General features: G+C 41.7%; 1 protein-coding gene across 3 annotated transcripts; it reads left to right on the plus strand.

Annotated features, from left to right (window-relative positions):
* The first annotated feature begins 620 nt into the window (after positions 1–620).
* On the plus strand, positions 621–32,431 carry LOC126085835 (zinc finger protein 160-like). 3 transcript variants are annotated; one of them, XM_049901568.1, is made up of 7 exons: positions 621–647; positions 3,373–3,912; positions 6,688–6,853; positions 7,927–8,012; positions 16,603–16,729; positions 17,240–17,335; positions 29,253–32,431. In XM_049901568.1, the coding sequence occupies exons 4-7, from the start codon at positions 7,998–8,000 to the stop codon at positions 31,940–31,942; spliced, it is 2,928 nt and encodes a 975-aa protein (XP_049757525.1). In that variant the 5' UTR covers positions 621–647; positions 3,373–3,912; positions 6,688–6,853; positions 7,927–7,997; the 3' UTR covers positions 31,943–32,431. The 3 variants fall into 3 exon arrangements, with proteins under 3 accessions (XP_049757525.1, XP_049757526.1, XP_049757527.1); XM_049901569.1 differs by lacking the exon at positions 621–647 and having other exon boundaries at positions 3,880–3,912; positions 6,674–6,853; XM_049901570.1 differs by lacking the exons at positions 621–647; positions 3,373–3,912; positions 6,688–6,853 and having other exon boundaries at positions 7,924–8,012; positions 16,620–16,729.
* Positions 32,432–69,696: the final 37,265 nt, after the last annotated feature.

Here is a 69,696-nt window from a genome sequence, read left to right on the forward strand (position 1 = left end):
CAGTATGAATGTATTTTAAAGGATAAGTCTGTCTCCAGAATTCTGTCAGGCTTCTATAACCTGATTAAAAAAAAAAATTGTTTTAGTTATCTGGTGCTGATGTTACACAAATATCACAAGTGGGTAGTTTTAATGAACAGAAATCTATTTTCTCACAATTTGGGAGAAGTCTGATTTCAGGGTGCCAGGTCTAGGTGAAGACTCTGATTTGGGAGAAGTTTCTTGTCTCTCTTCAGCTTCCGTTCCTAGGTTCCTTCACGATCATGTGGCATGTATCTTCCTTTCTGTTTGTGCTTGCTTAATCTGCATTTTGTCTCTCAAAAGAGATTAAGACACACTCTACACTAATACTCTCTCATTAATTTACATGACATTATATCAACAGGTTTGGGGGTTAGGATTTGTAACTCTGTAAAGGGGCGGTAGAGCCCCTGTGGCACAGTGGTTAAGAGCTTGGCTGCTAACCAAAGAGATGGTGGTTCAAATCCACCAGTCACTCCTTTGAAACCCTATGGGGACATTTCTACTCTGTCCTGTAGAGTCACTATGATTCCAAATTGACTCAATTGTTTTTTCAAGGGCTGGTAATAGTAATAGTATGGAGTCCCGGTGGCGCAGTGGTCAAGAGCCTGGCTGCTAACTAAAAGGTAGGAAGTTCGAATCTACCAGCCCTTCCTTGGAAATGCTATGAAGCAATTCTACTCTGTCCTATAGGGTTGTGGAAATGGTTTTCTTTTCTTTCTTTATACCAGTAATAGTAGCATTAGAACCTGTCTAACTTCAGGGAGAAAATGACCAGGATCAACTCAAAGCTGATTCCTTTGTGGTAGAGGTCAGAGTTACCTCTACCCTCCAACCTTTTTACCAATTCTGATACCAGCTGTCCCTACCATGACACTGTACTCTTCTGGGTTTGATAATCTGTTTCAATGGCCACACAGAACTCACAGACCATAGTTACAGTTAATTGGCTTATTAAGGAAGTAATATGGTACAATTCAGGATCAGGAAGTGTGCAGGGGCTGGTGAACCCAAGATCGACAGGTCAGACAGCAGAGCTTCTGCTCACGGCTGCAAAGATTGATGAATCCCAAGATTGGCAGGCAAGACGACAGGTAAGCTGCTAGCTTGAGTCCCTTTCAACTGACTGGGTAGCAAATCTCATCATGGAAGTGATCATATCCTAAGACTGCCAACCACTGAGACTCATGGCCCAGCTAAGCTGACAAACAATCTCAACCATCTCAACAGCTCAGGCCCAAACAGAAAGTATCAAACCAGTAAGTTTTTTACAGCTTACCCAAGAAATATAATGAACCCTCTGGGGTAGAAAAGTAGGGCAAAGGTTAACACCTCAGGGCTTAGGCAAAAAATCTCTCAAGCTGTTTTTCCAAAGAACCAAGGAAAAAGGCCATATAAAGGAACTCATTTCACCACAAACACATATTTTGGGCAGAGAGAATTCAAAACAACAATGAAAATGAAATACAGAATAATTAAATTGAAATTTTACATCAAGTACACGAAGAGAACAATATAAATAAAGGATTAGCAATTTTAATGCACTGGTATGGTAAAATCTTCCTAAGAAGACACAGAATTGCTAAATGGAGTTTATTCTACCAATGTGAAGATTGAATTATGTGGTAAGTGGCGTAGGGCTGTGTCTTAGGCTGGGTTCTCTAGAGAAGCAAAACCAGTAAAGCATATAAATACATATACAGATTTATATCAAGGAAATGGTTCATGAGATTGAAGAAGCTGGAACATCCCAAGTCCATGGGTTAGGATAGAGGCTTCTTCCTTTTCACATAGCCACAGGGGCTGGTGAACCTACAATCAGCAGGTAAGAAAGCAGGGCTTTTGCTCACAGGCTGTGAATATCGACAAATTCCAAGATTGGCAGGCAAGACAGCAAGGCCTCTCTTGATTCATGTAGCTGCAGGGGCTGACAAACCCAAGATTGGCAGGTTGGTGAGCTCGGCTCCGCTCACAGGCTGTGAGGATCTACGAATCCCAAGATTGGCAGATAAGCTGATAGCTCAAGTCCCAGGAACCAGAGGTCAGATGAATACGAGGCAGCCACAGAATCCAGAGCAAGCAAAAAGCTAGAATGTCTGCTTATATTCAGATGCAGGCCACACACCCACAGAAACTCCCTTGCCATCTCGCCATCTCTCACTGTTTCCAGTGGTACAGCTGTCTCTGTCTCCTGGGTCTAGGAGGTTCTCCGTGCAGGAACTTTGAGTCCAAGGGACTTGCTCCACTCCTAGTAATTCCTTCTTGTGGTAGTTAAGTCCACCTTCTGCATCTGAGATGACTCATTTTAAGCCTAGAGGGATGACAAAACTGACCAATGTCCTCATTAGGGTTCCATACACCTTATTTGCATTGACCCACCCTCACAAGTGTGTCATGCACCTTATTTGCATTATTAGTAAGCTGCCCAATTCACTTGGTGAGCTACAAACACCTTATTTGCATAGTCCAACCAAATCATTTGATGGAAGTTAGAAGACCACTGCGAGAAAGGTCATATAAAAGTGATTCATTGCACCACAATCTCAAAGTATGAACCATTATAAATGTAATATATGTGAATAGGCTTTATATCCAAAAGACCATGACCTCACCAAAGAATCCTTACTGAGAGAAATTTTCCATATGTATGAATTTTAGAAAAATACATACCTCATAGTAGATGTGAACTCATAGATGATGCTTTAAAAATTAGTGTAGGTAGAAATAAGGCTACTGGAAACTTATTTACCTAATTTTACTTTCTTTAGAGTTGATATAAAGACTAGACCTCCCTGAAATACTGTAAAATTATTTTGTGACAACGAATCCAAATGCAATTTTCCAGCTTTGTCAGCCCCACCTGAATGAACATTTCAAAATAAAAAACGAAGAAAGTAGGTAACAATTTTTAAATTAAAGAAATAGGTTTTGTAGTTACTATGGAAAAAAATCAGTTGAAATTACATTATATTTAGAAATGAAAGATTTAAGGAAAATCTGATATCACCAAAGTTTATCTTAGTCATTCAGTTTGTCATTCATCTTTCGTGTGCAAAGGATTAAGTATAAAGAGCAAAGCAATTTAAAATTATGGGTATTTTTTAAGCAAAGGTTGGTGACCTATATATAGCATGAGCCCTCCATGATTCACTCCCAGGTCTTGCGCTAGGAATATCTCAGGCACTGTGCACAGCCTTTTGAGTGCATGAGGGATAGAAATGGAAATGATGCTCTGAGGAGCGTCAGGATGAACCGCATATTCGCACAGGCACAATTTTGTATTTCACTTTGTCTTTTGCATCCCCTACACAGACAACTCCAACCCCTTTTAATTTTAATTAAATTCTTAAGTTCTCATTGCAGGAGACTCTCCTTGAACCAACCACCACGGCACATCAGACCTCCCCCTACCCAGTATCAGCGCCCTGAGCAGCTTGTCTCCACTCCTAGGACCCGCTCGCAAAAAATACCTTTCGACTTAAACCATTTTCAACTTGTTGAAAAGGACTCATCGCAGCTTCTAATATAAGTGTTCCACACAACTCTAGGCTTTTACCTTGAACTGTCTGAAACACTAACTTAAAAATAAGCAGAGAGGAAGCCTTCTCCACAGGTCACCGAAGACATTCAAGGGTTTCCACATACCAAGGTGCTCAGGAAGACAGGCCTGGCAATCGGTTTCCCAGAAGTCACAGCCATAAAATTCTAAGGAGCAGTCCTCTGCAGCACACGGGGGTCACCCTGAGTCAGACGGAAGATGGTAACGTTTCTCTGTTTTCGTTCCTCCGTCCGACTCCGCCCCAGCCCCGCCCGCGCGTCCATACGTCGCCTGAGGCAGCGCGCGTGCGTAGTTGCTTCCAGACGTGCAGCGTGCGGCCGGAGCCTCAGCAGGTGAGTGAGTTTCCGACCTTGCGGTTTAATTTTGCGCCGGTCTTCCACACTTGGGCCGGGCGGTCGCGCCGGACGTTAAAATCCCAGCACCCGGCGAATCCTGGCGCGGCCGCGAGCCGTTCCGATCCCCGGTCATTCCGCCGCCGGCCGGGGATCAGCGTCCTTTTGGGTGGAAAATCGCGCTGAGCAGGGTCCCAGCCCCGGCCTTTCTGCCGAGGGGCCGTGCAGACGCCGCCTGCCGCGTCGTTTTCCTGCTTAAAACCCTTCCCTGACCCCCGCCCACCTGCGCTTGGTCAAGTCCTCACCGGAAGATGGATTCGCGACAGTCGTCCCCTATCCAACACACTTGTCCCGCCCCTGGAGCACGGCGCCAGCCCCGCGTCGTGTCCTGCCCCTGGGACCCTGAGACCCCAGCTCTCTCCCGAGACGCCGTCCTCGAGTCTTCCTCAGCCCGCCTCCTACCGCCCCGCCGGCCTCCCCTTTGCGGCACGGCTTCCTCCCCGACGTCCGTGTGGGAGCGGAGACCCAGGTGTGTCCTGTGGCACCCCATGTTCTTCCGTCCTCGATCCCACCCTCCCGGAAGGGGTGCTCTTGCTGGGCAGCGGGCATCTCATTCCATCCCTGTGTTCCTGTGGACGAGGGGATCGGGAGACAGAGCAACTGAGAGAGAAATAGAAATAGTGAGAGGAGAAAAGAAGACTGAGGGAGAGTCATAAACAGATGACAAAACAGAGGGTGAGGGAGGCACTTGCAAAGAGACAGAGTGAAAGAGAATAAGCCGAGAGAGTAGCAGGGGAGAAAATAAAACAAATCCAGCGAAAAGTGGATCTCTTATAAGTGAGGGGGAACAAAATAGGAAGAGGGCCCCTTAGAAGTAGCAGCGAGGACAACAGAGTGAAAGCATTTCACACAGAGTGAGGTGAAGAGTATCAAGGGTTAGAGTCAGCAGACAGAGCGACTTGGTGCTGGCAGAGAAAGGGGTGCAAGGGGTGACCGGGAGATCAGAGGGATAAACGAGGGAGGGAACACGGCAAATTTGGCGCGCTGGAGAGCGAGGGCAGAGGGGAAACAGATGGCAGGAGAGAGAAGCAGAAATATATAGAGATGGCAGACAATCAGAGAGATGGGGGAAAGAGCCCTAGGAGGTGAAACTGGGCAGGAGTGGGGCTGAACAGGTGTAGGAGAAGGACTAGAGAGAAGGGAAAAACAGCAGGGGGGAGAAGGGGGGAAAGAAAATGAGGAGCAGAAACTGAGATGGGAACATAGAAGAGGAAAAAGAGAGAGAAGGGAAGACAGCCAAAGAGACTAATGGCTTAGAGAGAGAGAAGGAGACACATAGTCCTGCTGGAAGAGGGACACGCAGATCCAGATGATTAAGTTGTGACATATGTATTGCTGGCTCTGTTGCCTAATTAATTTAAAATTTGTTTAAATTAGGATGATGAGAATTGAAAACTGTCTATAAGGCTTGTGCATTTTATCATTACTTGCATCAAAAGATGACTTCCATCAATCCCTATTCAGCCAGAGGACAGTGACTTGCCTCAGTCAATTCTGGGTCAGCTTCTTCCCTCTTCCTGGAATGTGGTAGGGACGGGAGGTAAAATGGGGCAAGAAATTACTGTCACTACATGTTATCTTATAAAGGAACATTAACATTCGGTTTTTTTCAGTGGATGTATTTTATTTTAATCATTGTTCTCCTACAAGTTTGTTGAGATAATCTTTATTGAATTTCATCTTTATTAACTTCTGAAATAAGCTTTATGGCATCCCATAATGAGTTCATGTCATTGTTTTTATTGTTGTTGAGAAATATACAAAGCAAAACATACAGCTCATGTTATTCTTTTCTAAGTGTGATATAGCCTCATTTTTTTTTTAACTTTTGCCTCTGATTTCATAATTTTTTTAATTTCCATTTTCTGTATTTGCTTCAGATTACAAGGAACTACATGCTTTCTACTCTGTGTCATACACTGGGAACATACTTTGGTATCTAGCACAGTGAAACCTGGGAGAGCCGGAACTTGACAGGATAGCCTTGTTTTTCTGGGTGTCAAAGGTTTTCTGCTTTTGTCAAGGTGCAGTCTTACCACTTTTCTATTACCCTCTGTTAGTGGAAGATATTTGAGTTTTCCTTCTTGGACATGTTTCCACATTACACAGGTTCTAGCTTTCCCAGGTTTCACTCTAAATAATGTTAGACTATTTCACTGCCTGCTGGATGTCCGTGGTATTTTATATTAACAGACAAAACCTACCTTAACCAGTTAGTCAAATATTCAGTTTTCTTCATTTATGTGATCTGTTAAAGTGTTCAGCTGTAAGCTACCGTGTAGATGTTCTCAAGTCCCTTTTGTCCTTCCTCTGCAAATGTTGAAGTATGCAAATGATTGACTTGGAACTTTGTTCCAACAGAACCCATTTGTTCATGATGGAGAAATTTGCTTAGAGGTTTTGTCCAGAGCTGAGCCCTCATTCAGTCAACAGCATGTTGCACACTTTATCACTCCTGCTTCCTGGAAACACTTTTTTTTTACTTTGAGGACATCACAGTATTCTTTAAATATCTACCTCTCTGTGTATTGGTTTCACTTTTCTCTCTTCCTGATCACATCTCAGTTTCCTCCTGAACCCCCTGGTCTCTGAATGAGGGAGCACCCAGGGCACAGTCCTTGGACCTCTCCTCTTCTGTCTACACGCATGGCCTTTTCCTGTCACCTCATCTCACAGCTTTAAACACCTTGACGTCTCTCAGTTTTACCTCTCCAGGTTGACCTCTGCCCTGAACGCCAGAGTCGTGTCCAGCTGGTTCGTCGAGATCTCTGCTGGCGCCTCTCACAGACATCTCCACCTTAAACCGTGCAGCACTGACATGAGCTTGCATAAAGGTGTCCAGTGCTCCGTGAAGGATGACCCTGAATTTCCTGGGGCTCAGGTGAACATCTTGGTAAACTCTTAAACTATGTAAGATAGTGCATCATTTTTAAATGTTTTACCTTATGATAAAATACAGAAAAAGAAAAAAAAAATAGTGTGAACTTAAAATGGACGAGGGAAGAGAAATACATGGTTTCTAAAATTCTTTTGGGGTCTGAGTGGAAAATGTGTGAAGACCCTGGCCAACCAGATCTGCTGCCCCAGAACGCCTCTGACCTCATGTCCTTGTTTCTGCTTTCCTCAGTGTGCTAAGCCACACAGACTCTTTCCCTTCCTGAGGTCAGAATCCCTGCTGTCCCACAACCTTCATGTGGACAGTTCTTCCTTGAACTCTGACCCCTCACATGCATCTAGCAAACACTCTTCCTTCCTCAGCTCTTTGTTTTGATCTCAACTCAGGGCAACTATTCTAACCCCCATTTAAGGTTCCAGCCACACCCTCACCCCCAGCCCCTGGTCCATAATGCCTGCTCTGCATGTTTCTCTCTGCTCCTGCCCCTTCCTCTGTCGGGATACAGGTGTTAATAAGGCCCATGGGGAGAGAAGAGCCACAGGTGGAAGGTGTGCTGGCCTTGTCTTCTCTGAGCAGGCTCAGCCCTGGCTTCACACTGGATTGCTAAGGCGTTTTGCAAACACATCGCGTGTGCCCCCTCCCTAGAATTGCCCTTCAAATAATCGGGCTGGGGCCCTAGCTCAAGAATGGTAAAAGTGCCCTTGGGGATTTTAGCATTGAGCATAAGGCTCTGGGCCATCATTTTCTCAAGACCCAGACTGATTTGCCATCCACAGGTAGTGAGGGGACTCTGCTGTGCGTGGGGTGTGGTATCAGGCCCAGGTCTGTGACCTGAAGGGGAGGGTCAGCCCAGCCCTGACTTCCCTGCTGTAGATGAGTGTGGGCTTCACCAGGAGGGGAAGGCGGTAAACTCACCTGTTGGTCTCCGTGTCCCTCCAAGGACAGTGGGCAGCAGGGACCGTCTTTCCCTAAGTGAGGTCCTCCCTGTGTGTGTGGTTGTGGCACAGGAACGGGGTGTGTTCATTCTAAGCATTTACCAGTATATTTTCCACATTCAGGATTGACTTCTCGAGATTGATTTTGCCTACGAAAGAAGTCTGAAGGAAGGGGAAAGAAAGAGGCATCTGGAATGGCACTGCCTCAGGTAATTGTTATATTCTTGGTTGGTGGTTCTGTCCTCTCCTTCCTGAAGTGCTGTCCTGACAATTTGCTCATCTCCTCTGATTCTAACGTGTCCTGCCTGACACGTTTACTCACTCTCACCCAGGACTTTCCTTCAGTCCCCTCTAACCTGCACACAGATTGCATCTCACCACAACCCAGTAACATGGGACTTATGAAGAGGCTACATTTGGGGAGGGTCACGGGAATAGCTTCATACCAGGTCTGGGTGGGAGACGGAGTGTGGGTCCCATGGGGGCAGTGAGGTTGGGCAGCAGAGACAGTTTAGGGGACCCATCTGGATGTCCTGTCAGCTCTTTGTTGACCAGCATTAAAGCAAAGCAAACCAAACCAACCTTGTTGCCATCAAATTGATTCTGACTCATGGTGGCTCTGTAGGATGGAGTAGACTGTCCCATAGTGCTTCCTAGACTATAATCAGTAAGGGAGAAGATCGCTATGCCTTTCTACTACAGAGAAGCTAGTGGGTTCGAACCACCGACCCTTTGGTTAGCAGCCGAGTACTGAACCACTGCACCACCAGGGCTCTTTAGCATTAAAGCAACTGCACATTTATGTGCTGTGTTAATGGGTAGGGCCAGCTGGAGAATTCTGGAAAAGGATACTGATGAGGCAAAACCTGCTCTACCTAATTTTATAATGCATTTGAAGCTAAGCAAGTGAATCAGTGTGTTTCTGGTTCCAAGATGTTAATGATTTGGAGTGGAATGGAAAGCTCAGTAATAGACATCAGTGACAGTGGATGTTTATGGTACAGTGGGTTCTGTTATGTGGCCTTTTGCCCTGGATTTGTGGGAAAAAAATCAATTTCAGAGGGAATTTCCTTGATTGATGGACTTTTCCTGGGTAAGCTGTAAACAACTTGATAGTTTGTTTCTTGTTTGTGTGCCCTGGCTGGGTAATTGACAAACCTGAGTTGATTGACATTTCTTGTGTAATCAAACAATGGTTAGGCTCTGATCCTACTAAGAGGATTGGTAGGGCTTCAATTGGGCAGATTTTTATTGAAATCCCACATGTTTCTTATAAGTATGTATTGCCCTGATTTCTGCAGTCACTGAGGTCTCTAAGTTATCACATGTTCCAATAGGAATTGTGTTCATCAGTATTTAATTATGTCTTCATTGTGTCCTTCATTAAAACACACTGCCTTTGAGTCGATTCCAACTCATAGCAATCCAGTAGGACAGAGTAGAACTGCTCCATAGAATTTCTAAGACTGTAATCTTTGTTGAAACAAACTGCCACATCTTTCTACCCTGGAAGGGGCTGGTGGGTTTGAACTGCCAACCTTTTGTTTACCAGCTGAACGTTTTAACCATGGCGCCATCAGGGCTCCTCTGCCCTTCAGGAAAGTTTTATAATTTTTTTATGTAAGTCTGGAAAGGTCTTGTACATAAGTGATGGTATATTTGCTAATGGAAACACTGGCTGCTTTTAGAGATTTTTGTGGGCCTGAGTTGCTTTTCTTTTTTTTTAATTTTTATTGTGCTTTAAGTGAAAGTTTTTTTTTAAGTGAAAGTTTACAAATCAAGTCAGTCTCTCTCATACAAAAATTTATATACACCTTGCTATATACTCCTAATTGCTCTCCACCCTAGTGAGACGCATTCCTTCCCTCCACTCTTTCTCTTCCTGTCCATTCTGCCAGCTTCTGACCCCCTCTGCCCTGTCATCTCCCTTGAAGATAGGGGATGCCAACATAGTCTCATGTGTTTCCTTGATCCAAGAAGCTCATTCTTCACCAGCATCATTTTCTATCCCATTCTCCAGTCCAATCCCTGTCTGAAGGGTTGGCTTTGGGAATGGTTCCTGTCTTGGGCTAACAGAAGGTCTGGGGACCATGACCGCCGGGGTCATTCTAGTCTCAGTCAGACCATTAAGTCTGGTCTTTTTACAAGAATTTGGGGTCTGCATCCCACTGCTCTCCTGCTCCCTCAGGGGTTCTCTGTTGTGTTCCCTGTCAGAGCAGTCATTGTAGCTGGGCACCATCTAGTTCTTCTGGTCTCAGGATGATGTAGTCTCTGGTTTATGTGGCCCTTTCTGTCTCTTGGGCTCATAAGTACCTTGTGTCTTTGATGGTGTTCATTATCCTTTGCTCCAAGTGGGTTGAGACCAGTTGATGCATGTTAGATGGCCGCTTGCTAGTGTTTAAGACCCCAGACGCCACTCTCCAAAGTGGAATGCAGAATGTTTTCTTAATAGATTTAATTATGCCAATTGACTTAGATATTCCCTAAAACCATGGTCCCCAAGCCCCCACTCCTGCTTCACTGGCCTTCGAAGTGTTCAGTTTATTCAGGAAACTTCTTTGCTTTTATTCAGGAAAGTTGTGCTGACCTTTCCCGTACTGTGTGTTGTCATTCCCTTCACCTAAAGTAGTTCTTTTCTACTATCTAATTAGTGAATACAACTCTCCAGCCCTCCCTCCCTCCCCCTTGTTGTAACCTTCAAAGAATATTTTCTTCTCTGTTTAAACTGTTTCTCGAGTTCTTATGTTTGTGGTCTTACACGGTATTTTCCTTTTGCAACTGCCTAATTTCCCTCAGCATAATGTCTTCCAGATTCCTCCGTGTTATGAAATGTTTCACAGATCCATCACTGTTCTTTATCAATGTGGGAGTATTCCATTGTGTGACTATACCATAATTTATTTATCCGTTCATCCGTTGATGGGCACCTTGGTTGCTTCCATCTTTTTGCTATTGTAAACAGTGCTGCAGTGAACATGGGTGTGCATGTATCTGTTTATGTAGAGGCTCTTACTTCTCTAGGATATATTCCAAGGAGTGAGATTGCTGGATCGTATGGTAGTTCTATTTGTAGCTTTTTAAGGAAGCGCCAAATCAATTTCCAAAGTGGTTGTAGCATTTTACATTCCTACCAGCAGTATATAAGTGTTAAGTCTCTCCACAACCTCTCCAATATTTATTATTTTGTATCTTTTGGATTAATGCCAGCCTTGTTGTAGTGAGATGGAATCCCATTGTAGTTTTGATTTGCATTTCTCTAATGGCTAGATACATTTCCTCATGTATCTTTTAGCTACCTGAATGTCTTCTATAGTGAAGTGCCTGTTCATATCCTTTGCCCATTTTTTAATTGGGTTATTTGTCTATTTGTAGTTGAGTTTTTGCAGTATCATGTAGATTTTAGAGATCAGGCGCTGATCGGAAATGTCATAGCTAGAAACTTTTTCCCAGTCTGTAGGTAATCTTTTTACTCTTTTGGTGACGTCTTTGGATGAGCATAGGTGTTTGATTTTTAGGAGCTGCCGGTTATCTAGATTCTCGTCTGTATTGTTAGTAATGTTTTGTATACTGTTTATGCCATGTATTAGGGCTCCGAACATTGTCCCTATTTTTTCTTCCATGATCTTCATTTTTAAGATTTTATATTTAGGTCTTTGATCCATTTTGAGTTCGTTCTTGTGCATGGTGTGAGGTATGGGTCTTGTTTCTTTTTTTTTGCAGATGGATATCCAGTTATGCCAGCACCATTTGTTAAAAAGACTTTTTCCTATTTAACTGATTTTGGGCCTTTGTCAAATATCAACTGCTCAGATGTGGATGGATTTATGCCTGAATTCTTAATTCTGTTCCATTGGTCTATGTAGCTGTTGTTGTACCAGTACCAGGCTGTTTTGACTACTGTGGCGGTATAATACGTTCTAAAATCAGGTAGAGTGAGGCCTCCCACTTTTTTCTTCTTTTTCTATAATGCTTTACTTATCCGGGGCCTCTTTCCCTTCCATATGAAGTTGGTGATTTGTTTCTCCATCTGATTAAAAAATGTCTTTGGAATTTGGATTGGAATTGCATTAAATGTACACTTCGCTTTTGGTAGAATAGACATTTTTACAATGATAAGTCTTCCTATCCATGAGCAAGTTATGTTTTTCCACTTATGTAGGCCTCTTTTGGTTTCTTAAAGAAGTGTTTTGTAGTTTTCTTTGTATAAGATTTTTACATTTCTGTTAAGATTTATTCCTAAGTATTTTATCTTCTTGGGGGCTACTATAAATGGTATTGAGTTGGTGATTTCTTCTTCAGTGTTCCTTTTTTTGGTGTAGAGGAATCCAGCTGATTTTTGTACGTTTATCTTGTATCCTGATGCTCTGCCGAACGCTTCTATTAGTTTCAGTAGTTTTCTTGAGGATTCCTTAGGGTTTTCTGTGTATAAGATCATGTCATGTGCAAATAGAGATACTTCTTCCTTGCCAGTCTGGATGCCCTTTATTTCTTTATCTAGTGTATTTGCTCTGGCTGGGACCTCCATCACAATGTTGAATAAGAGTGGTGATAAAGGGCATTCTTGTCTGGTTCCTGTTCTGAAGGGGAATGCTTTCAGACTCTCTCCATTTAGGATAATGCTGGCTATTAGCTTTGTATAAAGCCCTTTATTATGTTGAGGAATTTTCCTTCTGTTCCTATTTTGTTGACAGTTCTTATCGTGAATTGGTGTTGAGCTTTGTCAAATGCCTTTTTTGCATCAATTGATAAAATCATGTGATTCTTGTCTTTTGTTTTATTTATATGATGGATTACATTAATTGTTTTTCTAATGTTGAACCATCCCTGCATGCCTGGTATGAATCCCACTTGGTCATGGTGAATTATGTTTTTGATACGTTGTTGAATTCTATTGGCTAGAATTTTGTTGAGGATTTTTGCATCTAAGTTCATGAGGGATATAGGTCTGTAATTTCCTTTTTTTGTGGTGTCTTTACCTGGTTTTGGTGTCAAGGATATGCTGGCTTCATAGAATGAGTATTCCATCCTTTTCTATGCTCTGAAATACCTTTAGTAATAGTGGTATTAACTCTTTTCTGAAAGTTTGGTAGAATTCTGCAGTGAAGCCGTCTGGGCCAGGGCTTTTTTTTATTGGGAGTTTTTTTATTTCCTTTTCAATTGGGCCTGATTTTTTTTTTTTTTTAACTATGTCTAAGAAGAGGAATGCTGGTGGTGCAGTGGTTAAATGCTCGGCCACTAAACATAATGTTGGAGGTTTGAACCTACCAGCTGCTCCATGAGAGAAAGACGTGACAATCTCCTTTTGTAAAGAGTACAGCCTTTGACACTTTTATTTTGTCGTATCAGGTCGATGTCTTAGTTATCTACTGCTGCTATAACAGAAATACCACAAGTGATGGCTTTAGCAAAGAGAAATTTATTCCTCACAGTTTAGGAGGGTTCCTAGGTTGTCGATAGGTGCCGTTGCGTCAGTTCGGAATCATACTTGACCCTGTGTACAACAGAACGAAACACTAGCCAGTCCTGTGCCAACCTTACAATCATTGTTATGCTTGAGCCCTTTGTTGCAGCCACTGTGTCAGTCCATCTCATTGAGTGTTTTCCTCTTTTTCACTGACGGTCTATTTTACCAAGCATGATGTCCCTCCCCTTGGAAACCCTGGTGGCGTAATGGTTAAGTGCTGCAGCTGCTAACCAAAAGGTTGGGAGTTCAAATTCACCAGGCGCTCCTTGGAAACTCTATGGGGCAGTTCTACTCTGTCCTGTAGGGTCGCTATGAGTTGGAATCGACTTGACGGCAGTGGGTTTGGTTTTTTTTGTTTTGATGTCCTTTCCAGGGACTGGTCCCTCCTGATAACATGTCCAAAGTATGTGAGATGAAGTTTTGCCATCCTTGCTTCTCATAAGCATTCTAGCTGTACTTTTTCCACGACAGATTTGTTCGTTCTTCTTGCAGTCCATGTTATCAATGTTCTTCACCAGCACCATAATTCAAAGACATAAATTCTTCTTTGGTCTTCCTTATTTATTGTCCAGCTTTCACATGCATATAAGGCAATTGAAAACACCATGGCTTGGGTCAGGCAAACCTTAGTCCTTAAAGAGACATCTTTGCTTTTTAACACTTTAAAGAGAGCTTTTTTGCAGCAGATTTGCCCAGTGCAATGTGTCATTTGATTTCTTGACTGCTTCTTCCATGGGTGTTGATTGTAGATCCAAGTAAAATGAAATCCTTGACAACTTTAATCTCTCTTCCATTTATCATGATGTTGTTTATTTGTCTAGTAGTGAGGATTTCTCTTTTCTTTATGTTGAGGTATAATCCGTACAGAAGGCTGTGGTCTTTTATCTTCATCAGTAAGTGCTTCCAGTCTTCTTCACTTTCACCAAGCAAGGTTGTATCGTGTGCATATCTCAGGTTGTTAATGAGTCTTCCTCCAATCCTGAGGCCGAGTTCTACTTCATATAGTGCAGCTTCTTGGATTTTTTGTTCAGCATACAGATTGAAAAAGTATGCTAAAAGGATACAACCCTGCTGCACACCTTTCTTGACTTTAAACCAGGCAGTATCCCCTTGTTCTGTTCAAACGACGGCCTTTGGTCTATGTACATGTTCCTCATGAGCACAATTAAGTGTTCTGGAATTCCCATTCTTTGAAATGCTATCTATGATTTGTTATGATGCACACAGTCAAATGCCTTTCCATAGTCAATAAAACACAAGTAAACATCTTTTTGGTATTCTCTGCTTTTAGCCATGATCCACCTGACATCAGCAATTCTATCCCTGGTTCCATGTCCACTTCTGAATCTGGCTTCAATTTCTGGCAGTTCCCTGTCGGTGTACTGCTGTAACTGGTTCCTTGGTCTCTCGGTCCTTTGAGCCTCTTGGGCCCATCCAGAGTCTGTCCTGTTTGGGCAGGTGTTCCAAAGCTCTTTAGCTCTACCACTAAGAGCCAGGAGGCACACCACTCTGCCAGTAAACCTCTGCCAGAAGGCCCTCAGCTCCCTTACTTCATTTGTCAGCAAGCCTAACTCCACCAATGAGTGCCTGGAGGCATCCCACTCCACCAGGAAGCCTCCTGCCCAAAGGCACTCAGCTACCTCACTCCATGGGTCGGTTCCCACCCTGTCTTGCACCAGTCTTTTGGTTCTGCTGCTGCCGTTTCTTAGCTGCTGCTTGTCGGCATTTGTGCTGTCTCTGGTGTTACAGCTCTCCTTACTTCCTTCTGATTCCCCATCAGAATTTTCTTTGATGTCCGTAATTCCATCAACAGTCTCTTCCAGGCAATTTAAGCTTTTATTATTAGGCACTTTAAAACTCTTCCAGTTTCTACCCATTAATCAATTCCAAATCCTCTTCCACATGATAAGTATCTGTTAGAGCAGCACCCCACTCCTAGTACCAAATTCTTAGTTATCTAGTGCTGCTATAACAAAAATACCACAAGTGGATGGCTTTAACCAAAGAGCCCATAGAGCATCAGTGCATGGAACTTTTATTGAGGGTCTCATTACATAATTCAAGCTCCAGCCCCATCCTCTGAATTGGATCGATATCATGAGGCATATAGTGTTGATATCACAAAGTGATATCATGAGGTGGGTCTTTCTGTCATGTTTAGCCCTCACCTAAGAGTCACCTCATTAGCATAACCTGCTAGGTTAGATGTTGTCTGGAGCCCTCAAAGACAGACAAGATTTGGGAAAATCGAAGTTTTTAGAGGTTATCTCCAAAGAATCAAGGACAAAGACCAAATTTTTCAGATAAATTTAAAAGTAAACCCCACAACAGCCATCCCTTGGAAACCGTGGTATCTGTTCAGGGACTCTCCTCCAGCAGGTCTTTTAGATAAAAATGGTTTCATTCAGCTGAGATGTAGGATCAGAACTTTGTCATCAATAGGAATGGAAGCAAATACTGATTCAACCTTTGTTATTAAGCATTTTATTGCTTTTATTTTAAACATACTTGATGAATATATTTATTTTGTGATAAAACTAGAAACAGTGACACCCATAGGAAGTAAAATGTAAACCTTCTCAACCCTGTCACGTCCTCCGCCATCACTCACAGCTTCCATGAGGAACCACTCTTGTCAGTTCTGAGGCAAGAGTCACTGCAGGTCTTGGGGAATGGCATCATGATGTGATGCGATTTAACCAAAATTTCTCCAGTGAATGTGCTGTTGTGATATGTTATTCTTCAGCTTTTGAAAATTTACACACCATATGTCTAAGAATTGTTTCATGTTTAGTAAACATACAGGTAGCTTGCACTTTAAGGTCCTTATTAGAGCAGTCTCATAATGAACACACATGGGTCGTTTACAATTTTTCGCTGTTATAAAGAATGTCGCAGTAGTTACTTTCAAGTACCCTGACTTCTTTCCAGATGTCTAAGGAATCCTTCAGGTTGTGCAACGTGAAGGGTGACAGTTGCATCTAGGATGATTCATCTGTGTTTTGAAAGGTTCTGGCAAGATGCTGCAGAACAGAACATCTAGCACTTATATATAGATGACCCTGTGGGAATTCTTTTCATTTGCTTATTTCTTTTATTGTCCACCAAAATGAAATCCCCAGTGATGCAACAGATTTCATATCCTCTGATGGGAGAGTATAATAAAACACAATTAGGGACATATAACTTGCTCAATATTATGTGGATCTGTCAAACCTCTCACGTCAACCAACTTGATCTGCATACCTTTCTACTTTTATCATTTTGTGTGAAGATAAGAACTCTCCCTTTTCTACTTGTGAGAGGTAGTTTTTTGTTTTATTGTTTTTTAACAGAAACTGTTGACATTCAGGGATGTGGCCATAGAATTCTCTCAGCAAGAGTGGGCATGCCTGAACCCTGCTCAGAGGACTTTGTACAGGGATGTGATGTTGGAGAACTACAGGAACCTGGTCTCCCTTGGTGAGCATAACTTTCTTCCAGATGTAGAATCTGCCCTTCTGTATCTTTGCATTTTCCCTGTGAGTATCTTGGAAGCTCCTGCACTGCTAGATGGACTTTGAAACCTCTGTTCTTGTGGTAGAGATTGAAGTAGGTTTAGAGTTGAAAAGTTTCATAATGTGGCATTGGAACTTCAGCCTTCCCCTTTCTTCAGATGATCTGCCTGGTTCACTCTAGGTCCCTGCTGGTTCCATGCCTTACGTAAGCACAAAACGTTATGGCCAACTTTTAATTTATCCAATTGTCTGGCTTTACTTCCGTGCTTTTGACTGAGTAATTGTTGTAAGAGAGCTAGATGTCTGTATATTTAATACATTCCCTAAGTGTTCCAAAGGAGGCAGATGAATGTTTGAAATACTTTTCTAGAGATATCTGTGATGTTCTAAGCTGAACAAATGGCTTGGATTGTATTCTACAATCATTTTCCTTTCTTCTGATAAGCACATCATTTTCCTTTCTTCTGATAAGCAGGAATCTCTGCATCTGAGATGAATATTATCTCCATTTTGAAGAAAGGGACAGAGCCGTGGACTGTGGAGAAGAAGATGAAACTAGCAAAAAACCCAGGTATGCAGGAATGTATCAAGATGTGAACATAGGTATCCTGGTTTCTTAGAGCTGCTGTAACAGAAATTCTACTAGTGGGTGGCTCTAACAAGCAGAAATATATTTTCACACAGTTTAGGGTGCTAGAAGTTCAAATTCAGGGCTTTGACTCCAAGGGAAGGTTTCTCTCTGTCTGATCTAGGTGAAGGTCATTGTCTCCTTTCCGCTTCTGTTCCACGGACCTTGGAGATCTTCATGTGGCATGTATCTGTTCCTCTTTTCCTAGCTTTCTTCTGTGCCGGATTTGTTCATTTATGAATGATTGGCTTAAGATACACTGACATGGCCTCATTAACATAACAAAGAAATCCCTCATCCCCCAGTGGAATTACATCCACAAGTATAAGGTAAGACATGTAATTTTGGAGGGATACAATTCGATACATAACAATAGGTAAGAGGTCAGATGGTTATAGAAGAAGCCACACCATCAACTATGTTTTGGGGAAACTGTCCCCCAATGGGAAAACACAAGTATATTTCTTGTGAGCTCTCAAAGAAAATTTTTCTTCCCTGCTCTCCCCGGAACCCCATATATCACTCTCTTGAGATGTGTAACAGTTCATCTGCCAGTGGTGCTGCAGCTCAAGCAGAGACAAAGGCAAAGTCTTTATTATGACCTTTTATTATGACCTACAACATGCTATTATCTGGTCACTATGACATCTTTGGTGTCATGGTTTTGATAGGGATGAGGAGGGCTGTTTTAAAGCGGTGTTTTGCCCCTTTGATTTCTCCTTCTGTACTTGATTTCATGTGATCCTCAGTTCTCAGTTTATATAGGTCATAGCTGAGCCCCCTTCATCCTGAAGCATCTATCCAGAGTCTGTGCTCATTGGAAACCTTCTAGGAGATGGCAAAGCATTGCTGTCTTTTGCATTGCAGATGAGGCCCCAGGAAATGGCATAGGACTTTTGCCAGACCTGTCTGAGTGTTCAGGCCCCTCAGATGTTTCTTGGCTCCTGCTTCTCCAGACTTCAAGTGTGTAATAGGAGAGTCGGGTGGAACTTCCGATGTTGTTACTCAGCAGTACTGTAAAGACAGTCGACGGATCCTCTTTTTCAACCCAGTTTGCCTTTCATATTCTCAGCTTATGTTTTTGGGCAGAGGACATAGTCCCTTCTCAAGGACAACACCAATTCTGACGCCTACACTTTACTCCTGCATCTTGTATTTTTTTCCTCCTTTGAGCTTTCTACATGGAATGGGAATGTTGAAAACCCTTGGCTTTTCTTGGATTTCTATACTCTGAAGCTTCTGTCATTTTTTCTGAAGCACACATTTCTAGAGTCTGAAATATCACTCTTCTTTTTCCTCTGTGACAACCTATACTTCAGTAATTGCCAACATGATATGTACTTCCCCAAGGTGGGGGTTACCAGGTCATAGAAAATTCTTAATGAGAACACTTTGATTTGTGTTTAACAATATTGTCCTGCGAAATACAGAAGATGGTCAAACCTGTTGAGATGGTCTCTGAATTCAGGTGGGATATACTCAAAGTTGCACTTTAGCTTTCGTGAACGTGTTTTAATTTTCCTTAGCTTAAAGTCGAACTTGCATATAAGCAATTGACGATCTGTTCCTCAGTCAGCCTCTGGCCTTGTTCTGAGCGATGCTCTTGAGCGTCTCCATCATGTCTTTCCACAGATGTAGTTGATTTGATTTCTGTGTATTACATCCAGCAAGGTCCACATGTCATTGTTTATGTTCCTGAGAAAAGATATTTTAGATGACTAGCTCACTGTTCTTGCACAATTTTATCATGTTATCTCTGGCAGTGTTTCTGTCACCAAGGCTGTGTTTTCCAGCTACTGATCCTTCAGCTCACTAATGCCTGAGATGTTGATCTTCAAACATTCCATTTCATTTTTCACAGTTTCCAGTTTTCCTTGATTCATACTTCATACATTCCATGTTCTAGTTACTCATGGATGTTTCTTCTCATTTTAAGTTGTGCCACATCAGCAAATGAAGGTCTTGAAAGCTTTACTCTGTCCACATCATTAAGGTTAACTCTACTAATGACTGAAGTCCAGAAGAGTTGTTCTGTGTCATCAAGGACATCATACATGAAGACAGCAAGAGGCCATTTTTAAAATAAAAAAAAGGCCAAAGCAAGTGTCAGAGGAGACTCTGCAACTTGCTGCAGTATGTACAGTCAATAAAGCCAATGGGAGAAATCATAAAGTAAAAGAACGGAAGAGAAGATTTCAAATGGTGGCTCAAGGAGATAAAGTATTATAATGAAATGTACAAAGACCTGGATTTGGAAAACGAAAGTGAAAGAGCACGTTTGGCATTTCTAAAGCTGAAAGAACTGAAGAAAAAATTCAAGCCTTGAGTTGCAATATTGAAGGATTCTATGTGCAAGAAATTGAATGATGCAGGAAGCATCAAAAGAAGATGAAAGGAACACACAGAGACACTATTCAAGAGAAATTGGTCAACGTTCAGCCATCTCGGTAGCATATGATCAAGAATTGATGATACTGAAGGAAGAAATCCAAGCTGCACTGAAAGCACTGGCAAAAAACAAGGCTCCAGGAATTTACGGAATACCAACTGAGATGCTCACTCATCTATGCCAAAAAACTTAGAGAACAGCTACCTGGCAAACCAACTTGAACAGGTAGATATTCATTCCCATTTCAAAGAAAGGTGAACCAGCAAAATGCAGAAATTATCAAACAATATCGTTCATATCACATGCAAGCAAAATTTTGCTGAAGATAATTAAAAAACAGCTACAACCCTGTATTGACAAGGAACTTCCAGAAATTTAAGCCGGATTCGGAAGAAGACATGGAAGAAGGGATAGCATCGCTGATGTCAGATGGATCTTTGCTGAAAGCAGAGAATACCAGAAGGATGTTTGTCGATGTTTTAGTGACTACGCAAAGGCATTGAACTGTATGGATCGTAACAAATTCTGGCTAACGTTGTGAAGAATGGAAATTTCACTGCATTTTGCTCATAGGGATCCTGTACATAAACCAAGAGGCAGTCGTTTGAACAGGACAAGGGGATACTGGGTGGTTTAAAATCAGAAAAAGTGTGTGCCAGGGTTGTATCCTTTCACCATACTTATTCAGTCTGTATGCTGAGCAAATAATCCAAGAAGCTGGACTATATGAAGAAGAATGAGGCATTAGGATGGGAGAACAACTTATTAGCAACCTGTGATATGCAGATGACACAACCTTGCTTGCTGAAAGTGAAGAGGACTTGAAGCATTTACTGATGAAGATCACAGACTTCTGTATGGATTACACTTCAACATAAATAAAAGAAAAATCTTCACAACTGGAACAATAAACAAAATCATGATAAATGGAGAAAATACTGCACTTGTCTAGAATCTCGTTTTACTTGGATCCACAATCAGTGCCCATGGAAGTAGCAGTCAGTAAATCAAACAACGTACTGCATTGGGAAAATCTGCTGCAAAAGACCTCTGAAAGTGTTGAAAAGCAAAGATGTCACTTTGACAGCTAAGGTGCACCTGACCCAACAGATGGTCTTTTAAATCACTTCATTTGCATAGGAAAGGTGTACAATTACTACTGAAGATGAATTGACAAATTTAAATTACAGTGTTGACAAAGAATGTTGAATATGCCGTGGACTGCCAGAAGAAAGAGCAAGTCTATCTTAGAAGAAGTATAGCTGGAATGTTCCTTAGAAGCAAGGATTGTGAGACTCCATCTCACTTACTTTGGATGTGATATCAGGATGGACCAATCCCTAGAGAAGCCCATCCTGCTTGGTAAAGTAGAAAGTTCACAAAAGAGAAAACCATCAACAAGATGGATTGACCCAGTGGCTGCAACAAGGGTCGTAAGCATAGCAAAGATTGTGAAGATGATGTAGGATAAGGCAACATGTTGTTTTGTTGTCATAGGTTCTCTGTGTTTTGGAACTGACTTGTCAAAACTTAATAACAACAAATAGAGAAATGCCTCTTAAACCAGTGATTAGAACAGTCACCATGTCCCAGAATGCTGAGAGAGAAAGTATTACAAGAGCCTGATTGATAAGTGGTTCCACATGTGAAATCTAGCTTCAGGGCCCGTCTACATTCAGGAGGAAGGATGAAAATCAGAATCATCACAAAGCTAGTTCCTGGGAGGTGGAGGCCAGACATACCTCCACTCTCCGAATTTTCCACCGTTTCTGACATCTCCCTCTCCCCTATAGCACTCTCTACTTCTTTGCTGGAATCAATAATTTATTGGAATGTTCACAGACCATACTCACAGCTACGTGGTTTATTGGGGAAGTAATGTGTAACAACTCAGGATCAAGATCAACTTGGAAGTAGTAGAAATAACTCAGGAAACAGGATGCAGTTTGTTAGCTTCCAAACAAGTCAGCTTTTTGGACTGATCTTGGTCATGCATGCAAGCCGGTGCCCTTCTCTTGGCCTTGCCAGCCAACCATCTCTGCCGTGCTGTCATGGATTGAATTATATCCCCCCCAAAATGTATTAACTTGGTTAGGCCATGATTCCCAGTATTCTGTGGTTGTCCTCCATTTTGTGATTGTAATTTTATGTTAAAGAGGATTAGGGTGGGATTGTAACACCCTTACCAGGTCACATCCCTGATCTAACATAAAGGGAGTTTTCCTGGGATGTGGCCTGCACCACTTTTTATCTCTCAAGAGAAAAGGAAAGGGAAGTAAGCAGAGATTTGGGGACCTCCTAACCATGAAGAAAGTAGCGCTGGGAACAGAGTGTGTCCTTGGGACCTTAGGTTCCTGTGCTGAGATGCTCCCAGACCAAGGGAAGACTGATGCATCACAAGGACCTTCCTTCAGAGCCAATGGAAAGGGAAAGCCTTCCCCTGGAGCCAGTGCCTTGAATTCAGAGTTCTAGACGGCTGGACTTTGAGAGAATAAACTTCTCTTTGTTAAAGCCATCCACTTGTGGTATTTCTGTTAAAGCAGCGCTAGATGACTAAGACATGTACCAACCACCCTTATCCCAGGTTACAACTCAGGAGTTGCAGGAACAAGTCAGGAGACAGGATGCAGTTTGTTAGTCAGGACAGCTTCCAAGTCAGCTCTTTCAACTGCTCTTGGTCATGCACACAAGTCAGTGCCCTTCCCTTAGCCTTGCCAGCCGACCACCGTTCTCTCAGCTGCTTAGCTGATGACCCTCCTAGGGTTCTGACATGCTTGGTCAAGTGTTACAGCTCTTTAGCTCTGCCACCAAGCCTCCTTCCCAAAGGCACTCAGGTTCTCTTTCTATGCAGGCCAGCAAGCCCACAGCAGCCACCTTGTGCTAGTCTAATGGTTTCCACCACCTGGACTGCTGCCACAGTCTCGTGCTGTCTTCATTTTGGTGTTACAACTCTTGACTCATGTTATAGCTGTTTAAGAGGTTCCCTCTCCCATTGCCTCTCTCTCCAGGTCTAGGAGATTCTCAGTGCAGGAACCCTGGGTCCAAAGAATGCACTCCACTCTAGCCTCTTTATGGTAGTGAGGTCACCCTCAACCTTTGTGTATTGGCTCTTATAGTCAATTTTAAGGCATGACCCTCCCAGCCGGACCACTGACTAATGCCATCAGTAGACCACAAATCACTTAGTGTGCATAGTAAACAACCAATTGCTTCCAAGATTGTGGCCCAGCCAATTATTTAAGGAGAATTACAAACCCAAGGTCAGAAAGGCCATATATTAGAGGAAACCGTTGTACTGCAAGGTATCTGGTTTTTGTGGAATGTCACAGTGTCACTTAAGACAGTGTGGCAGTATTCATCAAAAATACTAACGATCTTCTCCTTTCAGACACCAACAGTGTACATGAATAAAAATCAGCTTAAGGCCAATTCCCAAATTGTGAAAACACTTCACATCCCCACTTTCCAACTTCTCAGTCATTTCTGACACCAGCCACCCATGTGGTATTGTCTCTCTCTGACCCTTACTACCCGGAGTTAAGTCCGACCTTACAAGTAAAATGACACAGTCCTTCCAATCAACTGCCTGCACTGCATTTTTCTGACCCAGATCAGTAGACACAAGTCAGAATTCTCTCCTTCAGACTACAGTAGGCAAGCGCCGGCCTGTGCAGGCTCACTGTCCCTGGTGGGTTCGATAATTCCCTAGAATGACTCACAGAAAGGGCTATATTTACAGTAATATATTTAATATAAGCACAAAGGATACACACTAAGACACACAGGTCTTGCTCTGGGAGAGGTCCAGGCATCAGATTTCTATTGTCCATGGAGACGTACCAGTCTCTCCCCCGTCCAGGAAACCCAAGTATTTCTGTGTTCAGGGGCTCTTATAACATTCATTGGACCTCAATGCATAGTTATTATTGGTGCCTCATTACACATGCATGATTAATTGAATCAATTAATACACACAATTCATTGCATCGTATTCTTCATCCTTCCTAAAGTTATTTGCAAGGTGTGGTGTTTGGGGCTCCTGATACATTTGCACATGTTAAATGTTGCCTGGCTATTTTAGGAAAACAAAGTCACCTCTATTGCTTGAGAAATCCCAAGGACTGTTTTTGGGACCCAGAGACAAAAGGCTAAATTCAGTTGTTTGTCCCACACAGGGTTAGGAATTTATCTTAGGGAGAACGTTGTCCATGTTCACAACCTTGTATCCTTGAGGCTTTTGACCAAATTATTGTTCATGCTACATTGTTCATCTCGTGTGTGTGCCATTGTTCATTCTCCTTCAACAAATACTCTTTGAATGCATCCTATTGAAGGAGCTTACGAGGTTGAGTGGTGCCTACATTTTTGGACTCTACTGTAATTTGTTTTACCCATGTAAGATACTGCTACATGCTTCTTGCATTTTTGCATGTTTTATAATTCAGTTTCTTTTTTATTAATCACATTGCAGTTAAGAATCAACGTTAAGTTCAACCCCCAAAACATAAAGATTAATCAAGTCTCTAATTTCATAATTCCTCATCCTTTGTGACACTGTCCGCCCACGAGACACTCCCTCTTTCTGCCCCTACCTACCTGGAACTAGGTCACAGCTCACTAGTTAAAAGGACGCTGTCCTTCAGATTGCCAATGAAGCAGATATTTGTTGCAATTTTGAGACTCCACACAACACCCTCACTTTTACCTGCTGGCCAAAAATTTGAATTTTTCTTCTGTGCCTTCCAGATGGCAGACACAAGCTGGAGGACCTTCGTTGGGCTACCTCACTTTTATCTGCTGGCTCCAACTATTCCTTTTGGTTTGATAACTTCCATAAATGACTCATAGAACTCACAGAAAGTACTATTCAGTCATGTGCTGCTTAATGGTCACAGTACCTTCTGTGAAATAAGACATATGATTTGGACATTGTGCAGATACCTAGTTTATCTAAGATTTCAACAAATTCTGCTGCCTTCTCATCAGCACAGGCAGACTCATCACTCACTTTCACATTATGCAGCAAAAAACATTTGAAGCTTTAGAATCACCCAGAGCTAGCACTAAATCCGGTATCTTAGTCTAGTCCTGCTTTTTTCTTTAACCATCGTGACTTAGCAGTGATCATCAGCATGCTGAGAGGGGTTTGCTTTTGTGTTTGGTCCTCAATGCAGGGCATTAGCAATGTCTCCCTATCTGCTGTAGGTCGCTCTCACATTTTTGTTAGCCTTGTAGCTTTCAGTGCAGCCAGTCTTTTCACCGCTTGGAGAATCTTTTCTTCATTTTTGAGATTACGTCTGCTGTGTCCCATTCTCCATCTGGGGTTTATTTCCAAACTCTATTATAACCTTATGGGACCATAGACACATAAGCAGTTGGACGTCGCCGGAATGGACATTGTGTGGCACATAATTGTACATAGAATTACAGATTTACTAAAGCAATAGGATACAAATCTGGACTGTTATTATGAAGGGACTCTTTGTTGAGGTCTGAGAGGATTCCCGATGTGAAGATTACATATTCCAAATAGAATGTGTCACCTTCTCTTCGCCACCCAGGAAGCTCTTGGTGGCTTTGTGTTCAGAGCTTTTATTGACTTCGTTATCTAGTCATCATTGAGTCTTCCTTACATCTGTGTGATATATTAAATTACGCCTGCTAAGGTTAGTTGATATCAGGCTACCAAGTATCCTTTCTGGTCTAGCCAGCCTCCACTCATTAGTACAGATCCTCAGGTGTGGTCTGCAGGTTTTAGATAAAGAAGATACCTTAATTACTCGGGATATTCCAAGGGTTATTTCTTAGGGACCAAGGATAATAGCCACATTGTTTTTCTGGTAAGGAGATTTATTACCACACACCTGCTAGCTCAGACTACACATTTGGGTTCAATAATTTGCTGGAATGAAGCACAGAATTCATGGAAATTGCTATGCTTATATGCTTACAGATTTATTATAGCAAAGGATCTGCATAAAGAAGAAGCACATGGAGCTCCCCAATGTAGAGCTTCCATGCCCCAAAAAGGCACACTACCCTCCAAAGCATATTGATTTCTTTCACCTGTTAGGAAGCTAATAGAGCTTACATGTCCAGTGGTGGTATTGGCATCATTACATAGTCATGATTGAGGCCTCATTGCATGTGGATGATTGATTGAATCATGTCCCCCTCCATTCCTGATAGGCAACAGGGTGGCCTTTCTGGCTTGGCCAGTCCCCATTCATTTGCACAAATCCTCAGATATAGTTATTAGACCTAGATAAAAAAAGAGGCCTAACTCACCTGGAAAATTCCAGGGTTATCTATCATGAACTGAACACAGAGGCCACATTGCTATTCATTACCTCACACTGATTTTCTCTGACCTTCTACCAAACTAGATGTCCTTTTAGACAAATTGGTGTTTCCTGATGATGTGTCCAAAGTGAGCAAGATGTTATCGTGCCATCCTCACTTCTAAGGACCTTTCTGGCCATACTTCCTCAAAGACTGATTTGTTTGTTCTTCTTATAATCTGTGGTATATTCAATATTCTTTGCAAACATTGCAATTCAGTTGTGTCAATTCTTTCTCCATCTTACCTTATCAGTGTCCAGCTTTCTCGTGCATATGAGATGATTAAAAAGACCATGACTTGGTCAGACACACCTTAGTCATCAAAGTAACATCTTTGCTTTTTAACACTTTACAGAAGTCTTTTGCTACACCTTTTCCCATTGCAATTTGCTGCTTGATTCCATTTCTTCTGCTTTCATGAGCATTGATTGATCCAAATAGAATGAAATCCTTGACAACTTCAATTTCTTTGTCATTTATCATGATGATGCTTATTGATCCAATTATGAGGATTTTCTTTTTTTTTTTTTTTAATTAATGTTCTGGTGTAATCCATATTTCAGCCTGTAGTCTCTACTTTCATCAGTAAGTGCCTGTAGTCATCTTGACCTTGCTCAAGCAAAGTTGTGTTATCTGCATATCACAGGTTTTTAATGAGTCTTCCTCCAGTCTTAATGCTGGGTTCTTCTTCATATAGTCCAGTTTTGGATTATTTGATTGAATAAGTAAGGTGAAAGAATACAACCCTGCCACACACCTTCTACAAATTGAATCCACATATTCTTTTTGAATCCGTTACTCTTTTCAGTGACTGCCTCTTGATCCATGTACAGGTTCTGTATTATACAATTAATTCTTCTGGAATTACCATTTTTTGTTATGTATAATTTGTTATCATCCACACAGTCGGATTCTTTGCATAGTCAATAAAATACAGGTAAACATCTTCCTGATATTCTCTGATTTAGACCGAGATCCATCAGATATCGGCAGTGGTATTTCTCATTCCACATCCTCTTCTGAATCTGGCTTGAATTTCTGGCAGGTCCCTGTCGATGTAGAGCTGCAGCTGATTTTAAATTATCTTAAGCAAAATTTTGCTAACATGTGATAATAATAATATTGTTTGATAACTTCCACATTCCATTTGATCACCTGTCTTTGGAGTGGGGACATATATGGATCTGGTTCAGTTGGTTGACCAGGAATTGTCATTCACATTTCCTGACATAGCTTATAAGTGTAGCCAGCATTGCATCAGCTTGTTGAAGCATCTCAAGTGGTATTTCATCAATTGCTGGAGCCTTCCTTTTTTCACTGGTGCCTTCAATGCAGATTAAAGTATTTCCTTGGGCAGCAGTGGATCTTCATCATATGTTGTCTCCTGAAACGGTTATATGTTTCCCAATTATTTTCAGTATACCGACTCTGTATATTGCTTCCATCTTTTTTGATGCTTTGTGCATCAACTTTTTGCCCAAAGAAGCCTCCAGTAATGCAACTTGAGGCATGAGTTTTCTCTTCAGTTCTTTCAGGTTCAAAATGGCCAACAGTGTTCTTCCCCTTTGGTTTTATGACTAAAGGTCTTTGCATGGATCATTATCATACTTTACCTTTTTTCTTGAGCCTCCCTCTGAAATACTGTTTTGCGGTTTTACTTCTTCATTTCTATGTTCACTTTCAGTACACTGTGCTTAAGAACAAGTTTCAGAGTCTCTTCTAGCATCCACTTTTAGTCTTTTGTTTCTTTCCTCTATTTCCAGTGATCTTTTTACTTTTTTCATGTATGATGTCCTTGATGGCATCCCACAACTCTTTGATCATCAGTCATTAGTGTCCAGTGTGTCAGATCTGTTCTTGAGATGGTCTCTAAATTCATGGGGGATGTATTCAAGGTTGTACTTTGGCTCTCTTGTAGTTGCTTTGGGTTTTTTTAGCTTCAGCTTGAACTTGCATTTATGATTCTGCAGTTGATGCCTGACTTGCTTCTGACTGATAATATTGAGCTTGTTTCATATCTTTCCGTAGATACGGTAGATTTGATTACTGTGTAATACATCTGGTGAGGTCCACTTGTATAGTCATTGATTTTGTTGTTGGAAAAAAAGTATTTCAAATGAACAAGTAGTTGTTCTCATATAAATCAGCCATGGTATCTCTGACATCATTCCAGTCACCAAGGCCATATTTTCCAACTACTCTTTCTTATTTTTTTATTCCAACTGCCTTAGTTATCTTTTGCTGCTGTAAGAGAAATACCACAAGTGAATGGCTTTAACAAGCCAAAATTTATTTTCTCATAGTTTGGGAGGCTAGAGGTCTGAATTCAGGGCACCAGCTCTAGGGGAAGGTATTTTCTCTCTGCCAACTACGAGAAAAGGTCCTTGTCTCTTCAGCTTCTGCTTCCTTGTTCCTTGGAGATCTCCATGTATCTTGGAATCTATCTTATCTCTGCACTGCTGGCTTGTTTAATCTCTTTATATCTCAGAAGAGATTGACTCAGGATACACCCTACACTAATCCTGCCTTATTAACATAACAAACCCATTCCAAAATTGGATTGTAACCACAGGCATAAAAATGAAAAAACCCATTGTCATAGAGTTGATTTCAATTCATAGCCTCCCTATAGGACAGGGTTTCCAAGGATGTAATCTCTAAGGAAACAGACTGCCGCATCTTTCTCCCACAGAGAGGCTGGTGGGTTTGAATCGCCAACCTCTCGGTTAGCAGCCAAGCACTTAACCACTTAACCACTGCACCACGAGGTGACCCTGCTGGTATTTGAAATACAGATAGCATAGGTTCTACCACCAGAGCAACACACAATTCACCACAGAATTCTCCCAGTTGTCTGTTTCTCTTAGGGCTTATGTTCTTTACCTGCATGAGTGGTATGGTCATGTGCATTTAAAACTCAGCTTCCATGAAAATGATAAGAATTACATGTAATCATCCTTTCTTTATTGAAGAATCCTATAAATTTTGTGTTCCTAAACGTTTGAAGATCATAGTGGAGAAGATTCAAAATTCTCTTTATTATAAGTATTCATGCTGGTGTAAAATTATGTTTTGGGATATAAAATACTTTCTAACTGTTGGAAGCTTGTGATTCTTTATATTTTTTAGATGTCCTTTCTCCACATGTAATCAAGAAATTATCAGCAAAAGAGATCAATGATAAAGAAGAATTATTCCAGAGGGTGTTGTTGGAAAGAAATGAAAGTCATGGCATTGAGGATTTTCACTTCAGACAAGTCAGAGAAACTGTGTATGACTTTGAGAGTCAGCGGGGAGAAGACGAAAGAAATAACAGAAGAGTGATTATACCCTGTAACAAAATTTTCACTGGTAGAAGAAATCAACATGTTAAAAGAGGTGAAGGAAACAAGTATATGACATGTTTCAAAAATACAACTGAATTAACCTTTCAGTCCCATAAGGCTGAAATGCAGAAATTTCACACTGGAGAGAAAATGTATGAATGTCATCAAGTGGAGTTGTCTGTCAACAATGCATCTTCCATTCCATCCCTTCAAAGAATTCCTCCTAGTGTCCAAAGCAACATTTCTAACGAATGCGGGGATGTTTTAATGCCTTCTTCATGGTTTCTACAACACCAGAAAACCCACAGCGGAGAAAAATCTTACAAATGTAATGAATGTGGGAAGTCATTCAGCCTAAGGTCAATGTATACTAATCATCAGAGAATTCACTGTGTGCAGAGACCATATGAAGGTAATGAGGGCGTCAGAACCATTCACTGTGGCCCAGACCTCAGGAAACATCACGGGATCCATGCTAGGAAACAACCATGTAAACGTAATGTATATAGCAAGGTATTTAGTCTACGATTAAGACTTAGAACTCATCCGAGATTTCATACTGGAAAGAATCCTTACAAATGTAAAGAATGTGGTAAGGAATTTATGACTCGTTCATACCTGTGGGGTCATAAGATAATTTATAGTAGAAAGAAACCTTACAAATGTAATGAGTGTGGCAAAACTTTTAACCATGATTCACACCTCATTACACATCAGAGAGTTCATATTACACATCAGAGAATCCATAATGGACAGAAACCATATAGATGTAATCTATGTGGCAAGGTCTTTAGTCTAAGTTCGAGCCTTACAACTCATCAGAGAATTCATAGTGGAGAGCAACCTTACAAATGTATTGAATGCGGTAGGGCTTTTTCCTATAGATCAAATCTTGGGAAACATCAGCGAATTCATAGTGGAGAGAAACCTTACCAATGTAATGAATGTGGTAAGGCATTTATCCGAAAATTAAGTCTAGTTGAACATCAGCGAATTCATAGTGGAGAGAAACCTTACAAATGTAATGAATGTGGTAAGACTTTTAGCAGTCGATCAGTCTTTTGGAAACATAAAGTAATTCATACTGGAGGGAAACCTTACAAATGTATTGAATGTGGTAAGGCTTTTTCTGGAAGATCAAGACTTGTGGAACATCAGCGAATTCATAGTGAAGAGAAACCTTACAAATGTAATGAATGTGGCAAAACCTTCAACTCAGGCTCAAGCCTCACTAAACATCAGAGAATCCACACTGGGGAGAAACCATATAAATGTAATATATGTGGTAAGGTCTTTAGTCGACGTTCAGGCCTTACTCGTCACCAGACAATTCATAGTGGAGAGAAACCTTACAAATGCAATGAATGTGGTAAGAGTTTTACCCAGAAATCAGGTCTTGGGGAACATCAACGAATACATAGTGGAGAGAAACCTTACAAATGCAATGAGTGTGGTAAGACTTTTACCCAGAAATCAGGTCTTGTGGAACATCAGCGAATTCACAGTGGAGAGAAACCTTACAAATGTAATGAATGTGGTAAAGCTTTCAGTAGCCGATCAGTCTTTCGGAAGCATAAGAGAATTCACAGTGGAGAGAAACCTTACAAATGTATTGAGTGTGGTAAGGCTTTTCCTGGAAGATCAAGTCTTATGGAACATGAGCGAATTCATAGTGGAGAGAAACCTTACAAATGTAATGAATGTGGTAAGGCTTTTACCCGAAAATCAGGTCTTCTGGAACATCAACAAATTCATAGTGGAGAGAAACCTTACAAGTGTAATGAATGCAGTAAGGCTTTTACCCGAAAATCAGGTCTTTTAGAACATCAACAAATTCACAGTGGAGAGAAGCCTTACAAATGTAAAGAATGTGGTAAGTCTTTTACCCAAAAATCAGGTCTTTTGAAACATCAGCACATTCATAGTGGAGAGAAACCTTACAAATGTAATGAATGTGGTAAGGCTTTTACCCGAAAATCAGATCTTTTGAAACATCAACAAGTTCATAGTGGAGAGATACCTTACAAATGTATAGAATGTGGTAAGGCTTTTACTCGAAAATTAGGTCTTTTGAAACATCAAAAAATTCATAGTGGAGAGAAACCTTACCAGTGTAATGAATGTGGTAAGGCTTTTTCCCAAAGATCGTATCTTGTGCTACATCAGCGAATTCATAGTGGAGAGAAACCTTGCAAATGTAATGAATGTGGCAAGGCTTTTTCCAGTCCATCAATCCTTTGGGATCATAAGAAAATTCATACTGGAGAGGAAAAGTACAGATGCAATGAATGTGGGAAAACCTTTAAATGGGGCTCAAATCTCGCTAGACATCAGAGAATCCATACTGGAGAAAAACGATATAAATGTAATATATGTGACAAGGGCTTTAGTCATCGTGAAAGCCTTACAAATCATCAAAGAATCCATATTGGAGAGAATAATTACAAATACACTGAATGTGGGAAATCCATCAACTGGGATTCAAAACTCTAAATATCAGAGAATTCATACTGTGGAGAAACCTTAGAAATGTTATGATTGTGATAAGGCTTTTACCCAAAGATCAAATCTTGTACAACTTCAGAAAATTCATAGTAGAGAGAAACCTTTCCAGTGTAATTAGTGGCATGTTTATATGGTCTTGTCCAACTGCCCCTGTATTATTCTGAAACACTCCCCTTATACCTGATAATTTTTCTTGTTTTGAAGTCTCCTTTCTCTGAAGTTAATAGAGTTAGCTACTGCAATGTTTTTTGATTAAGGTTAAAATGGTATATCTTTGTCCATTCCTTTCCTTTTAACCTATATTTTTCTTAATATTTAAAATTCGTTATTTGTAAAGAACATACAGTTAGGCCTTTTTATACACTGACAACCTCTGTCTTTTAATTTTTGTACTTTCAGCTATACACATTAAAGTGAGTATTGATATGGTTGGATTGATACTGACCATATTTATAACAGTTTTCTATTCATTGTAGTTCTGTGGGTTTTTGTTTGTTTTCTTTTTCTTCCCTTTTCTGCCTTTTTTGCTTTTAATTGAGCATCTCATATAATTACTGTTTCCCTTCTTAGCGTATCAATTGTGTATGTTTTTTTGTTGTTGTTGCAGTATATAGAGTTTGCAATATATATTTACAACTAATCTAGGTACACCTTATAATAACATCCTACCGTTTCACAGGTAATTCAGGTATCTTACAGCAGCATTCCCAATTTATATCAGAAACTTCCTTTGCAAGAGCTAAAGTATCTAGTAAACAAAGGTGAGATCCTTTGTTTTTTAAAGCAAAGTACAAACAAAATCTATGGGGAAAAATGTTCCAAAGTAACCATCACTCTAGAGTAATGCTTGAGAAGCATCCATCAGCCTGATTAAAAGGCTGCTTCATCTTACTGTTTTCAGAGAGGTTTAATAAAGCAGAGGTAATCTATCCAAGATGTTGTTAATGTCTTAGGATAGTTCTTATGAATTACATTATGTCTCCTTTCCACCCTCCTAAAAAAGTATAAATCCTAACCCCTGTATCTATGACACTGTTTGGAATATGGGTTTGATTGTTAGTGGGTCATACCACAGCAGGGCGGGTCCTAAACCTAATCACTCGTGAGTGGTGCCATCAAAAAAGCAGAATAGATAGTCACACCCTGGGAAGACAGGTGCCATGTGGAGATGGAGGTATATGAATCTACATATGCCAGAACACCAAGGAATTCCCAGTGCTACAAACAAGGAAGGACCCTCCACTAGAGCCAGTCACCTGATTTGGACTTCTAGCCTCGAAACCGTCAGATAATAAATTCCCGGTCTTTAAAGACAGCCACTTGTGATATTTTTTTGTTATGAAAGCATCAGGCAACTAAGATATAGCTTGTTACCTGAGGTTGGGCATGCTGCTTTATCAAATGTGTTGCTGTGGGAGTGGTTTTAGAATTTGGCAATGGATAGAGGCTGGAGAAATTTTGATGTGCTTAATAGGAAGAGCCTACATTGCCTTGAAGAGACTGTTCTTAGAAATATAGATATTAAGGAAGACTCTGATGAAGGCTCATAAGGAAATGGGGGATCATGTAGCCAAATTTTCTATCACTATGAATAGAATTCTAATGATATAGATGTTAAATGTGTTTTTATATTTCTGTAACTATAAAGTTATTTCAAATAAAAAGATAAAAATCAGTTTAGAAGTTAATGAAGCAATTATTCAACATTGTAAATTTTAAAGAAATAAAATTTGTTATTTGTTAAATAAAATTTGTAAGTTATTACAACTAATACACAATAAAAACAAAGGTCTTAGAAAAACAGAATAAAAATGTCACATTAATCAAGAAATAAAAATGGAGTCACTAGAGATTTCTAAAAATCTATATTTAGAAGAAATATTAAATCACAAAGGGAAGTATGGTAAACTTTATTCCCACATTTATGTATCAGGATAAGCTACTTATTTTCTAGAAAGATGTGTAACTTGCATTCACTCAGAAAAAGATAAAATCTAATTAATCAAATTCACTTTAAATTATAAGGCAGTAAAAATATATATATCCCAAGGATTGCTGAAAATTTGATTTAAGGGCAGTTTTTTGAAAATTTTGAACAACCTGATGCTCTCAAGTTTTGTAGTCAGTATGAGTGTATTTTAAACAAAAGGTCTGCCTCCAGCGTTCTGTCAGGCTTCTATAACCTAGTTAAAAAAAAAAAAAAAGTTATCTATTGCTGATGTAACATAAGTATCACAAGTGGGTGGTTTTAATGAACAGAAATTTTCTCACAGTTTAGGTGGCTAGAAGTCTTATTTCAAGGTGCCGTCTGCAGGGGAAGACTTTCTGCTTTGGAAGATGGTCCTTGTCTCTTTTCCACTTCTGTTCCTAGGCTCCTTCATAATCATGTGGCACACATGTATCTTCCTTTCCGTTTGTGCTTGCTTAATATGCTCTTTTGTATCACAAAAGAGATTGATTTAAGACACGCCCTACACTAATACTTCTGACTTCAATGGGATTATGTCCACAGTTTGGGGGTTAGGATTTACAACACTGTAAAGGGGGGGTACTAGTAATAGTAGTGTCAGAACCTGCCTAACTTCGGGGAGGGTAATGACCAGGATCAGCCTAAAGCTAATTCCTGTGAGGTGGAGGTCAGTCATATGTACACTCTCCAAACTTTTTACCAATTCAGACACCACCCATCATACCTGTGGCACTTGTGGGCTCAATAATTTGGTGACATGGCCACATACAACTCAAAGACCATACTTACAGATAAGTGTTTTATTAAGGAAGTACAACCCAGGATCAGGAAGCATGTAGGCAAAGTCTCCATTCTTCAGTGCAGGACAGCTTTCTCAGCTCCTCTTGGTCATGGAAGCAAGCAGACCCTTCTCTCTGCCATGCAGGCTTCCTCTTGGCCCTGCCATCTGTCATCACTGAATGCCACAATGCCCCTTCTTGGCCTGTCACCACCAGCTCTGCTGTCGGGCCCCCTCTGGGCCTCTCGCTGTCTTCAGTGCTACAGGTCTTCATCCCTGTTATAATTCTTTTAGGAGGTTTTTTGCCTCCTCTTACTCTTCCTTCTGATTCTTGCTGCTTCTTTTCTTGTTTCTTTCTGTCTGAAAAACCCCTGTGGGATTGGCTGTATAGCTACACAACTCCTTGTCAATTTCAAGGCAAGGACCCTCCCATCAGGTCACATACTAACCAAACCCTTCTCAGGAGGCCACAGACACTTCATTTATATAGTCTGTAGTCACTTCGGAAACCCTGGTGGTGTAGTGGTTAAGTGCTACGGCTGCTAACCAAGAGGTAGGCAGTTTGAATCTGCCAGGCACTCCTGGAAACTCTATGGTGCAGTTCTACTCTGTCCTATAGGGTCGCTATGAGTCGGAATTGACGGCAGTGGGTTTGGTTTAGGAAACCGTGGTGGCGTAGTGGTTAAGTGCTACCGCAGCTGACCAAGAGCTCGGCAGTTCAAATCCGCCACGTGCTCCTTGGAAACTCTGTGGGACAGTTCTACTCGGTCCTGTAGGGTCGCTATGAGCCGGGATCCACTCGAAGGCATTGGGTTTGGTTTTCTTTTTTTTGATAGTCACTTCACTTGCATAGCCTATTGACCAATCCCGGCAAGGTGCATACCAATCACATGGCAAGATGCAGCTGAGGGCCAAACAAAAAGTATCAAACCATCAAATTTTCTGCAGTGTACCCAAGAAATGTAACAAACCCTCTGAGCTAGAAAAGTAGGGCAAAGGTAACTCCTCAGGGTTTAAGGGAAAAATTTCAAGCAGTTTTTCCAAAAGAACCAAGGCAAAAGGCCACATGAAGGAACTCATTTCACCACAAACACATTTTCGGGGGGGGGACAGAATTCAATCCATAACAACAATGAAAATGAAATGTAGAATAATTAAATTCAACTTTACATCAAGGACACAAAGAAAATATAAATAAAGCATTACCAATTTAATACAGTGGGATGGTATAGTCTTCCTGCGAAGACACAGAGTTGCTAAATGGAGTTTATTCTATCAATGTGAAGATGATTCAATTATTTGGTAAGTGGTATTTTTTTTATAGGGTTATTATTTAAAACTCTAATCAAATTGAATTCATATATCAGAGAATTTAAGAAAGGATTCCCAGATAGAAGGTTTAACATAATTTTAAACATTAAAATACTGTGAGTGAGTGTGTCAATATAGTTTCAGTGAGGCAGTGAATGCGCAACTTCTGGAGAAGATAAATGCCAAATAAGGTAGGATGTGGATGTTTAACATTAAAAAAATTTTTTTCTTTATTCTAAAACAGACATTAGAAGTAAAAGATTAGAGATGGTCTATGAGAAAATATTACCATCATGTATTATTTTTAAAGGATTAAAATTAAACCCAGTGCCATCTCTACAATTGAAAGCTTATTTTTACAAGTATAGGAAACTGACTTAAAGGGTGTAGATGAACCTTATTAATAAACCTGTTGAATCTCACAGGCAATAGGAAAAAGTTTTTAAAAAGTCACTTTTACTCTTCTGGTAAACTTACAGTGAGTGGTAATAAAAAGTATTGGTGAGACCACGTGGGCAAAGAAACATTGTTGGTAGCAAGGATATTGGTTCAGGTTTGGGGAAGGACTCTTTGCCAGCATCTGCCAACACGTTAAATGCACTCACCTTTTACCCAGAAGTTGCAGGCCACATTGAGAGAAATTAACACTTGTCAAAGTTGAGTTGTCTAAAGTCATTGGAGCATTCTCTATATGGCTTAAACAAGTAAAAATTACCTACACGTTACCAATTAGAGAATGCTTACAGAAGGATTTTGAAATATGTACTAAATCTATATTTACCAACAAAATCTCCAGAACATACTGTTTGAATGTTGAAAAAAGCTGTAGAATATTACCTATAATGTTTACGTAAAATGCATAAATTTAACTAGGGATCATCCATTTCTAGAGAAGTTGCGAGGACACAGAACCAATTGGAGTGTTTGTTTCCAGAGAGAGGGAGGGATTACTATGGGGCTCATGAAAGTGAAGAAAATATTTTCTTTCTCAGTAGGTTATTCAGAAGTATTTGAAATTTTACCTTCATGCAAATGTATAATAAAACACATAATAAGTATTGTTCTTGCTACCAGTGAGTGGAACCATAATATGAATTACATTGTTCTAATTATAAAGTCCAAGTTCTGTGCTACTTCTCATTTATATTGTGAACATTTTAAAAATAGATTTTTTTAGAGGAGTTTTTAGATTTACAGAAAAATTATACACAAAGTACACAGAAACCTCACATAGTCTCTCCCCTTGGAACCAAGGCTTCAAGCTTATGACATCTCTGAAAAAATGGCTAGCGGAGACCTCTGAACTCTTCTACTTCATGAGGGGGAGAGACAATCAGCATCAGCTCAAAGCTGATTCCTATCAAGTGGAAGTCAGATACACCCTTTCTCTCCAACCTCTTTACCAATTCTGACACCAACTGTCCTTCCCACGGCACTCTCTATTTCTCTGCTGGGTTCGACAATTCATTGCAATGGCCACGCAGAACTCACAGACAATACAAGTATGAGGTTTCTTAGGGAAGTAACAGGTTACAGTTCTGGATTAGGAACGACTCAGGATACAGTTCTTCAGTCAGGACTGCATCTCGGCTGTGCCCACTGGCAGGCTGTTCCCTGGCTGTAGGCCCCTAGCCCCCTCGGCCCCTCGACCCCTCAGTCCTCTTGTGCAGCTTGGCTTCCACTCTGCTCAGGCAAGTGTTACAAAGCTATTTAGCTCCACAGATAAGTGCCCAGAAGTACCCCCATTCCACAAGTAAGCCTCCTGCCCAAAGGTGCTCAGGTCTCTCCCTCTGTGGGCAAGCGTAGCTCCTGGGCAAGCTTAGCTCTGTCAACAAGTCCCCAGTAGGCACCCCACTCTGCCAATAAGCCAACTGTCCAAAGCTGCTCAGCTCTCGCTCTGTGAGACAGCGAACCTAGCTCTGCCAAGTGTCTGGAGACACCTCATCCCACCAGCAAGCCTCCTGCCCAAAGGCATTCTACTTTCTAAGTTTGTGCGTCAGCAAGCTTACCTCCGCCATGTGCCCGGAGGCACTCCACGCCACAGCAAGCCTCCTGCCTGAAGGTGCTCACCCTTCTCACTCCGTGGACCAGGAATCCCACAGCGCCGTCTCCTGCCAGTCTTCTGGTTCTGCTGCCTCTGCTGTGGCAGTTTCTATGCTGCTACTTCTCACTGTCACTTGCCAGCTCTCACCATCCCTAGTGTTACAACTATCTTTCTCCATCTTCTGGGTCTAGGAGGTCCTCCGTGCTTGCAGGGACCTCGAGTCCAAAGGACATGCTCCACTCCTAGTTCTTCTTTCTTGCTCCCCTCATCCACCCCTGGGATGGCTCATTTTAAGCCTAGTGGGATAGCAAAACTAACTAATCCCCTTGTTAGGGTTCCATACACCATATTTACATGGCCCCATCCCCACAAAGGTGCCATGTACCTTATTTGTCATCCTCCACCGTACACACCAGTCTTGCCCCTGAAGGACGGCGCTAGCCCCACCTCGTCTCCCTGGTCCTGGGACTCTGAGACCCCACCTCTTCCCTGAGACAACGTCCTTGCATCTTCCTCAGACCAGGTCCGGCTGGCCTCGCCTTCACAGTCACTGCGTCCTCCCTGACCCCCATGTGGGAGCAGGAATCTGGGTGTGTCCTTCCATCTCTGATCCTACCCTTGGAAAGTGGGCTCTTCCCAGGCAGCGGGCATCTCATTCCATCCCAGTGCACCTGTGGACAAGGAGATGGGGAGAAGGAGACAGAAAGGAACTGCATGAGAAATAGAAATATTGAGAGAGAGAAAAGAAGACGGTGGGAGAGCCATAAACAGACAGCAGAATAGATGGTGAGGGAGGGACTTGCAAAGACACAGCGTGAAAGAGAATAAACCAAGAAAGTAGCAGGGGAGAAAACAAATCTAGAGAAAAGAGGGACCTCCTATGAGTGTTATTATTGTTAGATGCCTGCTTCTGATTCATAGCTACCCTATGCACAACACAATGAAAGATGGGATGGTTGGTGTCAGAATTATTAAAGATGGTGGAGAGAGGAGGCATGTCTGACCTCGGCCTCATAGGAATGAGGCTTGGGTTATTGATCTTGGTACTCCTCCCTTCTGAAGTTAGAGGAGATTAAACTCTGCCCCCACACCATTCTTACAATTTCTGTAAAGATTTACAGGCTTGGAAACCCTAACGGGTCGATATGAGTCAGAATCGACTCAACAGCAGTAGGTTTGATTTGGTTTTTGGTACATTACCAAGCATGATGACCTTCTCTAGAAAACATGCCCAAACTACGTGACACGAAGTCTCGCCATCCTGGCTTCCAGGGAGCACTTTAACTGTATGCCTTACGAGACAAGCTTATTCCTTCTTCTGGCTGTCTGGTGTATTCAATATTCTTCACCAACACCATAATTAAAAAGCATCAATTCTTCGGTCTTCTTTATTCATTGTCCAGGTTTTGCATGTACAAGAGGCAACTGCAAATATCATGGCTTGGGTCAGGTGCACCTTAGTCTTCAAAGTGACATCTTTGCTTTTCAACATTTTAAAGAGGTCTTTTGCAGAAGATTTGCCCAGTGCAATATAGGTTGTTTGATTTCTTGGCTGGCTGCTTCCATGGGCTTTGATTGTGGGTCCAAGTAAAGTGAAATCCCTGACAACTTCCAGCCTTTCTCCGATTATCATGATGTTGCTTATTGATCCAGTTGTGAGGATTTTTGTTTTCTTTATGTTGAGGTGTAATCCATACTGAAGGCTGTAGTCTTTTATCTTCATCAATAAGTGCTTCAAGTCTTCTTTGCCTTCGTCAAGCAAGGTTGTGTTATCTGCATATTGCAGGTTATGAGTCTTCCACCAAGCCTAATGCCACATTCTTCTTTATATAGTCCAGCTTCTTGAATTATTTGCTCAGTATACAGATTGAAAAAGTATGGTAAAGGATACAACCCTGATGCACACCTTTCCTGACTTGAAACCATGCACCATCCCCTTATTCTGTTCAAATGACTGCCTCTTGGTATATATACAGGTTCCACATGAGCACAATTAAGTGTTCTGGAATTCCCATTCTTTACAATGTTATTCATAATTTGTTATGATACACACAGCCCAGTGCCTTTGCAGAGTCAATAAAAGGCAGGTAAACATCTTTCTGGTATTCTCTGCTTTCAGCCAAGATCCACCTGACATCAGCAATGATATCCCTTGTTCCATGTTCTCTTCTGAATCCACCTTGAACTTCTGGCAGTTCCTTGCTGATATACTGCTGCAGCTGCTTTTGAATGATCTTCAGCATAATTTTACTTATATGTGATATTAATGACATTCTTGAATAACTTCCACATTCTATTATATCACCTTTCTTTGGAATGGGCACACAAATGGATCTCTTTCAGTTGGTTGGCCAGGTGTTCCAAATTTTGGGCATAGATAATTGAGCACCTCCAGTGCTGCATTTGTTCACTGAACCATCTCAATTGGTATTCCATCAATTCCTGGAGCCTTGTTTATTGTCAATCCCTTCAGTGCGGCTTGGACTGCACTCTACCATTTAATACCCTTTGAGACCCCAAAGGCTGTGGCACCACCCTTTGGGACCATGGCAGCTCAGCATCCCATGTTCCTTCCAATAGTTCTGCTGATCTCCGAGTTGCTCCAGGAATGGTTCTTTTCTTTTCTTGGAGGACAACAAATGTAGCTCCTTTGGCCTGTTTCCTGACTGTAGAATTCCAAAAGGCAGGCAACATTCTTTCCTTTCATTCTTTCTGTATCTGTTTCAGTCTAAGCTGATGAGTTTTCTGCTGTGGTAGTTGATTAGACACATTGGTCACAGGCTTAATCTCTAACAAAAGACTCTGTGGGTATGTCCTTGATGAATATTCTAGGACACCTGACTTTTGTTTGCACAACAAAATTTTCTGAATCTTTAAGTTCTGTTTTCATTTTGTACAGTTCATTTTTAAGTCCATTGTTTTTCTCTCACATTTTACTATAAGTGGCAAGGAGAAATCACGCAGCCCTTTTATGATCTTGCTTAGAAATCTCTTTGCTTACAAATTCTGCATTCCACCAAGCATTTGAACATAATTCACACAAGTTCTTTGCCACTGCATAAAAAGCATCCCCCTTCTTCCATTGTCCAATCACATATTCATCATTTTCTTTTAAAGCCTCACAAGAAGCACATTTAACTTCCACAATTCTAGCAGCATTCTGTTACTTGTGCCATATATATTCTTAAAGATGATAGAATCTTTCTCTATAGCTCTCCTCACTTCCTTCTGAGCCCTCAACAGAATCACTTTTGATGTCCATAATTCCACCAACAGTGTCTTCAAGGCCATCTAGGCTTTCACTGTTAGACAGCTGACAACTCTCCCAGCTTCTACCCATTACCAAATTCCAACACCACTTCTCCATTTTATTTATCTGTTAGAACTGCACCACAGTCTTCCATTACCAAATTCTGTCTTAGTTATCTAGTATTGCAATAACAGAAATAGCAAAAGTGAATGGCTTTAACAAACAGAAATTTATTTTCTCACGGTTTAGGAGGGTTAAAGTCTGAATTCAGGCCCCAGCTCTAGGGGAAGGCTTTCTTTGATGGCTCTGGGGCAAAGTCCTTGTCTTTTCAGTTTCTGTTTCCTGGTACTTTGGATATCTCCATGTGTCTTGGCATCTATCTCACCCCATCTCTGCTCTGCTGGTTTGCTTAATCTCTTTATATCTCAAAAGAGATTGACTTAAGATACACCTTACACTAACCCTGTCTCATTAACATAACAAACACAACCCATTCCTAAATCAGATTATAACCACAGGCATAAAAATCAAAAAGCCCATTGCCATGGGGTTGATTCTAACTCATAACCACCCTATAGGAGTGGAACTGCCCCATAGGATTTCCAAGTCTGTAATATTTACAGGCGAGCCCAGGTAGAGCAGTAGTTAAAGCTCTCAGCTGCTAACCAAAAGGTCAGTGTTTCAAACACACCAGTTGCTCCACAGAAGAAAGATATGGCAGTCTGCTTCCGTAAAGATTTAATTCTTGAAAACCTATAGGGCCGAAGCAGACTGCCGCATTTTTCTCCCGTGGAGCATCTGGTGGATTTGAACCATGGACCTTTTGGTTAGCAGGCAAGGACTTAAAATTCTGTGCCAGCAGAATTCCTTAATAGTCCGGCCAAGTTGACACATAACCTTAGCTATTACAACTAGCTTTACTCTCGCCTTGCAACTTTGTGCCTGTTACTGCCAGATATGTTGTTAATGCACAAAATAGTCAGATACTAGATTTTTTACTATTGTTGTAAATGCTAAATGTTGGATAATGAGGTAATTGATAAATAAGGAGAAGGTATAATAGCCATATTAATTCCTCTTTCTTGGAGGTGTACGGATATTAGCCTATCACTGACAACCTTGTACTTCAGGAGAAATATCAAAATGTTCTTTTTGACAATTAGTGCAATGCAATTTCTCTTCAAGTATTTGTCCCTGGCATTGTAGACCATATGATTATCAGGATCAAAATGGCCAATACCGTCCATTTTTACTCAATAACATCTAGGACACCTATCTTCAAACGTTCCATTCATTTTTGACAGCTTTCAGTGTTTCTTGATTCATACTTCATATATTCAATGTTTCAATTAGTGATGGATGTTTGCAGCTGTTATTTCTCATTTGGAGTTGTGCCACATAAGCAAATGAAGATCCCGAAGGCTGTACCCTACCTGCATCATTAAGGTTGACCCTATGTTGAGGAGGCAGGTCTTCCCTAGTGATAGTTTGAGTGCTTCCTAACTTGAGAGGCTCATTTTCCAGCATTAATCTCTGACAATATTCTGTTGTTATAAAAAAAAAAAAAAATTATCAGCTGATTTGAATTACTTGTAATCCTTTCTTTATTGAGGAATTCTATTAATTTATCTTCCTAAACGTTTAAAGGCCATAATGAACACGTTTCAAAATTCCATTTTTTGTAAGAATTTGTGCTGGTGTAACATTATGTTTTGGGATATATTTTCCAACCATTGTTAATAGGAAACATACTGTTCTTTGTATTTTTTAGATCGCTTTTGTACATGTGTGATCAAGGAGGAACCCCTAGTGGCGTAGTGGTTAAGTGCTACGGCTGCTAACCAAAGTGTCGGCAGTTTGAATCCACCAGGTGCTTCATGGAAACTCTATGGGCAGTTCTACTCTGTCCTATAGGGTTGCTATGAGTCAGAATCGACTCGGCGGCACTGGGCTTGGTTCTTTTTTGTTTTTGTGATCAAGGAATTATAAGCAAAAGAGATCGTTGACAAAGCAGAATTATTCCAGGGAGTGATGTTGGAAAGAAAAGGCATCAAGGATTTTCACTTCAGGCAAGTCAGGGAAAATGTGCATGAGTTTGAAGGTCAGTGTGGAGAAGATGAAAAAAATAACAAAGGAGTGACTACAGCCCATGACAAAATTTTCACTGGTAGAAGAGATTGACATGTTAAAAGAGATGCAGGAAACAAATATATGCCATGTTTTAAAAATGCAATTGAATTAAGTTTTCATCCCATGTGGCTGAACTGCAGAAATTTCACACTGGAGAGAAAATGTTTTAATGTCATCAAGTGGAGACGTCTATCAACAATGCATTTTCAATTCCATCCCTTCAAAGAATTCCTCCTAGTGTCCAAAGCAACATCTCTAATGAATGCAGAAAGATTTTCATGCCTCCTTCATGGTTTCTACAACACCAGAAAACCAACAGCAGAGAAAAACCTTACAAATGTAATGAATGTAGGAATTCATTCAGTCAATCTTTACTGATCATCAGAGAATTCATTGTGTGCAGAGATCTTTTGAAAGTAACGAGCGTGTCAAAACTATTTACTGTGACCCAAGCCTCACTAAACATCACAGAGTCCATACTGGAGAGAAACCAGGTAAACGTAATGTATGTGGCAAAGTATCTAGTGTACAGTTAAGACAGAACTCATCAGAGATTTCATACCGGAAAGAAACTTTACAAATGTAATGAATGTGGTAAGGAATATATGAGACATTTATACCTGTGGGGTCATAAGGGAATTCATAGTGGCGAGAAATCTTACAAATATAATGAGTGTGGCAAACTTTTAACCATGATTTACACCTCACTACACATGTGGCATAGTGGTTAAGTGCTACGGCTGCTAACCAAGAGGTCAGCAGTTCGAATCCACCAGGCGCTCCTCGGAAACTCTATGGTGCAGTTCTACTCTGTCCTATAGGGTCGCTATGAGTCGGAATCGACTTGAGGGCAGTGGGTTTTTGCGTGGGTACACATCAGATAATCCATGATGGAGAGAAACCATATAGATGTAATATATGTGGCAAGGTCTTTAGTCTAACTTCATGCCTTGCAACTCATCAGAGAATTCACAGTGGAGAGAAAACTTGCAAATGTAACGAATGTGGCAGAACTTTTAACAGGGGCTCAAGCCTCACTAAACATCAGAGAATTCATACTGGGGAGAAACCATATAAATGTAACATATGTAGCAAGTTCTTTAGTTGACATTCGGGCTTTACAAGTTGCCAGACAAATCATAATAGAGAGAAACCTTACCAATATCTCTCCTTCTCTGCTGGGCTTGATAATTCATTGTAATGGCCACACAGAGCTCACAGACCATAGTCACGATTATGACCATAGTCACAGTTATGGGATTAATTAGGGAAGTAACAGGTTACAACTCAAGATCAGGATCAACTCAGGAGACAGGATGCAGTTCATCAGTCAGGATAGCTCCCAACCAAAATAGTTCTCAGCCTCTCAGCCATGCTTGTAGGCAGGCCCCACTCTCAGACTCTGTTGCCTAGCCCTGCTTGGGCCTGCTACCACCAGACCTGATCAATCCTGGACTCTTCCCCCTCAGGCAGGTGTTACAGCTCTTTAGCTGCTCCAACAAGTGCCCAGAGGCACCCCACCCCACCAACAAGCCTCCTGCATGAAGGTGCTCAGCTCTCCCATTCCATGGGACAGCAAGCCCACTGCAGCTACCTCACTCTGTGGGCCAGAAAGCCCACCGAAGCCATATTTCATCAGTCTCCTGGTTGTCACCGTTTGTGCCATCTTGTACCATCTCATGCCATCACCAGAGTTACAGCTTTCTCTGTATCCTGGGTCTAGGAAGTTCTCAGTGCAGGGACCCTGGGTCCAAAGGATGCACTTCACTCTTGGCTCTTCTTGATGGTAGTGAAGTCCCCCTCAACTTCTGGGATTGGTTCATTTAAGCAAAACTGACCAATCTCCTAGGTAGGCCACAGTCACCTAGTCTGCATGATAAACTGTCCAACCCATTTTCAAGATTGTGGCCTTGTAAATCATCTTGGCAGAAGTACAAACCCAGGGCTAGAAAGGCCATATATAAAGAGAAACCCATTGCCCTGCACAGTCTAAAACAAAGTCTATTTCTCCTTACATTTTTATCAGTTTTTATCTATGAATTTTGATGCTCCGTTTGCTGCATACACATTATATTTTTTATAATTCTTGTACAACTGACCCCTTTACTATTCTGTAACACAGTTCTTTATGCCTGATAATGTTTCTTGTTGTGAAGTCTGCTTTCTCTGAAGTTGATATATTTAGCTACTGCAGTGTCTTTTGATAAGGTTAAAATGGTATATCTTTCTCCATCCCTTTCCTTTTAACCTATATTTATCTTTACGTTTAAAGTTGGTTATTTGTAAAGTACATATAGTTAGGTCTTCTTATACACTGACAACCTCTGCCTTTTAATTTCTCTATTTAAACTATACATATTAAAATGACAATTATTGTTCAAAAACAAAAAACAAAAAACAAAAAAACGATCGCTGTCAAGTTGATTCTAATTCATAGTGACCCTACAGGACAGAGTAGAACTGCTGACCCTTTGGTTAGCAGCTGAGCTCTTAATCTCTACACCAGCAGGTCTCTGACTATTGATATAGCTGGATTGATATTGGCCATACTTACAACAGTTTTCTATTTGTTTTACTTGTTCTATGTTTTTTTTCCTTCCCTTCCTTTTCTGGCTTCTTTGATTTTAACTGAGCATCACTGTTTCCTGTCTTAGTATATCAATTTTATATTTTTTAATTTTTTCTGGTTCCTGTATATAGAATTTGCAATATTTATTTACAACTAATATAGACACACTTTCTAATAACATTCTACCTCTTCACAGGTAATTCAGATATCTTACGCTACTGCATTCTCAGTTTCTATCAGAAACTTCCTTTGTAAGAGCTAAAATTTCCAGAAAACAAAGGTAAGACCCTTTATTTTCTAACCTGTACCCATTGCTGTCAAGTGGAATCCAACTTATAATGACCATGTAAGACAGAGTAAAACTGCTTTATAGGGAGTCCAAGGCTGTGGTCTCTATGGAAGCAGACTGCCACATCGTTCTCCCGCAGAGTGGCTGGTCGGTTTGAATCACCAACCTTTCAGTAAGCAGCCAAGGGCTTAACCACTGTGCTACCAGGGCTCCTTTTATTTTCTAAAGCAAAGTAGAAACAGAAACTCTGTGGGAAAAAGTTCCAGAGTAACTGTCACTCCAGAATAATGGTTGAGAAGCATCAGTCTGCTTGGTAAATTTGAGAGGCTACTTCATCTTATTGTATTCAGAGAGATTTAATAAAGCAGAAGGAATCTATTAAAGATGTTTTTAACTTCTTATGATACTTCTTATGTATTGAATTGTGCCCCCCCCCCCGCCCCATGCAGAAATCCTAGCCTCTGTATCTATAAACATATACTGGAAAGTGTAAGTTTCCTTTTGTTATATTAGTGAGGTCATACCACAGCAGGGTAGATCCTAAACCTAATCACTCCTGAGTGGTGCCATCAAAAAGAGCAGAATGGGCAGTCACACAAGGGGAAGAAGGATACCATGTGGAGATGGTGGTAGGTGAATCTACAAACACTAGAACACCAAGGAATACCCAGTGCTACAGGTAAGGAAGGACCTTCCACAAGAGCCAATCGCCTAATTTGGACTTCTAGCCTCCAAAATTGTCAGATAATAAATTCTGTTCTTTAAATCCAACCGCTTGTGATATTTTTTGTTACAGCAGCATTAAGTAACTAAGACAGAACTTGTTACCGGAGATTGGACATGCTGCTCTATGAAATACTTTGCTGTGGAAGTGGTTTTGGAATTTGGTAATGGGTACCAAAAAGCCTGGAGAAATTTTGATGTGCTTGATAGTAAGAGCCTACATCACCTTGAACAGACTGTTGTTACAACTGTGGACATTAAAGAAGATTCTGTTGAGGGGGCATAAAGAAATGAGGGATCCTTTAGAGAAAGTTTCTATCATCATGAATACAATTTTGCTAGAGATGTGGATGTTAAATGTGTTTGTGAGGCTTTAAGAGGAGATGAACACGTTATTGGACATAGGAGGAATGGCGCTCCATGTTATGAAGTGGGTGTGTTCCATCCTGGGGCAAAATTTTTCTCCATCTGTGGACTCGTGAAACTTACAAGTTATCCATTTCCAAAGTACAATGGTGGAACAGGCATGAGACAGACATTCCTGTTCCAAGAAGGAGAAATTGGAGAGAAAGAAGGGGCCATGGATTCAAAGCAAGTCCAAAACGCAGCAGGGCCAATCTCATTAGCTCTCAAGGCTAGAAAATGAATTATGTTGTAATGTTTTGGGAAAGGTAGAACATGAAAGTGATGAACTTGGATATTTAGCTCAGGGGATTTCTATCAGCAAGGACTTAAAGAAGCTACATGGTTTCTCCTTGATGCATATAGTAAAATGTTGGAGGAGAGTGACAGATTGAAAAATTAGATGTGCAAAAAGAAACCCAAACATGATTTTGGTTATTTGGTTGAAAGGAAACTAAGACTGTTCTGAAAGGATACCTAGGGTATTTGTATATAACAGTTTCCTAAAGAGATTATGTTTGCACTGAAGGAGTCAATCAACCTTCTAAGAAGAAACCCTGTCATCGTAGACTGAAATGTACAGAGACAAGGTAAAAAAGTCTGCCTTCTGGAATCTCACAGTCAGGAAAGGGGCCAGTGGAGTTACTGGGTTGCAAATACCTGTACTCCTCCAACAAAAGGAAAGAACTATCCCAGTAGCAGTTTAGAGACCAGCAGGACTGCCAGAAGGAACACAGCAGGCATGTCTGCTCTTTCCTTTCCAGAGGGTGGGGTTGCTGTTCCAGTGAGCCAGGAAAATGAGGCTTTCACCCAAAGTTTAGTGGATGGGCTGCTGTGCCAGTGGGCTGGTTAATGGGGTCACCCAGGGCCAAACTGTTGGAATCATTATTTAGTAGACCAGGAGAATGGGACCACCCAAAAGCAAGGGGACAGAGTTGTCATCCTAGTGGGCCTGGAAGCACAGCTGATTCTCAGGGTAGGGCCCCCTCCCAGAGTCTGGAGGGAACGGTTGATGCTCAGATGGTCCTGAAGAACAAAGAATTATTTTCTAGCCTTGAGAGCTAATGAGATTGGCCCTGCTGCGTTTTGGACTTGCTTTGAATCCATGGCCCCTCCTTTCTCTCCAATTTCTCCTTCTTGGGACGGGAATGTCTGTCTCATGCCTGTTCCACCATTGTACTTTGGAAATGGATAACTTGTAAGTTTCACAAGTCCACAGATGGAGAAAAATTTTGCCCGAGGATGGAACACACCCAGCATCTCATCTATATTTCATTTAGAGGATTCAGAACATTAGATTGCACTTATAATTCATGTAGGAATGGGTTAATACTCTTGGGGATGTGACAGGGTGAATGTATTTTTCACATGAGGACATGAATTTTGGGGGCCAAATAGTGAAATATTATGGACTGAATTCTGTCCGCCATAAAGGAACATGGACAACGTAACCTCTGTACTTATAAATATTAACCTGTTAGGAAATATGAAACCCTCGTGGCATAGTGGTTAAGAGCTATGGCTGCTAACCAAAAGGTTGGCAGCTCAAATCCACCAGGCACTCGTTGAAAGTATGGGGCAGTTCTACTCTGTCCTATAGGGTCACTATGAGTTGGAATCTTGACTGCAATTGGTTTGTTTTTTTTTTTTTGGTTAGGAAGTAGAGGGTTTCTCTTGTTATGTTAATGAGGCAGTTCCAGAGTAGGGAAAATTTGAAACCTAACCACTTCTAGGTGATGTCTTATAAAAAGAGGAGAATAAACTCAGAGACACAAAGGGGGAAGGCAGGCACCATGTGAAGATAGAGGCAGATGATTCTACAAGCCCAGGGGCACCAAAGGTTAGAACCACCAACCTTTAATAGCAGTTGGGCGCTTAACATAAGAATGCTGGGGCCAGCATGGGGGAGCAGAGGATAGGAGTACCAAGGAAGGATTTTCTTCTATTGCTGATGCCCTAATTTGGACTTCTAGCCTCCAAACCTGTGAGAGAATAAACTCCTGTCATTTAAAGCTACAGCAGCACTGGGTAACTAAGAAAATATCGGACATCTTTTTTTTTTTTTTCTTATGTGAGTATTTATTAGGAAAAAAAGTAAAGCTCTACAAATTAGAAGGAAATGTCAGTTTTGTTGCATTTTCTGGCCAAAGATGAAAAGTTAAAAAAAAAAAAAATTAGTGAAAATTGATACAAATCTTTTTCTTAGGAGGAAGGGAAACTCAAAAACCAAACCATTGCCCTCATGTTGATTCTGATTCATAGCGACCCTGCAGGATAGAGCAGAACTGCTGCATAGAGTTTCCAAGGAGTGTCTGGTGGATTGGAACTGCTGACCTTTTGGTTAGCAGCCATAGCTCTTAACCACTACGCCACCAGGGTTTCTGGGAGTAAAATGGAAGGGAAAGGAACTAAAATTAGGTTATTTCAAATTTTCATTAGTAAAAATTACCTTAAAAATGCTTATTAGTAAAAGGGTTTCCCTGGTCAAGTCCAGATAAATTGGTATCAAAATAACTAATGATAATACCAATTATAGATTTAAATATGAATCTATAATATTAAGAAAACTACAAATAAATGAATAAATGGGTTAGAAGTTAAAGCTCTTCCTTACAGCAGAAATCCAACTTAAAAATGGATAAAGAATTATGGAAACAGAAACTCATCTGTTAGAATCCACTACAGTTATAATTATTTTCAAGTGTCATCAATGAAAAGTAAAAATGGGAAAGATTTGACAAGAACAGTATATTTATAAAATCTCAAGGTTAATCTTCACAAGATACTTATTAATTCCCAAAAAATAAAGTATTCACTGTACAGTGGAGATGTCTGGCAGACAGCATCATAATGAACTGATCAAAATTAACATCAGTTATAATGGGGCAAATAGATATATGTGCTTCTGAAAGGATGCCCTGAGAAGGACTCAAATTCACTGGTTTGATATTCTTGGAAAATAGTAATTTAATACAAATCTAATCATGAGAAAACAGATTCAAGTTAGGAATTTAAAAAAATGAATTGACTGAAATTTTCAAAACTGTCAAAGTAACAAAAATCACAGAAAGAAAGAGGAAGTGTTTCAGGCTGAAGGAGACTAAGAAACATGAAAACTGAATGCCGCATGTAATGTTTATTTTGTTCGGTGCCATTGTTAGGTGCCATCGAGTTGATTCCGACTCATAGCGACCCCATGTGACAGTAGAACTGCTACACGGGGTTTTCTAGGCTGTAACCATAAAGATTATTAAAAAAAAAAAAAATTTTTTTTTTTTTTAAATTTTTGTGGGAGCAGATCGCCACATCTTTTCCCTGCGGAGCCGCTAGGTGGGTTAGAACCACCAACTTTTTTTTTTTTTTTATTAACTTTTATTGAGTTTCAAGTGAACATTTACAAATCAAGTCAGACTGTCACATATAAGTTTATATACACCTTACTCCGTTCTCCCACTTGCTCTCCCCGTAATGAGTCAGCCCTTCCAGTCTCTCCTTTCGTGACAATTTTGCCAGCTTCCAACTCTCTCTATCCTCCCATCCCCCCTCCAGACAGGAGATGCCAACACAGTCTCAAGTGTCCACCTGATATCATTAGCTCACTCTTCATCAGCATCTCTCTCCTACCCACTGTCCAGCCCCTTTCATGTCTGCTGAGTTGTCTTCGGGAATGGTTCCTGTCCTGGGCCAACAGAAGGTTTGGGGACCATGACCGCTGGGATTCCTCTAGTCTCAGACCATTAAGTCTGGTCTTTTTGTGAGAATTTGGGGTCTGTATCCCACTGATCTCCTGCTCCCTCAGGGGTTCTCTGATGTGCTCCCTGCCAGGGCAGTCATCGGTTGTAGCCGGGCACCATCTAGTTCTTCTGGTCTCAGGAGGATGTAAGTCTCTAGTTCGTGTGGCCCTTTCTGTCTCTTGGGCTCTTAGTTATCGTGTGACCTTGGTGTTCTTCATTCTCCTTTGATCCAGGTGGGTTGAGACCAATTTCTTAGATGGCCTCTTGTTAGCATTTAAGACCCCAGATGCCACATTTCAAAGAAACCACCAACTTGTAATAGCAGCTGGGCACTTAACCATTGCTTCAGCAGGGCTCCTATCTCCTCATGTTATTAAGGATATTATTGGAACTCAGAAAACTTGAAGGGGGCCTGATGAGATGATAACAAATTATCCATGTTAATTTCCAGGTTTTCATACCCATATGGTGACTATGTAAGAGAATATCCTAGTGTTTAGGAAATTCACATTGAAGTATTTAGGAGTAAAGGGGCATTATATCTTCACTTACTATCAAATAGTTCAGAAAAAAAAGTAGGAGATCTATATATGCATGTATAGTGTATGGGCATGGCTGCTAACCAAAAGGTTGGCGGTTCAAATCCACCAGGTAGGTGCTCCTTGGAAACCCTATGAGGCAGTTTGACTCTGTCCTACAGGGTCACTATGAGTCAGAATCAACTCGATGGTAACAGGTTTTTTTTACATGCACGTGTGTATGTATAAGTAAATGTATACACACAAACCCAGCAATGGAGAGTATGGTTAACATTTGGGAGAAATGGGCAAAATACATGGGAATTCTTAGTATCACTTCTGTAAATATATTTTTATTTATTTCTGAAAATATAAAGTCATTTTAAATAAAAAAATAAAATGCAATTTAGATGACAAAATTTAGAAGTTAATGAAGCATTTATTCAACATTGTAAATTAAGCACAAAATAACGTGTATTTAAGTTATAAGTTATTAAAACTAATATATCTAATCTTTGTTGCAGTTGAGTCAATTCACTGTGACCCTATAGGACAGAGTAGAACTGATCCATAGGGTTTCCTGGCTATAAATAAATCTTTACAGAAGTAGGCTGCCACATCTTTCTCCCACAGAGTGCCAGATGTGTTCAAACCACCACCTTTTCGGTTAGTAGCCGAGCACTTAAACACTGTACCACCAGAGCGCCTCTTACAATTAATACATAATAATAAAAATAAATACAGGTTTTAGGAAAACAATAAAAAATATTGTCACATTAATCAAGAAATAAAAATAGAGTCACTGGAGATTTCTAAAAATCTACATTTAGAAGAAATATTAAATCACAAAGTGAAATATGGTAAACTTTATGCCCACATTATGTGTCCAGGATAAGCTAGATCTAGAAAAAACTGTGACTTACATTAACTTGAAAAAAGATAAACTCTAATTAATCAAATTTACTTTGAAATTATAAGGTAGTAAAAATTATGTATCCCAAATACTGCAAGAAATTTTAAGGGCAAGTTCTACAAAAATTTCAAACAACTTGACGCACCCATGTTTTGTAATCAGTATGAGTGTATTCTGTCAGGCTTCTGTAACCTGATTTAAAAAAAAAAAATGTACCTGTTGTCTAGTGCTGCTGTAACGTAAATACCACAAGTGAGTGAGTTTAACAAACAAATTTATTTTCTCACGGTTCAGGAGGCTAGTCTGAATTCAGGGCATCAGCTCTAGCAGAAGACTCTCTCTCTCTCTGTCCACTGTAGAAGAAGGTCCTTGTCTCTTTTCAGCTTCTATTCCTAGATTCTTTGGAGATCATGTGGTAGATACCTTCCCTTCTGTTTGTTCTTGTTTAATGTGTTCTTTTATATCTCAAAAGAGATTGATTTAAGACACCCCCTACACTAGTACTGTTTCATTAAAATAACAAAGAAACCCCATTCCCAAATGGGATTACATCCACAGTTTAGGATTTATAACACCGTAAAGGGGTAGTATACTAGTAATAGTACTGTCAGAACCTGTCTAGCTTCAGGGAGGATAACAACCAGGATCAGCCCAAAGCTGACTCCTATGAGGTGGAAGTCAGACATACCTCCACTTTTCAAAGTTTTTTTTTTTTTTTTTTTTTTTTACCAATTCTGGCACAAGCAGTCCCTCCTACAGCATGTTCTACTTCTCTTCCGGGTTTGATAATCTGTTGCAGTGGCCACACAGAACTCACAGGCCATACTTATGGCTAAGTGGATTATTAAGGAAGTAACAGTGTACAACTCAGGATTAGAATCATCAGGATCTGGAGAAGACAGAAATCCAGATAGGTAGGATGTGGATGTTTAACAAAAATAACAAAGAGAATACATCTTATTCTAAAACAGACATTAGAAGTCAAAGATTAGAGATGGTCTCTGAGAAAATATTACAATTTGTCCTAGGCTGAGTGCTCTAGAGAAACAAAACCAGTAAATTGTATAAACATATAGAGAGGTTTACATCAAGGAAATGACACACGGTTGTAGAGGCTGGAACGTCCTAAATCCATGGGTCAGGCCAGAAGCTTCTGATTCACACAGCCACAGGGGCTGGTGAACTTAAGATCAGCAGGTCAGACAGCAGGCCTCTGGCTCACTGATTGTGGAGACCTATGAATCCCAATATCACCAGGCAAAACATTAGGTAAGCTGATAGCTCAAGTTCCAAGAACCAGGGGTCAGACAAACAGGAGCCAGCTGCAGGATCCAGAGTGAGCACAAGCCTAGGAGCCTTGCCAGAAACTCCACTTACATTTGATGCAGGCCACACCCCCAAGGAAATTCCCTTTCAACTGACTAGCTACTCACAGCAGATACCATCATGGAGGTGATCGCTATTTATCGAATCTCATCATGGAAGTGATCACATCTTCATATGACTGCCAAACTTCGTCATAATTGCCAAACAACTGAGAATCATGGCCCAGCCAAGTTGACACACAACCATAACAATCACACCATTATATATTATTTTTAAAGGACTGAAATACACAATAGTCTCTATATTGAAAGCTTATTTTTAAAAGTATAGAAAACTTCACATTATAGAATGAACCTTATTAACTAAACTTGCTGAATCTCACAGGAAATAAGAAAAATAAAAAAATACGCACTTTTACCTTTCCGGCAAAATTACAATGAGTTGTAGTAAAAAGTATTGGTGAGACCATGGTAGCAAAGAATCATTGTTGGTAGCATAGGATACTGGTTCAGCTTTGGGGAAGGGCTCTTTGCCAGCATCTACTAACATGTTAAATGCACTCACCTTTTACCTAGAAGTTATAGGCCACATTGTCTAACTGAGAGAAAGAAACACTTGAAAAAGTTGAGTTGTCTGAAAATAGTCATTGAGGCATTCTCTATATGGCTTAAACAAGTGAAAATAACCTACATGTCAACAAAAGGAGAATGCTCATACAAAGACTTTGAAAGATGTACTAAATCTATATTTACTAACAAAAAAATCTCCAGAATATATTGCTTAAATGATGAAAAAAGCTGTAGAATACTACATATAATGTTTACATAAAATAAAATGCATAAATTTAACTAGGTATCATCCAAAAATTTCAAGGATACAGTCAGAACCAACTGTGTTTATTTCCAGAGAGAGGGAGGGATAATTATTAGGGCTCATGAAAGTAAAGAAAATATTTTATTCCTTACTATGTTATTCAGAAGTATTTGAAATTCTACCCTCATACGAATATAATATACATAATAAAAGAAATATTATTCATAGTACCAGTGGATGGAACCAGAATCTGAACATTATTCTGACCATAAAGCCAAAGTTCTATGCTTGTTCTCGTTTATACTATGAACACTGTAAAAACAGATTTTATTTTTTTGAAGTTTTCAGTTTTACAGAAAAATTATGCACAGAGTAAACAGAGATTTCATATAGTTTCTCACTCTGCAACCAAGTCTTCCAGCTTATGAAACATCTCTGTAAAACTGGTGTGGCAGCGGCATCTGACCTCCTCTAACTTCACGGGGGGAAGAGAGAATCACCATCAGCATCATCTCAAAGCCGATTCCTATAAAGCAGAGATCAGATATACCTCCTCTCTCCAACTTCTTTACCAATTCTGACACCAGCCTTCCCTCCCACAGTCCTCTCTTCTTCTCTGCTAGGTTCGATAATTCTTCCCAATGGACAGAGAACTCACAGACAATACTCACATGTATTGGGTTTATTAGGGAAGTAACAGGTTACAGTTCACGGTCAGGGTCAGGAATGCTCAGGATACAGTTCTTCCGTCAGCAATGCTTCTAGGCTCTGCCCAAAGGCAGACCGCTCCCTGGACCTAGGCTCCTAGGGCCCTCTGCCCCTTAGCCCTCTTGGGCCGGCCTGGCCTCTGCCCTGCTTGGGAAAATGTCACAAATCTCCTTACCTCCACGGATAAGTGCCCAAAGGCACCCCACTCTGCCAATAAGCCTCTGCCCAAAGGCAACCAGCTCTCTCAATCCATGGGCAAGCCTAGCTCTGTTGACAAGTGTCTGGAGGGAACTTACTATTCCACCAGTAAGCCTCCTGCCCAAAGGTGCTCAGCTCTCTAGTTCCATTGATCAGTGAGCCTAGCTCCAGTGAGGAGTGCTTCCAGGCACCTCACTCAGCCAGGAAGCTTCCTGCATGAAGGCGCTCAATTCTTTGGGTCTGTGGGTCAGCAAGCCTAGCTCCACCAAATGCCCAGAGGCAACCCATTCAACCATCAAGCCTGTTGCCCCCAAAAGCACTCAGCCTTGTGCCTCCGTGGGCCAGGAAGCCCACTTAGACACCTTCTGCCCGTCTCTTGGTTCTGCTGCCTCTATGGTGGCTGTTTCTCTGCTACTGCTTCTTCTATCTCTTAATGTCTCTGGTGTTACAAGTTCTCTCCGTCTCCCGGGTCTTGGCGGCCCTCAGTGCCTGGATCTCAGGTCCAAAGGACGCACTCCACTCTTAGTTCTTTCTTGTGGTAGTTAACCTTTTGCCTCAATCGGCGAGGAAGGGAGTCTCCCCCAGTTAGTAAAATTTTTTCGACTTAAGCCGATTTCAATTTAAGAGGAAAACAATACAGCTTCCAATGTAAGTGGCTCTCACAACTCCTACCTTTTACATTAACTTCTCGGAAGTGTGAAGTTAAAATAGGTACAGAACACCCCTTCGCCACACACCACAACTACTCAAACGTTTCAAGCCAGGAAACGGAGGCCTAGCGGAAGCGCCGCGAGAGAAGCCCCGCCCACTCACGCGTCCCCGCCCCATCACTGGCCCGTCCTCGCCCCGCCCAGAATCCCCGCTCCCCACGCCGCGGGTCATTTCCGGCGCTCTCCTGCGCGGCTAACCGCAGACGGAGAGGTTGCTGGGAGAGAAAGGTACACGAGAGTGAGTTTCCGTCTTTCTGGTTTGAACCGGCTGTTCGTGGTCTCCTTCCTGCACTGTTGGGCCTGGAGGTCGCTCTGGACGTTAAAGCCGCCGCACCTAACCCCGAAGGTTACCCCACGGCTGTGGGAGATTCTGGCCCTGGCGCTACGCCGCCAGCCGTGGATCCGCGTCTGTTTCGGTGTAAAATCGCGCTGAGGAGAGTCCCCGCCCCGGCCTTTCTGCCCTCTAGCCGTGATGACGCCGCCTGCCTCCTCGTTTTCCTGCTTAAAACCCTACCTTTACCCTGGTCTGCCTACGCCGTGACAAGTCTCTAGCGACATTCCCGCCCCTCCCTCATCAGTGTCGCTCCTAGAGGGCAGCGTAGGTAGAGCAGAGAGGGACAGAGTTGCAGGGGGAGAGAAGGAGAAATACGTGAACATGAGGAGCAATCCGAGAGGTTGGGGAGAAAGAGCAACGAGGTAAAACAGGGCAGGAGTGGGGCTGAACAGGTGTAGGAGAAGGACCAGAGAGAAGGGGAGAAACAACAGGAGAGGAGATAGTGGAGAACAAAATGAGCAGAAACTAAGGAGGAGATGCAACATTAAAAAAAGAAAAAAAGACAGGAACAAGAGAAAAGAAAAGCCAGTAAGACAAATGGCATTCAGAGAGTGGGAAACACACAGACATGGAAAACAGGGGATTCAGATCCAGAGGAGTGGTGAGTTGATGGGATATGAGTGATTAAGTTGTAATGTATTTGTGGTTCTGACTCGAGGGCACTGGGTTGGTACTAAAAAAAAATTTTGTTTAAATCATACAGGTGAGAATGAAAAGGACAAAAGTTATTGTCTTTAGGGCTTGTTCATTTTATCATTATTTGCATCAGAAGATAACCACCATCATAAATGCTATTCAGGTGGAGGGCAGTGACTTGTCTCAATTTGGCTTCACCCTCTGCCGTTCAGGAAACTCAACAGGGTGCCGTTTCAAAGAAACAAGTTTTTTGTTTAAGAAATTTACTTTTATCTTCATAATTGTTCTTTTTCAGCGTTACTAAGATTAATTTTAGTCAATTTCCACTTTTCTCTAAGTAATAACTCTTCCATTTAATCAGTTCAGATGTATGGCAACCCTTTGTGAGAGCAGAACTGCCGAATAGAATTTTCTTGGCTGTAATCTTCATGGAAGTAGATCATCAGGGCTTTCTCTCACTGAGCCTCAGGGTGGGTTCAAACTGCCAAGCTTTTTCTCTTTTTTTAAATGATATTTTATGGTATTTTGGTGAAGGTTTACACAGCTGTTTAGGTTCCCATTCAACAGTTTCTACACAGGTTATTCAGTAACATCGATTACATTCTTCATAATGCATGAACATTCTCATTGTTTCTGTTCTGGTTGTTACATTTCCATTCATCTAGTTTCCCTGCCCTTTAGATTCTCATGTTTTGTTTTGTGTTACTGCACTTTAGGTGAAAGTTTACAGCTCAAGTTTCGCGTTCAAAAATTTATACATGTTTTGTGACATTGGTTGCAATCCTTATAATGTGACAGCACTCCCTCTCTCCACCTAGGGTTCCCTGTGTCCTTTCGTCCAGTGCCTGTCCCTTCCTGCCTTCTAATCTTGCTTTTGGGCACGAGTTGCCCATTTGGTCTCATATGTTTGATTGAACTAAGAAGTACACTGCTAACGTGTGTCATTTGTTTCATAAACCAAAAAACCCAAACCCATTGCTGTTGAATTGATTCTGACTCAAAATGACCCTATAGGACAGAGTAGAGCTGCTCAATAGGGTTTCCACAGAGCTGCTGGTGGATTTGAACTGCCCACCTTTTGTTTAGCAGCCGAGCTCTTAACCACTGTGCTACCAGGGCTCTGTTTGTTTCATAGGGCTGTCTAATCTGTGTCTGAAAAAATGAGCTTGGGGAGTGGTTTCAGTTCTGAGTTAGCAGTGTGTCCAGGGACCATAGTCTCAGGTTCCTCCAGTCTCTGTCAGACCAGTAAGACTGGTCTTTTTCATGTCTTTGAATTTCTCCTACGTTTTCCCCCACTCTGTCCTGAATTCTGGTGGTGTAGTGGTTAACTGCTACGGCTGCTAGGCTGCTAACCGAAAGGTCGGCAGTTTGAATCCGCCAGGTGCTCCTTGGAAACTCCATGGGGCAGTTCTACTCTGTCCTATAGGGTCGTTATGAGTCGGAATTGACTCGATGGCAGTGGGTTTGGTTTTGGTTTTATCCTGAACTCTATTGTGATCCCTGACAGAGCAGTCAGTGGTGGTAGCCGGGCACCACCTATTCTTCTGGGCTGAGGCTGATGGAGGCTCTGGTTCATGTGGTCCTTTGGGCTAATATTGTCCTTGTGTCTGGTTTTCTTCATTTTCCTCTGCTCTGGATGGGATGGCCACTTCGAAGCTTTTAAGACCCCAGACGCTACTTACCAAGGGAGGATGTAGAACATTTTCTTTATGAACTATGTTATGCCGGTTGACCTAGATGTTCCCTGAGACTGTGGTCTCCAGCACTGATCCCCAGCAACTTCATCCCTCAGGGTATTTGTATATGTCTAGGAAATTTCTATGATTTTGCCTTAGTTAAGTTGTGTGGACTTCTACTATATTGTGTGATGTCTTTCCTTCACCACCACCAACTTTTTCATTAGCAGCCGAATGCTTAATTGTTGCTCCACCAAGGCTCTAACTTTGATCCTAGAGGTCAGTAACATTTTTTTTCAAAAATTGTTTTTCCTTTTAAATTTACTAGGTCAGATTCAGATTATTAGAACTGTATGCTTTCTGCTCTTCATCATATATTGGGAGCGTTCTTTGGTACCAGGTAGATAAGACTATTTCAGTGTGTACTTTGTTGGAATGTCAATTATCTTTTATCTTGATAGGGAAAATCTAGCTTCAGCAGTTAATCTAATACTCAATTTTCTTCCCTTGTGGAATCTGTTAAAATAGTGAGCTCTGAGCTACAAGCAGATGTTCTCCTCTCGTCCCTCTTGTCCTTTCTGTACAGATGTCAGAGGCTGTGCTGGATTGACTTGGAATCTTGGTCCAACAGAGCCCATCTATTCACGGTGAAGAAATTTGCTGAGAGCTTCTTTTCTGTGCTGAACCCAGCGGCATGTCGTGCAGTTGATCACTTCCTTTCTTTGGAAAAATGTTTTTCTTGCTCTTCAGGACATCACAGTGTTTTTTAAGTATCTACCTATGTGTGTATTTCTTTCACATTTGACTTTTCTTTCTGATCACTTCTGTTTCCTCCTCTGGTTTCTGCTGGACCACCTGGTCTCTGAAGGAGGGAGTGCCCCAGGGTGCAGTCCTTGTCCCTTTTCTCTGTCTACACTCAGGGCCCTCCCATGTCATCTCATCTCACAGCTTTAAACACCCTGACTTCTCCCCTGAACTCCAAACTCATTTGTCTAGCTGGCTCCTGGACATCTCTACTGGGGCCTCTCACAGGCACCTCCTCCACCTTGAACCCTAAATGTGTTTCCTCTGTACTGCTCCAGTCTCAGTTAGGGGCAGCTCTGATAAATATCTTAGCATTTTTTCTAAATAGGCAAGACAGTGTATTATTGGTGTTTTTCGTTAGGATAAAATGAAAAAACTAGATGTTATCTTAAAATGAGTGAAGGGATACATAGTTTCCAGAATTCTTTTGGGGTGTGAAAGAAAAACAGCTGAACACCCCAGGCCCTTCCTGATCTGCTTCTTTTGGCCCTCTCTAACTTCATGTCCTCCTTGTTTACTTGTTCACTTTCTCTGCTCCAGTCACACACATCTCTTCCTGGAACCAGAATCCCTCCTGCCTCGGAGCATTCACATGGATGGTCCCTCTGCCTGGATCTTCTTGGTCCTCACATGCACCTGGTACACACCCTTCATTCCTTAGTTCTTCTGATATCACCTTCTCAGGGAATTAGTTTCTGACCCCTGTTTAACATTTCAGCCACACACTCACCCCCAACCCCTGGCCCATGATATGTGTTCTGCAAGATTCTCTTCTGCCCCTGCCCTTGCACTGGCTGTAGCCACATGACATCTTGGTTCCCGGGCAGAGCAGAGCCACAGGTGCAATGTATGTGTGCTGGGATTGCCTTCCCTGAGCCAACTCAGCCCTAGCTTCACTCTGGATTGCCAAGGTATTTGCAAATACATTACCCGTGCCTCTCCTCAGAGATTCCTCTTCAAATCTTCTGGGTGGTGTACAGGCTCAAGAATGTTTAAAGTGCCCCCAGGTGGTTCTAATCTGCATGCAGTATTGAGCACCAGGGCTCTGGGTCCTCCATTTCTGTCCCTGATCCAGGGGAGGTAAGGAGGCTCTACTCTGCGTGGTTTGTGGTGTCAGGGCTGGTCTGTTATCTGAACAGGAGGGTCAGTCCAGCCCTGATCCCCCTGCTGCAGTAGAGTGTGGGATTCACCAGGAGGGGAGGGTGATAAATTCATCCTTTGGTATCTGTGTAGGAGGTTATTATCCCTGAGTCCCTCCTGGGGTAGTGGGCAGCAGGGACCATCTTTCCCTGTGGTGAGTTCCTACCTGTGTGTGTGGTTATGGCACAGGAAGGGGGTGTGCTGATTCTAAGAATTTTAACAGCATATTTTTGACACTTAGACTGACTTCTCAGTAGTGATCTTGCATGCGAATGAAGCTGGGAGGAAAAGGAGGAGAGAAAGAGGCGTGCAGAATGGCTCTTTCTCAGGTAAGTCATATTCTTTTTTGGTGGCACTGTCCTTTCCTTCCTGAAATGCTGTGCTGAGAATTCGCTCATCTCTGATTCTGACATGTCCTGCCTGACACATTCACTCACACTCAACCAGGGCCTGACCTCAGTCCCCTCTCACCTCCAGGCAGATTCCATCTCACCAGGACCCAGTGACATGATGGGACTTGTGAAGAGGCTCCATTCAGGGAGTCATGGGGAGGGCTCCACACCAGGCCTGGGTAGGAGATGGGAGTGAACCCTATGGGTGCGTTGGGGGGAGGGCAGCAGGGAGGATTTAGGGGTTGCACCTGTGAACCAACATGAAAGAAACCACACGTTTATGTGTCATATTAATATGCGAGAACGGCTGAAAATTCAGAAAAAGATTTATAATGGGAAACCTGCCCTGCCAAATTTTATAATAAATTCAAACCTTCACAAGTGTGTTTCTGGTTCCAGAATATTGATGATGTGGAATGGAATGGGAATTTTTGTAACAGACATTGATGATGCTTTATTCCATAATCCGTTTTAAAATATGGAATCCACCTAAATGTCTACAGTAAGAGGTTCTTTAAATCACTCACAGCACATCTACTGGAGAAAATCAAATCCCAGTTCTCACTTCTCTGATAGCAAATGTGTTGCTCAATGTAAAGCAATCTTATTGGTTTCTCTGTCTTACTTCTAACAACAGCTGCCCTTCTAGCATTTCTTACTCTGATCCCAGCTATCTGGAGCTAGGCCACATCTCACAAGTTAAAGGCATGTCCAGACTGCCCAGCCTGCCTAACATATCAGACACCAGCAGCAACCTCCTCAAGTTTTAGGTAATAAAGTCACCTCAGTTATTCAGAAAATTCAGTGGGTACACCTGTCAGGAGAAAAGAGCCATAGTAGCACAATGGTGAAGCACTCGGCTGATAACCAAAAAGTTGGTGACTTTAACCCTGTAAGAATGGTGTGGCAGAGGCATCTGACCTCTAACTTCATAAGGGAGAAGGAGAATCAAGATCAACAGCCCCAGGCCGTTTGTCGTGAGGCAATCAGACATACCTCCTCTCGCCAGCCTTTTCTACCAATTCTACCACCAGCCATCCCTTCCATGGCACTCGACTTCTCTGCTTAGTTTGATAATTTATTGCAATGGCCACAGAGACCTCACAGTTATGAGGTTTCTTAGGGAAATGACAGGTTACAATTCAGGTTCAGGAACACTCAGGGTACAGGTTTTCAATCAGGACAGCCTCATCTCAGTGGAGCCCACAGGCATGCCGGTCTCTGGTCCCTTGGCCTCTACCCTGCTCAGGCAAGTGTTACAGAGCCCTTTCAGCTCTGCTGATAAGTGCCCCGAGACATTCCACATCGTGCATAAGTCTCAGCCTGAAGATGCTCAGCTCTAGCTCCTTTGGTTTGCAAACTAGCTCTATTAAGTGCTGGAAGTACCCTACTCCACCAGTATGCCTTCTGCCCAAAGGCAGTCAGCTTTCTTGATCCACCACCAGGCTATCTCCTGCCAGTTTTCCTGATTTCGCTGATGCTGTTTTTCTGCCACCGCTGTGCACCATTTTCAGTGTTGCAGCTCTTTCTCTTTCTTAGTCTCCTGGTTCCAGGATCTTCTCAGAGCAGGGATCCTGGAACTGAAAGATGTGCTCCACTCCTGGCTCTTCTTTCTTGGCGGTGGTGAGATTCTCTGCTCCCATCTCTGGGATGGCTCATTTTAAGCCTATCAGGATGGCAGTCCCTTTGTTAGGGTTCCATATACTTTATTTGCATAGTCCCACTCAATCATTGTGTGTGAATCACAAAGACTGGCTAGAAGGGCCATTTTAAGCAATTCATTGCACCAGAAACACACCCAGCAATTCCGAGGGAGAAAGACCTGGTGTCATGGATTGAATTGTGTCCCCCCAAAATATGTGTATCAACTTGTTTAGACTATGATTCCCAGTATTATGTGATTGTCCACCATTTTGTAATTTTCCTGTGTGTTGTAAATCCTGATCTCTGCCTGTAGTTAATGAGGCAAGATTATGTTAAAGAAGGTTAGGGTGGGATTTTAACACCCTTACTAAGGTCACATCCCTGATCCAATGTAAAGGGAGTTTCCTTGGAGTATGGCCTGCACCACCGTTTATCTTACAAGAGATAATGGGAAGCAAGCAGAGAGTGAGGGACCTCATACCATTAAGAAAGCACTGGGAGCAGAGCCTGTCCTTTTGACTCGGGGTCCCTGTGCTGAGAAGATCCCCGACCAGGGGAAGATTGATGACAAGGACCTTCCTCCAAAGCTGACAGAGAGAGAAAGCCTTCTGCTGAAGCTGATGCCCTGAATTTGGACTTGTAGCCTCCTAGACTGTGAGAGAATAAACTTCTGTTTGTTAAAGCCATCTGCTTGTGGTATTTCTGTTATAGCAGCCGTAGAGGACTGAAACACCTGGTAATTTGCTTCTGTAAAGATTACAGCCATGAAAACCCTATAGGGTATTTCTACTCTTGTTACATGGGGTCGCTATGAGTTGGAATCAACTTGATAGTAAAGAGCAACAACATCTGTCAGGAACCAAGGACAGAGGCCATATAGCTCTCTGTAAGGTGACTCATTAGGGAGCCCTGGTGCCACAATGGTTAAATGCTGAGCTGCTAACCAAAAGGTCAGCTGAACCCACCAGCAGCTATGTGACAGAAATGACCTGACAGGTCTGCTTCCAAACCTAGGAAACCCTATGGGGCAGTTGTACTCTCTCATATACACTCACTATGACTTAGACTCCACTTGGCACACAACAACAACAAGAAGCTGACTCATTCCCTGACAGCTACGCACTGGCCTTTGGCTGTGGGTTTCTTTTATATGCCTAACATTTACAGAATTGGTTTTCCCCTCCCTTCATTCTACTATTTGTATGGTTATCTAGATCCAGCTCTTCCTCAGGCCAGTTATTACATCTGGAGAAGGCTTTAACTCAATTTTCCAATGCATTTAACCATCAATATCAATTTTCAACACTGCTAGTGTTAAACACCATAATCTGAAAAATAACAGTCAGAAGGAACTGACATATTGCTAGAGTCCCAATCAGCCATTTGGCATCAGCCTTTAGCCTCAGTCCACCATCACATCGTGTTGTAAAATTCCTCCCAGGCCACACAGATTGGCAACACGCTTCCACCTGATCTTGCCAGGTTCCAAAAGCTGTTACAGCTCTCTGGTCACTCGGGCATCATATAATTGAGCTAAGGGACAATATCATCTCTTGTTCTAAGCCTCTTTGAAAGCGTTAATGTAATTTTGTATTTCCTTCATCGTCTAACCCATCCATTCATTCCTTTACACACAGCTACTCTTTTTCCTTTGCTTTATTTATATACAAATTTTCCACCTTTGCAAGGGACTTTAGGTGCAGCCACTGTCCTCGTCTAGATTGCCAGCAGAAGTGCTGCTCCAGAAACTGCCTCCCCCGTCGGTCTACTCACAGTCAGAGTTTTTGCTCAGGAATCATCCCTGCTTCCATTACTCACCTTGGTTGCAGCCTAAGTCCTGGACCACAGCATCAGATAGGGGAAAAAAATTGAAATGATATGGGGAAGAATGGTATAGTTATACCAGCATCCTCTGCCATCCTTTCTTCCTCAGATCCAGAAAAGTCAGAGGACTTTGTCCATTGGGGATTCTCCCTCTCCTTCATAGAGTGTGAGCACACATTTGTGAAGGTGTGTAAGCCAGCCCTTCATGCCTTTATCTTTCCCATTTTATAGAAGCAGTGCTTAAATTCCTCATTCCAATTTTCTATCAAACTATTACCCTGAGGATAAAAGCACGTTCCTTTGAAGGAATACAACTCAGCAATCCAAATTGATGTAGAATCTTCTGGTTCTTTAATAGTACTCTGAGCATTTCCATCTACCATAGGGTAAGCAAAGCCCAGTCCAGAGTAATGTAGCATCCCAGGGCTACCAGCATCAGTCTGGTGTGCCAGCTATGTGTAGGGCGGTCCCCCTAGGAATCCGCCCCACAGCCATCTCCATTCTGTCTCTCTTGCTGGCAGACAGAACAGTTCTTAACAGCATTTTGTGCCTATGAGTGAAAGAGGAATATGTTTAGATTCAGTCCCTCTGCATTGCTGCACTGCCCTCATTTTCATTCATCTCCTGGACCCAGGTAGTCGCTGCAGACAAGTGTATCAGGATGTCTACTTGCAAGCTCCAGCTAACTGCCAGTCCTGAAAGAGGAGTCTTCTCATGGAGATGGACGAGTCCTCACAGATTTTCATAGGGCCGTTCGGAATCCCTTTTTGAACATCCTTTTAATCCTGTGTCTGTTACTTGACTGATTCTTTAGATGCACTGCAGAAGCGTGTGCACTTCAAGTACTGCATCTGCCAGTTATTGGCAGCTTGAACTGAGGCGAGTCTCTTTTTTTCATCGTCCACAAAAAATGATTGAAAGGATTTCATGTACCCTGCTGGAAAAATATGACAACAAAATTAGGGACATAACTTTCATGTTATGAGGATCTGTCAAAATGCTCACATCAACAGAATTGGTTGGTATACATTTCTCCTATCACTTTCTTAAAAATTAAAACGTTCCCTTGTGCACTTGGTAATGTGTTTTCCATTTTAGGGACTGTTGACATGCAGGGATGTGGCCATAGAATTCTCTCAGGAGGAGTGGGCATGCCTGGACCCTGCTCAGAGGGCTCTGTACATGGATGTGATGTTAGAGAACTACAGGAACCTGGTCTCTGTAGGTGAGCATAACTTCCCTCCAAAAGTCGGGATCTGCGCTTGTGTATTTTTGCATTTTCCTTTGTGAGTCTCTTGAAAGCCCCAACCCTGCTGGATGTCTTCAGAAATCCCTAATCTTAAGACAGTCACTGAAGTTGATTCAGAAATGAAAAGCTTCATAATGCAGTAGCTGGACTTTAGTCTTCCTCTTCTTAGGTGATCTGCCCGAGTCGTGCTAGAACATTGCTGTTTCCAGAGCTTGAGTAAGCGCAAAACCTTATGGTTTAGTTTAATTGTTAAAATGTATTTATTTTATTACTGAAAGTAGTATTTTACGGTGAACTTTATAATACATGTTAGTTAATGCTGGTAAAAGAATGAACTACTTGTTTTCCTTTCTCTTACCTAACAAGTGAGTAATGTTTTTAATCTCTTTTAGGTTAAAACAGGTAATTACACATTTTTCCAAAAGCTTAAAAGTTTGATTACCTAAATCAAAGAACAGTAGTTAAATGCAAACATAAGTAGACAGCTAAATGGCTTTTTTCTACTAGAAGTTTTTTTTTAATGTAATTAATTTTGTTATTCTTGTTAAGAATATGCATAACAAAAACATACATCAATTCAGATTTCTACATATACCTTATGGTTTACTTTCAGTATATCCAATTCTATGACTTCTGTGCTTTTGATTGAATAGTTGTTGGAAAACAGCTAGATATCTGCATGTTTAGTATATTTCTTAAGCATTTTGAAGGGGGCAGTCAGTGTATGAACTTCTGAAATCATTTTCTGAAGTCATCGGTGATGTTCTAAGTTGAACAGATAACTTGGATTTTGTTCTGGAAGAGCTATAGCATACCTTGTTTCTTATAAGCTGGAATCTCATCTTCTGTTATGAATGTTATCTCCATTTTGAAGAAAGGGACAGAGCCCTGGACTATGGATAACAAGATGGATAAAGCATATGACCCAGGTAGGTGGGAATGTATCAAGATGTGAACATCGGTAAGATCTCAGATAGTTAGAGAAGAAACCACACCATTAAACATTCTTTGGCAAATCCCCCAAATAGAAACACACGTTTCTTTCTAGTAAAATCTCAAAGGAGATTTTCCTTCTTTCCTCTCCTGCCTGCCCCTCCACCTATCACTCTTCAGAGTTCATCCTCCAGTGCTGTTCCAGCTGGAGCAGAGACAAAGGCAAGGTCTTTTACTATCTACAACACATTATTATGTGGTCCCTGTGAGGTCTTGGGTGGCTTGGCTTTGAGAGGGACAAGGAAGGCTATTTCAAAGGGGTCCTCTTGCCATCTTCTCTTTCTGTACTTGATTCCCTCTGATCCTCAGTTCCCAGTTGAGACAGGTAAGAACTGAGGCCTCCATTGTCCTGAAAGACCTATCCACCTTTCATTTTCATTCCATACTCTTTGGAGACCTTCTCAGGAGGAAACAAAACATTGTCAGCTCTTCCATTGCCCATGAGGCCTGGGAAATTGTCTAAGGCTTTTACAAGACTTCCCTGTTCTGTTTTGCCCATTAGACAAAGAACTCAATTCGGCCTTTGTCTTTGGTCCCTGAAAGGTAATGCTTGGAATTTTCTGAGTAGGCAAGGTGTCTTTGTTATCCTAAAATGTCTGGCAACACTTTAAAATTTGTGCAAATGAGTGGGGGCTACACAAACCCCACCCTATCAGCTGTCCTTAGGCAGTCATGCATGAATCTATCCATTGTGACTATGCAATGGGGCCTTAAGCATGAGTGTGCGAAACGGAAAAAACCAAACCCATTGCCACCAAATAGATTCCAACTCATAGTGACCTTATAGGACAGAGCAGAACGACCCCATAGGGTTTCCAAGGAGCGGTTGGTGGATTACAACTGCCGATCTTTTGGTTAGCAGCTGAGCTCTTAGCCACTGTGCCAACGAGGGCTCAGTGAAGCCAATTAAAGATTTTGAACTCAGAAGTTCTGGGGACATGCTGGTTCTCAAGAACATCTGGTCTTGAGAGGATTGTGATTCCCTGGGACAGTCCCTGAGGACATCAAAGCCTCATACAGGGACAACTGTCTTTCTGAGGTTAGCTCAGGACCCCTCCTATGCGTCTCTTCGTTTCTATTCTTTTTTGTTTGCAACACCGTAGTATGGTAGCAATAGTGCCAGACCTTTTTTTTTTTGTCTACTTCAGGAAGAATGAGAATCGCCATCAGAATCAGCCCAAAGCTGATTCCTATGAGGTGTAGCTCTCCAACCTTTTTATGAATTCTGACACCAGCCGTTCTCCCCATGACACTCTCTGCTTTTCTGCTGTGTTCAATAATTCATTGCAATGGCCACACACAACTCACAGGCCATGCTCACAGATACATGGTTTATTAAGGAAGTAACACGGGATCAGGATCAACAGGCTACAGCTCGGGATCAAGATCAGAAAGTATGTAGACAAAGTCTCCCTTTTTTTAGGGCAGAACAGCTCTCTCAGCTCCTTTCAGCCATGCAACCAAGCAGGGCCCACTCTCTGCTATGCACACCCCCTTTCGGCAATGTAGGCCTCCTCTCAGCCCCCTAAGGACAGGCCTTCTCTCAACCCCTCGAGGACTGGCTTCCTCTCGGCCCCCTCAGGGCAAGTTTCTCTAGGGCGCCTCAGGACAGTCCTCCTGTTGGTCCCTGCCTTGCTCAGCAAGTGTTACAGCTCTTTTAGCTCCACAGACATATGCCCAGAAGCACCCTACTCTGCCAGCACCCTAAAAAGCTGACTCCTGTGAGGTGGAGGTTAGACTTACGTTCAGTTTGCGACCTTTTTACCAATTCTGACCCCAGCAGTCCCTCCCACAGCAGTCTGTACTTCTTTCCTGTGTTCGATAATTCATTGCAGTGGCCATACAGAACTCAAAGACCATACTCACAGTTATGGGGTTTACTAGGGAAGTAACAGGTTACAATCTAGGATCAGGATCAACTTGGAGGGAACAGGAACAACTCAGGATACAGTTCTTTGATCAAGACAATTTCTTCTCAGCTGCTATCATCAGGCATGCGCTCTCAGACTGGGCCATTGCTTTTGTTCTCACTCTTGGCCTCAGACCCAGCTCAGGCCTGGCCTCTGGCCTGCTCTGGCAAGTATTACAGAGCTCTTCAGCTCTGCCGATAAGTGCCCGGAAGCACCCCAACTCCTCCAGCAAGCCTCCTATCCAAAGGTGCTCAGCTCTCTGGCTCCATGGACTTGTGAGCTCAGCCCCACCAACAAATGCCTGGAGGCACCCGATGGTGCCAGCAAGCCTCCTGTTCAAAGATGCCCAGCTCTCGCGCAGTAGGTCAGCACACCCACTGCAGCAGCCTCACTGTATGGGCCAGAAGGCTGCTGTGCCTTCTCATACCAGTCTCCTGGTTCTACTGTTGCAGTTTCTGTGCCACTGAACTCTCCCATGCTTGCTGCCACTTCTCATTGTCTTGTGCCATCTCCGGTGCTATAGTTTTCTCTGTCTTCTGGGTGTAGGAGGTTCTTAGCAGGGAGTCTAGGTCCAAAGGACAAATTCTGCTCCCAGCTCTTCTTCTTGATGATATTGAGGTCCCCCTGCCCAACCTCTGGGATGGGCTCCTTTTAAGCTTAGTGGAATAGCAAATCTGACCAATTCCCTACGAGAGTTCCATGCACCATATATCCGTAGTCCCAACCCCACAAGGTTTCCGTGCACCTTATTTGCA

The sequence above is a fragment of the Elephas maximus genome, chromosome 11 (assembly GCF_024166365.1).
Source record: "Elephas maximus indicus isolate mEleMax1 chromosome 11, mEleMax1 primary haplotype, whole genome shotgun sequence".
Classification (NCBI taxonomy): Eukaryota; Metazoa; Chordata; class Mammalia; order Proboscidea; family Elephantidae; genus Elephas; species Elephas maximus.

What these genes read in the sequence shown, in the direction of transcription:
- LOC126085835 (XM_049901568.1), top strand. An exon ending in CAGGAACCTGGTCTCCCTTG is followed by an intron (nt 16,730 to 17,239) that starts GTGAGCATAACT and finishes TCTGATAAGCAG; the next exon opens with GAATCTCTGCATCTGAGATG. An exon ending in GAAACTAGCAAAAAACCCAG is followed by an intron (nt 17,336 to 29,252) that starts GTATGCAGGAAT and finishes TATATTTTTTAG; the next exon opens with ATGTCCTTTCTCCACATGTA.